The 71,871-nt window shown below is 49.4% G+C and overlaps 1 protein-coding gene and 1 pseudogene across 1 annotated transcript; one reads left to right on the top strand and one right to left on the bottom strand.

Moving 5' to 3' along the window:
- Positions 1-14,197: 14,197 nt before the first annotated feature.
- On the top strand, positions 14,198-28,801 carry LOC149357466 (uncharacterized). The gene is made up of 5 exons (XM_089576590.1): positions 14,198-14,432; positions 15,460-15,631; positions 15,964-16,315; positions 18,804-18,993; positions 28,722-28,801. Exons 1-5 carry the CDS (start codon positions 14,198-14,200, stop codon positions 28,799-28,801), a joined length of 1,029 nt encoding a protein of 342 aa, XP_089432716.1.
- A 67-nt stretch (positions 28,802-28,868) lies between these two features.
- Positions 28,869-67,025, bottom strand: LOC149357465 (uncharacterized; annotated as a pseudogene).
- Between the last annotated feature and the right edge of the window lie 4,846 nt (positions 67,026-71,871).

Genomic DNA, 71,871 nt, shown 5'->3' with positions numbered 1-71,871 from the left:
TGTTTTCTTAATTAATTAAAAACGCAAAAAATGCCGCACTTAAAGAAAATTTTTACATAAACGTCGCTAAAGCTTCAGCCACAATAATTTGTACGCTTCCCTGCAGCTTGCCCTAGAAATAAATTAAATTTACTTGAAAAAATTACTTCCAAATTTCGGAGAAAGTGACTCTTTGCTCAGATTCACACCTAAATTAAGGATCAAGGTCGTCCGCATAAAAATATATGAAATGGCGCATAATACACACCAACTTCGTTGCTTGTAAACTATAAATTTAATTCGAGTACATTTCGTGGCAGGCGAGAAAAAAAAAATCCGCAACCAGCCGCCTCGGTGGATTCTGCCGAACTGCGTGTCCACTGAAGAACACGCACTGTTGTGCTCGAAAGAACTGCAACGCAAAAGATGTGACAGAGACTCAGTTCCCGAAGCAGTGCGAAACTGTCACAGACCAGCGGGACCTGTCTCATCAGGAGAGAGCAGAGGGAGCGTTCAGATAGCGCAGTAACAGGCTCGTAGCACGGCTGTTGCTGGGGGTCCGCCAAGGTCTCTCTCCGAGCTCGGCCATCGGCAAACGAAGCCGACACTGGAGTTCCAGGAAGCCTGGAAAGTTCAAGGGTGGTGGTGCGGGTATGCTGTTTTTTGAAAGTGGAGAGTGCAGGCCTGGCCGACTCGGCGACGGCTGTCACGGAAGTCTTTTGCGTCCCCTCTTGCCCTCCCGTACCGCGCGGCGCTCCGGTGGAGCTTCGCGGGTTAATGCGACCCCTCTGCCCCGTCGTCGCCGCGTTGAGAAATGAGGCCCGTCCGGGTTGCAGAGAGCTGAGGACAGTCGGGAGGAGACAGGCAGCTAAACAGGTTGGGTGGTGTGCCTGCGGGCGTGGAGGGCCGAATTACTGCGCCGAGGCACGCGCGTTCCATCGTGCAAGGCCCGCCGCCTTCCAGACATCGCCGCATCGACAGCTACCCGAACCTGTGTCATCGCCTCGGCCCCGTATGTGAATTGTCCGCCGGACTTTTTCCTTTTCCTACCTCTGTAACGCTTTGTATATTCCTACTTTTAATGCTCTGTACGCCTCCTTGTTGTTCGCTACAGTTGGATGATTGTATTTTTGTATTGCCGTCTCCTGCTTGTCGCGTTTCGTGTTGTGTACAGTTTCTGCTACTCCTGCTGTTCGTTTTTACCTTTTTTGTGTTTTTCTCTGCCTTTAAGTAAATACTTGTTTTAACCCATCAACCCTTTGAGTCCCTTCTCGATGACCGACCCATCGACACACGCGCACCACGCACGGGCTCACCGACCTTAACAAATCAATGCTGTCCAACGCTCGCTTTTAGTCCACAGGGAAACGTAAAGCGGCTCCTGTACCTCAGCGGTTTGCGCCAGGAAGCCGGTTGACGAGCGATAATTGTGACAGAAACCAGTGGTGCTAGAAATTACTAATGCGTAGGCGCTTGCTCTCACATGAGTGGCGTGTACAGGGCCTGTCGGCAGTGCGTGTGAGCACGAAAATCACCATTCGAAAGAAGACATCAGCCGGCATTGCGGTTCGAACCCAGGCCCTCTGTGTGCCAGGCGGGCTCGCAACGCATACGCCACGAGGGGCCTTTTTTTCCGTTCTTTCCAATGTGCTATTTAATGCACGAGGATATGTGTGTGTACGGAAACGGCCTATATACAAATTCTACAAAGCACGCAGCTAGTGGCTGCGTTGCACTAGCGTGACAGAGAACCGTTGGTTCAAGCGCCTTATGGGGCACAGTTTTCCGGCACATGGCCGTTTAGTTCGGCAAACTGCCAGCGCGGGTTGCTTCACCCTGAACTCCTCCTTCCTCTTTTCCCCTTTCCTTCCCCGCATATCCGCACGCGGGTAGACGGAGGGAGCACCGCGACGGAGTTGGGCGGTCGGGTTAACCGTTGTCAGGATTAGCTTCAACACTGTGGGAGGAGAGGGGAGCAGGAAGGGCTTTGTGGGAGAGAGAAAAGTATCAATGCGGCGGGAAGCCTTCTCTGTGCCTGTCGAAATCATGTTCAGTAGTCGTGTACTGAGAAAGGCGCCTAGTGAGAACAGAAAGAGGGGACGGAAAAGGCTAGGTGGTTGAGGGGTTTGTTGAAGTCGCTTGAGGGGGCGAGTAGGCTGTGTCGATTGAAAACGCTAGCAAGACAGCGGCCCTTGGGAAGGATGCGAGTATGCTTTCGGTGATTCTTTTTGACAAGTTGTAAGCTTTGCAACGTCCAGGATGTAGAAGAAAGGTACATTCCGGGAGAAACATGTCGCAGTGATAAACAGTGTGCCGTGTCTCTTAGGCGCCGTATCTTGTCTCTGTGTCATGCCAACAAGCACCGAGTGCCACCTTAGTCAACTCAGGATTTATACCCGTGATTAGAAGCCAAATTAAAATTTATACAAAGAAGTTAATAGTCAAGGACGCCAAAAGCAGGGATATGGGATGCTTGGAGAAGAATTTTTGGGCGAACGAAATGGAAGTGTCCAAAAGGCCAATCTCAACAATCATTTGGGGCGTTGCAAGGTCTATGGTTTATGGGGGTTTAGCGTCCCAAAGCTACATAGGCTGTGAGGGACGCCGTAGTGAAGGTGCCGCCTTGGTGCTGTAATTGCTGTCGCCTATCTTTGCGGTAAATCAATGAACTGTTAGCCTATTCGGCTAACTAATATACAATGAAGGAATATTTATATATGTAGATAGAAAGACGGACTATAAATTACACTTAAGAATATGCAAGTTTAATATATACTCAATGTACAAAGCCTACTTATACACACACTAAGAACAACGTTCCGCTCAACGAACCGCACGCGCACACGCTCGTACACACACTACCGCACTGAAAAAAAAAAACCGTCTCGCTCGTTTTCCGCTCTTTTTCTGGGTCCCACAAAGGGCATCTGCTCTCTATCAAAGTTGACACTCTCACAGTTACAAACACACAAATACGCTCAGAAAACACGTAAACACACAGAGAAAAGACGAACACGTGCGAGAGCCTCTCTTCCAAGAAACGCCGGGGAGTGGGAGCGGTCCAGCGTCCGAGCCTCGACCGCCCCTCCGAAACGGGAACACTGCTTCGGGGCACAGCGCGCACCGCCGCAGCTGCCGCCCCTCGTAAAAAAAAAGGAAAGGGACGGACGGTCCTCGCAGAAACAAATAGAAAACAATGAAAATGGCGCCCGCTAACACTCGGGCATCCTGACTTGTTTGACGCCCTCGTTAAACAGAAGCACACGCAAAAGAAGAAAAAATAAATTCAAAAGCACTCAAACAAGCACAGGGGGTACAATTTTCATAAACTGCAATGCACGTATATGGACAGACATCAAACACTGTTTTGCTGACACGGTATAAAGCAGCACTCATTTAGATGCACAAGAAGACGAAACATTGGTTTGACTCGTTCAGGTAGTTTTTTCTCTCTTTTTTTTTGTTCCTTAGTTTGGCTGAAACGGAGCCGTATATTCCCTTCGGGAGAGTTCGGCGGTTTTTTGATCTCGCCGCCAGTCTGGCAACTGCTGCACTCGTGTCTGGCAACCCATCACCTCCGCCCCGCCAACGCCATTTTGTGCCGAGGCTGCTCGCGACGCTGTGCAGGCGGTGGTGCTGTCAGCAGTTGCGCTTCCCTTGTGACCGCCCTGCTGCATCTTTGCTGTTTATTCGTGCACTTATCGGCCGTGTAACCTTTCGCGGACCAGCACGGAGATCGCAATGGGAGCCTGCAGCGCAGTGGGCTGCTCGAACTCGCAGAAAAAAGGGTTCGCACTTTACCGTTTCCCGCAAGGCGACAAGAATCGAGCACGGCGCCGCGTCCGACATAAGCGTCCGACATAACGAAATGCCGCACGTACGACACCTAAGCGCCTAAAAAACAATGTTCATTTGGTTTATGCGGTTAAAATGAAATAAACTCTCGCAGCCCACAAAGCTGGCACACAACTGCAGATCTGCCGCGAACCAGAACCGCAACACAGAGCGTATTGGCGCACGCCCAGGCAATCCTGCTTTTGAAGCATGTTAAACTCGGCTTCTGTAAGGCTACCTTTCTGTGAACATTCAAATACGCACGTCATTTGTGGCTATTTTCTTCGATAAAAGTTCGCCAGAGGCGCAGCGCTAGCACGCCCGCCAAGGAGAGCTTCGGGCGCCTCGGCACAAAATGGCTGACCGCGCCGCCGCTAAATTTGGATGGCTGTTGGCCCCGCCCCTCCGCCAAACTCTCCCGAAGGGAATATACGGCTCTGGGCTGAAACCTTTCGGGAGGTCGTCGCGTTCTCTGCGGTCGAGCACTCAAGCAGGTCTCTCCCGCGTCATCGCACGCGTTATCTTCATCTTCCTCGTCCGAAGTACTGTCGTCGTCATCTCTGGTGCCGCTGTCTGTCATCGGCCATTCCTTCAGCTGCGACACGTGCGCAGTCGTCGCAAATTGTTTCTTGCCTCGTCTTTCCAAGTCAGCAATTCGATAGGTGTCCGACGGCAGGACTTCAGTTATAACAAGCGGTCCTCGGTATCTCACTTGTGTTTTCGTCGGTTTTCCTGTTTGCTGAGGCGCTCTTTTCATAAAAACCACCTCTCCCACTTCATAGAGCTTTGCGGGGAAGTGTCGGCGGTCGTAAGCTTGCTTGCTCTGCTGCTGCTCGTTCAAAATCCGAGCTCTAGCGTTAGCCCGAAGTTCGTTTGGGTCTTCACGCGGATCTGTGGTTGCGTTTAACTGTTGCAAGGCTGCAGCGTAGAAGTCTGGCCTGTAGCCATGCAGTAGCTCGAACGGCGTTTTGTTCGTGGATTTGTTTACAGCATTGTTCATGAAGCTCTCTGCTTGCGTTATCCGTTCATCCCAGTCACGATGGTCAGCATCTCTAATCAATGTTGTGATGACCGGCAACACAGTGCGGTTAACCCTTTCCACTTGTCCGTTTGCCTGGGGATGGCGAGTGGAGTTCAGAACGTGTTTTATTGTCCTCTCGTTGCAAAACTTCTCAAACTCCTTTCATGTGAAGCAACTCCCACGGTCTGTTATCACCGTCGCCGGTAGTCCCCTCTCATATATTAGTTCTTCGACAGCGCGAAGAACATGTTTCACAGACGTGTCTCGTGTGGCGAATATATTCACAAATTTGGTCAGGTTGTCAACGACAACCAACAAAAATTGATTTTTCCTCTTACTCCTCACGAAAGGCCCCAGATGGTCCATATGCAAGACCTCGAACGGTCGCCTTCCAGAAGGGATGGGGTGAAGAAGTCCTGGTCTCTTTCCTCCTGGCACTTTGTTGTAAATGCATTCAAAACATTGAGCGATATGCCTTCGCACATATCGGTGCATCCTAGGGAACCAAAATTTTTCCTTGATTTTTGCAACCGTTCTGTCAGTTGAAAAATGTCCCTGCAGGTCGTGGCACCTCACAACGACTGCCTTCCTCATCGACTTTGGCACGACGAACCTGCCAACTAGGCTTCCACGGTCGATTCTCACAAGTTTAGCGTTGTCGAGTGCGTAGCCGTCAACCCTTGCAGTCTCTTCCTTCGTGCGTTCCTGTTTCGGTTTCTCTAAAATCTTGATTATTTCTCTCAGTTCCTTGTCACCTCTCTGGATAGTCAGTATCTGGTCGTCGAATGTCCCAACCGCAAATACCTCCAGCTTGTCATCCATTATTGCACCCAAGGTGTCTTCGGCAGGTTCCAGAGGGTTTCGGCTGAGGGAATCCACATGCGTCATCTGCGTTCCCGGTCGATGTTTCACAGAGAAATCAAACTCCTGAATTAGGTCGTACCAGCGGGCGATTTGTGGCTTCTGCGTGCGTTGCGCGTTCAGGTACACGAGAGCCGGGCAGTCTGTCACGACGGTGAAATGTATTCCCAATAGGAGGGACCGCAGTCTGTCGACAGCCCACACAATGGCCATCAGCTCCAGTTTTGATGAGTGGTAATTGCTTTCAACTTCGGTCGTCTTCTTACTCACGCAATACACAAGCCGCCATTTATCCTCACCTTCCCTTCGCTGCAAAAGCATGGCTGCCAGTCCCTTTGAGCTGGCATCCGTGTGAAGCTCTGTTTCTGCATTCGGGTCGTACAGGGCAAGAACTGGGTCAGTTGTAAGTAAACGCTTCAGCATTGAGAAACACTCATCTTGCTGTTCTCCCCAGTCGAATTCCGCGTGCTTTTTTGTTAGCCGTGTCAAGGGCTCAGCGATGAGCGCGTACCTGTGAATAAATCTTCTAAAGAAGCCCGTCAGCCCTAAGAAGCTTCTCACTTCATGAACATTTGTCGGAACGGGAAGCTCTGAGATCGCTCGCACCTTGTTTTCTCCGGGGTGAACTTCTCCTCCCTTCAGGCGAAATCCCAAGAAATCGACGCTTTCCCTTCCAAATGCGCACTTCGATAGACGCAGGGTCAGGTTTGCGCCTCTAAGAGCCTCTAGCACCCTCCTCAATCTGATGATCAGGTCTTCCCAGTTCTCGGCGGGAATCAGAACGTCGTCGAGGTAGCACATTGCTACGTTTCCCTTGAGTGTGCCCAAAACTCTGTTCATGAGGCGCTGGAAAACCGCCGGAGCGTTGGTGAGCCCGAATATCATGCGCTCAAACTGCCCTGTTTCGTCAGGAGTTATGAAGGCAGTCTTCGCCTTTGCACTCTCGGAGAGTGGCACTTGCAAATAGCCATGTGCGAGGTCCAACACGGCGTACAGTTTGGCTCCCGACAGTCTCTCGAGCTGGTCGTCTATACTTGGCAAGGAATATTTCTCCTTAACCGTCTGTGCGTTTAGCCTGCGGTAGTCGACAACGAGCCGTTTTTCTCCGTTCTTTTTCTTGACCAGAATCGCCGGACTCGCGTACGGAGAATGGGTCTCACTCACTATGCCTTGCTGCTTCCATTCCTGGACGATTTTTCTCATTGTGTCTCTCTCTTCCAAGTTCGTCTTGTAGGGACGCACTGCCACTGGCGAACTTCCCGGGACCTCCTGGATGTCCATCTCGAGCACCTTTGTGCTTTCCAGCTCCTCGAGGCTCATCGCAAAACAGTCTCGATAGTCGTTGAGCAGCTTCACCAGCTCTGCCTTCTGTTCAGAGGTGACGCTGTCTCCGACGTCAACCTCATGCTCAAGAATTGGTCGTCTTTCTGAAACCAAACGCACTTCCTCGCTCTTTTCCTCCACTTCCTCTAATTCTATATCGCTCGGGGACCCTCGATCCGCTTCGGCTATGTCAACCGGCACCGCGCGCCCAAAAAGGTGTCCTTTCTTGATAACCGTTCTTCCGCTGTCGATCGGACAGAGTGGCAGCGTGACTTCACCGCCTACCATATCGACAAGCACGTCCTGCCCCAAACGACTTACAACAACTGGTCCCATTAGGTCGCTGTGTGTAGTGAGGGTAACCCAGTTGACGGATTCACCCTCAAGCTGGGCGTCTTCCGAAGTCACGAGCCGCAGCCGCTCTGCTGGAGCTGGCTCGAGGTGGGTGAATGGGCATTGATTCCTGTGCCAAAAACGAAAGCAGCCATCCGCGCTCCCATACGTGACATGCGGAAGTTCTGTGAAGGTCCTTCCTATAATCACATCAATGGATAGCGCCTCGTCCGCGACGACAAGAACTGGGGCAGCTCTCGCGACGACGCCATCTACTTCAAGGTCTGCGTTGCAGGTCCCAATGGTGCGCGCAGCCGGGGTGTTTGTGTTTCCAAACCCGTAAAGCGGTTTTTTCTCGGCCCTGAGTTCGACGCCACAGCGAGCAGCAGCGGAAGCACGCATTATGCAGCTTGAACTGCCGGTGTCCACCATCCCAATTAATTTCACCTTCCCATTGACTGTCACATGTTTTAGCAGGAGCCCTCGCCGTGCAGTACTGGGCTCCTCAACTACGGTAATCTGTTGCCCGCAGTGCCTCTGGGTGTGCCCGGTCTGCCCACAGCGTTAGCATGTTACCTCGCGCTTCGGCTCAGGACAATCCCTGGAAATGTGCCCAAAACGGCTGCAGTTGTAACACTTGGGCTCTCCCTTGTCATTCCGGAGGGGCGGTCTCGTGTCCCTCATCGTATACGCCCTTTTGGAACTTCGGGGTATCCTTGCCTTGCAACACGCTTGGGATGTGTGTAGCTCGTCTCAAACCCCATCTCATGTACGCGTCGCTCCTGTCTCTGTTTTTCCACTCTCTCATAATCTTGGATCTCATGAATGAGGTCGTCCTCATCGTCGTGTGTGCGCCCCATCAGCATTGAGCACAGCTGACTCGACCTCAGGCGAATCAACACCTGCTCACGCGTTTCACTGAAGTCCAGGTGGGCCTCGGCGCACAAGCGTACATAGCGTGAAAATACACGCTCGTGCTCTCATTTCTTTGTTGCACGCGTTCCTTCATTCGCTGGTATCGATTTGCCGCGCTCGACTGGCTTATGAAGGTCCGGCGGAATAGGTCTTCGAACTCCTTCCATGACTTGATGCGCGCTCGACGGCTTCGGTACCAGTCTAATGCCGGTCCAAACAGATGTGATTTAGCTGTTTCGAGCTTAAATTCTGGAGGCCAATTGTGTAGAGTCGCCGTCCCATTTAGAATTTCGAGCCAATCGCTGGCAGATTCTGAGTCTCTGTCTGCGGAGAAGTCTTTGATTGATTTGCTCATGTCGGGCATTATCTGGAATGTCGAGACGGTTGGCTGAGGTGGTATGCTTAATTTCTGCAGAAGCTCATTGATAATGTCATTCTTCTCATTCACCATCTTTAACAAATCTGCCATAGAAGGCGCACTCTCTCCTTCAGCCATGCCTCTCCTTTTAACTACAGTTCAACAATCAGCAATTCACATCCGTCACACTCTGATTCAAACAACAGAAAACTCTCAAAACACACTTTAAGCACACAACAAAATGAGGCGATTTGCACTAGCTCGAGTAGAATTAAACTTAAAACAACAACAAACATAGGCGAAACACAAAGTAACAAGAAAGATTACGCACAATTGTATCTCGTAAACCAACACGGCCAAATACAAGTACTTCCGAGTATACTATCGCTCTTTGCACCCTTCCCACGTCATATCTTCCACCACATTTCCGGCCTTCTCACCGTCTCCCTGTGACTCACCCCCCCCCCTTTTTTTTTTCCTTTTTTTTTCTTTCTCCTAATCCCCTACTATCAGTTCTCGGAAACCATGACATTCCTGTTACCCCCTCCGCCCCACCTTTTTTTGGCTTTCTCTGAACTCGAGCCATTCCCCCCCCCCCCCCTGCCTTGTCCTTCCTTGGAAATGCCCCGCCTTCCAGTGCCAGCCTATGTTGTTTGCCTTCTTCTCATTTCCCTGTACCACGCTGACTAATCCTCTTATCTGAGTTTTTCAGGTCCTACAGCGCCTCGCCCCGTCGCAGCCCCTTCAAAGCCTTTGTTCATTACACACCCCCCGGATATAAGTTTTTCCAAGGTTCACCTCCCTCCCCTTCCTGACACGCATCCCCTCTCACACCACTTTCCTTCCCCACCCCCGGGGCCTTCCTCCTCGGAGCGAAGGCCCTATTTAATCCCTGCCAATGATGAACGCTTTGCCCAGACGAAGACAAGTCCCCTTGTCGAAACGTTGGCTCAAGCAAACTGAGGTTTTCCCCTCCCTTGTTCATTTTTGTGATCGCAAAGGACCATCAACCACACCCTCTCTCTACCATAAACACTGGGTAGTTCGACAAAATTAGGTACACATTGAAATGTCTGCACAGTTATTCTTGAAACAGAAATTTCGTTCACTAGCCAAAATTGTTCAATTTCGGCGACGAATGTGATCAGTCCGCTCGGGCTAATTCGCTTAGTTCGCACACTCACGTCCCGCTGTTCCGTAGAGCATCGTCGCTCGTCGAGTTTGGGGGTAGTCGATCTCGTCGTTCTTCACACTTGCATAGGTTTGCTTGAAGGTTGAAGATCCCGTGAAGGTTGAAAATGTCGTGCAGGTGGATAATGCCGCGCAAGTTGAAGAATGCCGTGCAGGTGGATAATGCCGCGCAGGTTGAAGAATGCCGTGCAGGTGGATAATGCCGCGCAGGTTGAAGAATGCCGCTTCTGAAGTATGTTAGCTTATTCGGCTAACTAATATACAATGAAGGAATATTTATATATGTAGATAGAAAGACGGAATATAAATTACACTTAAGAATATGCAAGTTTAATATATACTCAATGTACAAAGCCTACTTATACACACACTAAGAACAACGTTCCGCTCAACGAACCGCACGCGCACACGCTCGGACACACACTACCGCACTGAAAAAAAAAAAAACCGTCTCGCTCGTTTTCCGCTCTTTTTCTGGGCCCCACAAAGGGCATCTGCTCTGTATCAAAGTTGACACTCTCACAGTTACAAACACACAAATACGCTCAGAAAACACGTAAACACACAGAGAAAAGACGAACACGTGCGAGAGCCTCTCTTCCAAGAAACGCCGGGGAGTGGGAGCGGACCAGCGTCCGAGCCTCGACCGCCCCTCCGAAACGGGAACACTGCTTCGGGGCACAGCGCGCACCGCCGCAGCTGCCGCCCCTCGTAAAAAAAAAGGAAAGGGACGGACGGTACTCGCAGAAACAAATAGAAAACAATGAAAATGGCGCCCGCTAACAGAACTAGCTCTTTTATCGGCGCTACGCTATGTACAGTTTTTACAAACGCGTCGAATTCACCCCCGCGATCATAGCTGAGCGTCATACGCCGTGAAAGCATTATTTTTTCCGAGGACAGTTACCGACAGGAATGCCTTGCCTGAGAAGTGTGATATCCGCAGGTGACTTTCTGAAGGCAATTCATGACGTATTTTAAGTACTGTATAGGTATATTCTCCAATTTTGTTTGTTGTGCACATTTTTTTACTCCTCACAGATTACTCTTGCATTGTATTTTATATCTTTGTGCCCTTCCTGTTCGGACCCAAGGAAATGGTCTGCATTATTGTGTAAATAAATAAATAAACTAAATGACGGACTTCGTATCCGGAACTTAATGTATCTTACATGAACTGGCGCGACCACGAATAGTGGCACTCTCCGCGCTTTTTTTTTATGACGGGAGTGACACTCCTGTGCAATCTGAGGAGGCTGAAGGTTCTGTTGGACGCAGTCTCTAGCATCGTGTTGCCTGAGCGTTCATGAACTGAGGGGCCAGCAGTGATAAAAGCTCTCTTGATGTTTTTCGAGAGCACTGGCTTTACGGGACAGTGGCAGAAATATATTGTCTAAATTAAGGGACTCAGGTGGAGCAATTGCCGACAGACCACAGTAAGGATAATCCCACCCGTACATAAGACACCGCCACCACAGCTCTCCCAATAAGTAGTGCAGTGGATAATTAGGATAGTTTCTTGGTTCTTTCACGTAGTTATCAAACAAGTGCATATACCATTGTTTGCGTTTCTTTGTTCAATTATAATTTAAAGTAAAAGAGTGACCTGAAATCGACTGTTGCTTACTTTAGAGTGCACGCATGCGCTGAACGGGAAGGGCCAGGTAGGACCCAGACTGCCGCTCAGTGTTTAAAGCAGCCAGCAGCAGTCGTCGCCGTCGCTTGTGGATAACAAATAACGCTGTTTCAATGAATGCGAACGGTCACCGAACATGCTTCTGGATAAACTGATTCAAAATGAAGTATTCAACTCACAGGAGAAAGGAGGGACGATTAGCGAGAAGCGCCGGTCCTACGCGATGTCCGCAACCCGGCTACCAAGGGTTTCGAAGGCGCGCGGTCGCATCGGCGCTTCCTGCAGAGTGTTCACGCTGTGTAAACAAGCAAGGGTACAACCGGTACAAAATTGAGATTATTTAAGGTAACTAATGTGCAGCTTGCGTTTCATGTCATGCAAACGACCACTAGCAGTTTGCACACAGTGATGCAAACAAGATTACCATGGAGTGCCTTGCCTGAGAGTGGGATATCCGCAGGTGACTTTCTGAAGGAGTGCACTCGTCCTCATCGGTGCATTCGCGGGGAAGCTTTGCGCTTACGCGGTAAATGTTCAGTGGTGTACTATGATCCTCAAGCACTCACTTAGGGTGTACAAAAAATATTTCCTAAAAAAGAAGCAAAAAAAAGTTACCAATACACATGAAAATGTTACATTTCCGAATGACAGCCCACTATAGAAGATAAGAATTTCGTTGATCAGGGTGTATTGTGTACTGCATCATATTGTGTTTTTTTGAAGTAGCAGTATCACTGTACCGCGCTGTCTAGTGCTTGGTGGCCTGCGGCTCTCTCAAGCTGACATTTATGACAGCTTCTACAACCGGCGTTGAGTGCTATATACTGTGTATGACACGTCTGCTCGTCCTGTCTGCTTCTTTTCTGTGTCCTGTTTCCTGCGTAGTTTTGTGTCTTCAGTATGTCTTACCAACTAGCCTCTCATCACACACTTCACGAATGAAGGCATTATATTATTATTAAAATCAACATTCTCAAAACCGGCGTTTCTCTGGAGGGGGCGAAGCGATGGCGACGGCTGTGTGTCAGAGCGAATAGTGCGGGCTGTGTTCGAGTTTGGGAGGCACCCACAAGAATTCGAATGTATTTGCGTAGCGCCACCAATTGGAATGTATCTCAGTCGAATGCTGTTAAAAAATTCGTCTAGCACCACAAGGCGGCAGTCGAGTCGAATGACATTCGGTTGGAAGGCATTCGAAACGCCCGTGTGGCAGGGGCATTACTTGTCCGGGATTGTGACGTTTTTTGTAGTTAACACTTAATCAGGTGTCGAAATAAGTCTTAAAATTAAGTTGGAGTAATTAGATTTGCGAAAAATTGTATTTTCTAGGTATTTACGCGCAGATTAATTTCTCAAAGGTACTACAGCATCTTCGCCACTGCCATCATTTCCAAATGACCCTTCTTTGTCGTGTGACAGCGCGAACCGAAAGCGTCATTCGTTCAAGAAAAGTGCACTTCGAGAAAGCGTCGCTAAACATGCGTGTGATAAGGGTACTTGGCTCGTTGTGGAAAACCCGTTCGGATCCCACCGGCGGCATGTGGTTGTTTTTTCTTCTGCTTTTCTATCAATTAGCTTTAAGCGATAACATATTCAGTAATATTCTAAATTGATCAACACCACAAAATAAATATATTAATTAAAAAAAATCCGCTGTGCCCCTTGGTTTCTGTGGCTGTTGGCTTCTGTCATATTTATAACGAGCCCCTCATCCCCTTCCCTTGTTTGCTTACCCGCCGTAGCCAGTAAGCCGTGGCAGGCATAACTTAAGGCCTGCTGGCTGTTCGTTCCCCCCCTGAGCTACGTCGCGCGAAAGAGGCCCACATAGAAGTTCCGTGCAGCACGTCTCGAAGCTACGAGCGGCGCACTCGCGTTGAAGATGAGGCCTGGAAGGTACACAATGGTTAACCCCACCTGTACCGAGAAGTCAGAGTGGGGGACGAAGGAGACGACAATGCGATCGGTTCTGGAAACACGTGACACTCCTTTCATTGCCTCGGGGAAAGTCACGGCATGTCGCGACATGCTTCCGAACGCACATTTTTTTCTAGACGTTGACTGTGCCTACACCCCCTGCTGCGCGTGCGGTTGTGTCCGAGATGGTGTTCTAATGCCATCGCTAGAGTGGAACATAGATTACGCTTCTGCCGTGATATGCCTAACAGGTGCTGCGTGCCCAGTTGCCGGATTAACTACAAATCGTGTCCCAAAAACCACGTTTTCAAGTTTCACCGGGATGAAGAAGAACAGAACACCTGGATTAGGGCAATACTACGAGAGAACTTCGTTGTATCACCGCACTCCAGGGTAAGGGCCGTTTCACGTGCATACGATTCTCGCCTGCGACGCTGCGAATTCGGTCGGTCTGCGACTGGAGAGGGCCGTCGGTCTAGCCGCAGACGGCCTGCGACCAAGTTCCATCCGGTTGGAATTCAGTCGCAGCGTCGCTCTGCGACTGACCAATGGGCAGCGCCGAGACGGCACGTGACGTGACGTCACGCGCCGTCTCGGCGTGGGGTCACGTGGGAGCTGTTCCCGCGGCGTAAGCAAAACTGTTTATTCTAATCAGAACGTACGAAATATTGCCTTGCATCTAAAAACACGCGGGTCATAACATCATCAACACATTCCGTGCAGCGGTTCCGTCCGGTTGGAATCCTTACGCAGCGTCATGTGATCGCGCTGCGACTGACCAATGGGAAGCATCGTGACGTCATGTCACGTGCGGTCACGTGTAGCAGAACAGATGCAGCGACAAACACACAGTGTGTTTTGGTTGTTGCGCGCGCACGTGGGCACAAGAACATTTCTGCTCCTCGAGGTGTTGAAGGCACGCGCGCGTTGTAATGAACTTCTCATCGATGAAGTGGAGAGGCAGCCACTTTTGTGGAACGTGAAATCGAATGAGTACAGAAAGAATGCAAACAAAACTGGGCTGTGGGAGGAGGTTAGAGACGCCTTGCGATCAATCGACCCCAACGGTGAGTACGACTTCTTTTGGTCCATTTTTATTTTAGTATGTTTTTTCTTAGCGCTGTTAATTGTAATGTCGAAGTTCTGATCATGAGTGATTGCACCGCCCTTTGTTTGACAATAAACGATAGCCGGCTCGGAAGGTCGACGCAGGCAACATGTTCAATGCACGCAGCTGCACGTGCGGATTCTCGGCGTTTTAAACAGTGGTACTCTGCACTGCTTTGTTGAACGAGAACATAAAAACGCCAATGAACCATAGTATACTGTGCTCTGCTCAAAAAAAAAATATCGAAAACGTCTTTTGCTCGCATATTTTTTCAGGCCTTATAATTGTTTACACACTGCGAAGGCCAACCACGTGCACAGAGTGGGCTCTCATTTCAGTAAAATTTCTAATCCTTAAACAAGAAAACTGACACTAAGCGTAATGACACCCAGTCTTGTTCACGAATTGGGACTACACGCCTGTGCCCGGTTAAGTACCGTAAATTTTGCCGCTCAGCGCGAGACGAATGCCTCCGAGTTTGTGTTACGGCTTCCGGTGGCGGCGAAATGGAAAAATAGTCGCGTGCTGTGGACTGTCGGTTCGCTATAAAGGCACTCAAGTGACCGGAATCATTCTGGACCTTTGAAGTTACTATGGCAGCTTTGCCAACATTTGTGTGCTCAAACGTCGAAATAGCCTTATCCCGGCACCAAACCCGTCCAAGTTTTGCCTTGTGCTGTCACTATTTATTGTGGTATGCATTTTCACTCGCTGAAGTGAAGGCACGTTCAGGGGAATATCACTGAATATTCATTCAAAATATGAAGGAACCAAGCACTCGCCGAAACCAAGAAACGGATATGGGAATGTTTCTTAGTCATACTTGGCTCATTTTGCTGCTTTTAATAGAGTGTAGTTCTGTCAGTTTTGTTTTACACAAACAACTTGGGAACGCACTAGACAATTTCTGGAGCATGTGGGAAAGCGTTCATACTTCAAATCAGATAATTAGTTTCATTTGTAGCTAACTTTCATACATTTTTCAGTTACAGTTGATTGTGTCCAGCAGAGATGGAGAAATTTGAAAGACACATATAGGAGGAAGCTCAGAGACCTCGAATGTGATTCAAGGAGTGGCGCTGGAGCGTTGCCGAAGAGCAGGTGCTGGGTGCGCCTTGAAAGGATGCGATTTTTAAAAGACCAGATGGAAGTACGTCAGTAAGTATTACTCCAGTGCAACTTTCCAACCCACATTTCATTTTACTTCTTTGCGATAGTTTCAAGCGGAAACATTTAGGCATCATTTTCACAGAAAAAAATGAATGTTGCATGTACTGCTTCTCAGGGTGTATTGTTCATCCACCACAATAACTGTTCAGTGTGATGCCTCAATTTAGTTTGTGCAGTTTCATTGCAGCTGCGATTTCGTGAATGCCAGGTTTGCGACATAGTGATCAGTAGAGTCACAGGTGTATTCGCAGTGCTGCTGTGAAAATCTGTCACTACATTCTCTTAGTGATCAATGTTTACGTAATGTGACCATCCTGCAGAGGACACAGCAGCATGGAGGTGGCGGCCGTGCAAGAAGCGCTCGAAGACCACCCACGACTAGGGTCTCCAGCTGCAGATTCAGCACCAGCAGGCTCTTTCCAGGACATTTTTTTGTGCCCTGAAGTGCCGCAGCCCAGCACCTCTCAGTCTGTCGCTGTGGATGAAGATGAAGGCACGACGAGCCAGTCTGCAGGGAATGGCCCGCCGCAGCCCAAAAAGCGGAGGAAAGCACGGGAAGAGCTCGATGTCGTGAATGCACAGCTTGCGACTGTTCGCAGTGCATTACTGGCGCACAGGCCAGCAGATGCCGATGAACACTTCTTGCTGTCGTTAAAGCCATATGTGGCAACTGTGCCAATGATTACAGCACAGCTTTAAGAGTACAGGTGCCAACGCTCCTCAAAGGAGGCCCTCAAGCCAAGGGCGTCAGCCAATTGACATACTTCGCGGCTAATGCTGTTAATCTGCGGTTAAACCTCTTGCACCTGAAAGCCTCCTGCAATGTCACTGCTGGAGGTGCGGGGGCATAACCGCGACGCCATGACAATCGGCCGCCGCCATCCGCTGGAGGGTCTGCTTTGTCGGGCATGGGCTGCTGAATTCTTGAGCTGTCGTACTGTACGCAGTCTCCCGACTGGCAGCGTAGCAAATTGCTACAGCTGCTATACTTACCATTTAAAATTACCATTATAAACTGCTTTCTTGTCGAGGCCCATACAAAAGCGCTTTTTACGACGTATGACAGAAGGGGACAAAATTAAATTCACCACTTTCCACCCAGAAAGGAAACGAAGTTCGAGGTATCTTGAGGTGTCTTTGAAACAGAAGTTTGTTACCTCAAATTCGCTCCTAATTTCTGCAGTCATATCCCACAGATAGGGTTCCGGTCGTATATCATGTATGCAGATTACAGAAGTCTGAATGAGAGAACACCGAAAAGAAGTCCCCTATAGCTGTTGTAATAAAAGTACTTGTAGTTACAATGCATGAAATTGTTCCGTGATACTAATATAATTTCTAGGTCTTGAAATGAGCATTTATTGAAATCGATTGAGAAAATAAACGGTTCTTTCATTGATACTGATATATTTTCTAGGTCTTGAAACGAGCACTTTTTATTAATATCTTGTGACGAAAAAAAAGTTCTGAACACAGGTTAGAACCCCAAGTCCTAGCGCCAGTGACCATATTCCGCCAACGCTACGAATCACTGATTTGAAAGCATCACAGACGGGCGTTACAGTTGATCTTCCTACCCAGACGCCGTCTGCTTCTAGACTCATAATTCTCTATTATGACCGACGACATGTGCTAAGCTGAACAGGTTCAGAATGTCTCTGAGTGAAGCTCTATCAGATCTTCTTACACCAGCATTTAGAGATCACTGCGGCGACCCGCACTGGGAGAATGCGAAAGCATTGGCGCCTCCTCGACACTCGTTGCCGCTCTTTGTCATTTTCTTTTTGCTTGTTAATTAATTTAACTGCTGAATCAGGGTAATATTCTGATGCTTCAGTTGAAAACCGATTTATTTACCCTTATTATACCTTCTTTTATCTTGAGCATTTTTGTTTTTCAAATTTGGCGTATCTCCGTCCAGCCCCTAGGAACCCTATTGAACCATCCAATTATTTTTGCTGCCAATAATTAACTATTTCTTCTATGTAAATAATACTTTTTGTTAGAATAATTATCGCTCATAAAATGCATTTAAATTCAAACTTTATTTTCACCTTTTTCCGATTTTCCCAATATTTTGCCTTCTACTGCTGTTTTGCCGTCCATACGCTTTATCGTCGTCTGCGCTATTTCGACGTGATTTCGACATTATTAGCTATAATTAATTAACTAATCATCCTATCCACATAATTTTTTGCGCAGCATGCTGACACCGTCCTCTATCGATGAGAACCAAGCAGTCGTTTGATGCTGTCCGTTCTGAGAACGTGACAACTTCTGCGGACACGTTTAGCGGAGACGTTTTGGTGACACGACACCGCCGACATAGCCTAGAAATGCTTTCGCATTAAAGACTCAAACACTGGCACCCGAGAATATTTTTTGATGCCCGCCGTGTGACTGAAGCTGCGCTCTTCCAAAGTAACAGGCATATCCAAATTTGAACGCGCTAGCTCTCATAGCCTATTCTATTACGATCACACACGCAAATAAACTTTTTGAATAATAGCACAGGGCTGACAATTCGCAAGGTTGCTCCACGACAAGCATTATGAACACATACGAATACTTTTTGTAGCGGCGTTAATTTTCACCATGATAACTGGGTTCACTTAAAACACCCTTTCATACACTAAGTTCGAACTCTCACAACGGTTCTTTTCTATAAGGCATTAGTCACCTCACGAAAAGGTAAGTATCAAAATGGACGGGAATTCATCGCATATAACCACATCTGCAGCGTAACTAGCTACCAGGCTCCATCTTTCATTTGTTAGACAATACACATCGCTCGTTTAGTTCTGTTCTGGCCTCGGCAGAACCCGCTGATCTTTCTCATTAGACAATTGTAGCATAGCGCAACCTGCGATCCGCTTCCTTGATCCGCCTCCGCGAGGTGCCACCGCGCGTGCGCAAAACGCCACGGGGGCGCCAGATGGCGCCACGTCCCCGTCAGCTGCGTGCGCGCCTGCCGCGTCGGGACTCGGGACCGATCAGCGCGTATACCTACGGTGCCCCACGGAAGCGGATCACGGTAGCGGATGGCGCTTCACGCTTTGCTACATGCTCTGCTGTAAGCCTATAACTCTCTGCTGCTGGAGGCGCTCAGCATCTGCATTTCCGTGCCAACCGCACCGCTCACCTTGACCGCCATGTGCAGGTGTGCCAGGAGGCCTCGTGGAGCGCGGTGTTCTTGGGTGGAGCCACCGTGCTTTTCTGCACCAAGGATTGGGGCGACGGAGACGCGCTGCCGGCGCCATGGGTTGCGGCACTGTACGCCTCCTACCACCACCTCGTCTGGGCACTGTGTATCGGCTGGCTGGTGTTCGCCTGCGTCTCGGACAGAGGAGGTGCGAGAACCCGTTTTACCACATCAGCGTTGGTGCAATAGTTACTGGTGCGCCTTCCCATTTAGGGTCAATGTGAAAAGCTGAAAACAGAGAAAGACTGGCAGGCGCAACTAAGTACGCTTGCTCGGAAAAGGCGCAAAATTGCTTTGAAACGGTGGTTCACGCATGGATACGGAATATAGGACGCATGGCACCTTACTTCTAAGACGGAAATGTGCCCGCTTTTTTTATGCGATATTGGCGATATTGGAAAGTAGGTGCCCCCCATAGCGAGCAAGATATGAGCTTTACTTTTTGATCAAGTAATTTTGTTTTTCTTTATTTAACCTTCTCTGCGAACAGGAGTTGTCGAAACAGAATTTTTGACTGATTTCCCGGCGTTATATGAAGGCATCGCCGGATGCTATTGTGACGTTGTAGTGACGGCAGTCCAGCGCTCAGGAAGACAGCAACAAAACTTGCAAACGAAGCTCTTTATTTGAGCTGACTTGCGCCCGCAAAAGAACTTAATGACTCAGCGGCGGCGTAAGCAACAGACGTGCTCGTCAGTCGTCGAACTACGAATGCCCGCCGCTCGCGGCATCGCTCAATTTAAAGCCGGCAAGGAAACTTCGAGATAGCAGGTCAAGATCATCTACAGTAATCTGGAAAAACGTAGATGCAGCTCTTGATGGCTGTGATCAATCGAGATTAGTCCGGTCGCTTCCCGCGTCACAAACAAAAATGATAACATTCCTTTCCTGCGTGTTTGAGCACGAACGAACGGACACTACAATGATACGCGGCATTACCCCCCTCCCAAAGAAGCGCCGCCTCGATGCTTCAAAAATGAAAATTAACACGGAGAATGGAAACTTCGAGCCCTTTAGCGTTCATAATATGGTTTAAGGCGTACGACATGTACGACTTCCGGTCGTGTGCGTCGTCGCTGAGATGCTGTCGTGCCGTCGGTAATGACTTCACAGTCGAGATCACTGATGCGACGGAGAACCCTGTACGGACCAAAGTAGCGCCGCAGCAACTTTTCACTCAATCTATGGCGGCGAATTGGCGTCCATATCTAAACACGATCACCCGGCTTGTAATATGCGTGTCTCGCCGGCGCAGGTTGTAGCGTCGGGCGTCGGTGTGCTGCTCGTCTTTAATGCGAAGCCGCGCAAGTCTTCGGGCTTCCTCGGCGCGATTAAGGTAGGCGGCGATGTCGAGGTTGTCTTCGTCTGAAACTTGCGGGAGCATTGCGTCGAGTGTTGTCGTGGGCTTCCTGCCTTATACAAGCTGGAATGGGGTAAACCTGGTTGTCTCCTGGACGGCAGTGTTATAGGCGAAGATCACGTAGGGCAGAATGGTGTCCCACGTCTTGTATTCGGCGTCGATGTACATGGAGAGCATGTCTGCGATGGTTTTGCTCAGACGCTCTGTGGGTCGGTTGGTTTGCGGATGATAGGCAGTTGTCGTCCGATGGTTTGTCTGACTGTAGATTAAAATGACTTGCGTCAGCTTCGCTGTAAACACCGTTCCTCTGTCTGTGATGAGCACTTCTGGGTCGCCGTGTCGCAGCAGAAATCGTTCGAGAAAAAATTTTGCGACTTCTGTTCCGATACCATTAGGCAATGCTTTTGCTTCGGCGTAGCGGGTCATGTGGTCGGTGGCCGCGATGATCCACTTGTTACCTGATGAACAGGTCGGAAAGGGGGCGAGGAGGTCCATCCCTATTTGCAGAAAGGGCTTAGTTGGAGGTGGTATGGGGTTCAGGAGTCCGGCTGGTCTAATCGGAGGCGTTTTGCGTCGCTGACACTCACGGCATGTTTTCATGTAATGGGAAACGTCAGCAGCTAGCCGCGGCCAATAGTACTTCTCCTCAATGCCGTGCAACGTGCGAGCATTACCGAGATGCGCTGCAGTCGGCTCATTATGACATGCCTACATAATATCTTGCCTGAGATTTTTGGGCACGACAAGAAGATGCACTGTCCTGTTGGGCGCGAAGTTCTTCAGGAGGACATTATTGTGAAAGACGAAGCACGCCAGCTGGCGCTTGAACCCTCGGGGAGCGATGCGGTCTTGCCTTTATGATAATAAACTAGGCTTTGCAACTCAGGATCCGAGCGCTGCTGCTGCGTGAAACTGCTGGCGCTTACCGGTCCTAAGAAAGCGCCGTCGTCTTCCTCTTCCTGAGCTGCGTCGACGGGGACTCGTGACAAGCAGTCTGCGTCGGAATGCTTGCGGCCAGATTTGTAGCCTACAGTTATGTCGTATTCTTGAAGACGCAGGCTCTAACGAGCAATTCGGCCGGAAGGATCTTTCAAATTGGCAAGCCAGCACAGAGCATGGTGATCACTCACAACCTTGAACGGTCGTCCGTACAGGTATAGGTCGAAATTTCGACATTACCCAAATAATGGCGAGACATTCTTTCTCGGTCGTCCAATAGTTGGCTTCGGCTTTCGACAGTGAACGGCTAGCGTACGCGATAACTTTCTCCTGTTTAGCATTTTTCTGAACGAGGATCGCTCCTAAGCCCACACTGCTTGCATCTGTATGAATTTCGTTTTCGGCGTTTTCATCAGAGTGTCTGAGCATAGGAGGGGACTGTAAGCTGCGCTTCAGCTCTTTGAAAGCTTCCACCCACTTCCAGCGTTTGCCATTTAAAAGGCACGTCAGCCTTGGGAAGTTGGGTCAAAGGTTCAGCGATGCGCGAAGAGTTCTTGACGAATCGCCGGTAATGAGCGCACAATCCAAGGAATCTGCATATAGCTTTCCTGTCATGAGGCTGTGGAAACTCGTCGATCGCAGCCGTCTTCTGGGGTGCGGGCGAACTCCACCCTTGCTTACCACGTGACTAAGGAACAGCAGCTCCTCGTAGGCGAAGTGACACTTCTCTGGTTTCAGCGTTAGGCCTGAAGACTTGATTGTTTCTAGCACTGTCCGAAACCTTCTGAGGTGGTCTTCAAAGCTTGAGGAGAAGACAACAACGTCAGCTAAGTTGACTAGACAATTTTGGCACTTCAAGCCTGCGAGCACCGTATCTGGAACGTCTCTGGGGCAGAGCAGAGGCCTTGAACTCGAAGTGTCCATTTGGTGTGATGAACGCAGTCTTCTCGCGATCTCTTTTGTCGACTTCAATTTGCCAGTAGCCGCTCTTCAGGTCCATTGATGAAAAGTACTTAGCGTTGTACAGCCGATCCAATGTGTCGTCGATGCGGGGGAGGACCCGGGGTAGACATCCTCCTTAGTAATGCTGTTCAGGCGGCGGTAAATTAATCGACGCAAAAGCGAAGGGTGCCGTCTTTCTTTTTCACTAGGACGACAGGTGCTGCCCAGGGGCTCCTTGATGACTGGATGACGTCGTCACGAAGCATTTCGTCAACTTGCTTGCGGATAGCTTGGCGTTCTAGGGGAGATACGCGGTAGGGGCTCTGCCGCAGTGGTCGGGAGTGTTCGTCTGTGACAATGCGGTGCTTGGCAAGCCGGGTTCGTCGCACGTACGATGCTGATGAGAAGCAATCGCTGTACGTTTGAAGAAGACTGCGTAATTGGTCTTGTCTGCTGCGTAATGATGGGTTGATATCAAACGTGGGTTGTTGGCCTCGGTCACATGGTTCTACGGGTTGGTCGGGGAGGGCAAATATATCTCTGATGTCTGCCAGCTCGTCGAAAAAAGCAATCGTCGTACCTTTGTTTAGATGCCGGTATTCTCCGGTGAAGTTGGTTAGCAGCATCTAGGCTTGGCCACTTCGGATTTGGGCGGCTTCCCTTGCGACGCCGAGTCCTCGATCCAGGAGTAACTGGGTGTTCCCCTCGACGACACCTTCGGCATTTTCAATGACTCCTATGCAGGCGACGACACTTAATTGATCGGGGAGGCACGCTCAATGCTTCGTCGAGTACGTTTAAGGGACAGTGAGGAGAGCTATCAATATTTTTTTACAGCAAAATCCGATAGTTTGGCATTTCATGGCTTTGTTGCCACTTGGCCGGCAGCGAAAGATGCATTTATTTCTAAGAAATTTGGATTCGAAGTTGAAAAAGTTTTTCACGCCGCTCTGATTCAAACTTGGGATTCTCCTATGACGACACAGGACTAAGTGACGTGAAACATGACGTGCACATGACGTAGCGCAGACTCCGTGATTTCTGACGGCCAGCAGTGCGGCCTGGCAGCAGCCGAAAAAGAATCTACCGCGGGCAGCACGTTCAAGGCATCTATCGGCTATTGCGGCCGTCGCTACCGTCGCTTCGTTTACTTTTGCACCGGCGTTTTGCCAGCGTTACGATGGATCCCGTTCTCGAAGTCGTCAAGGAAGTTCTAGCAAATAGACACCTTTAGCATACCGTGTACCTTGTTACCGCTAGCGGAATACCGGGAGCCCGCCTACTGCCGGTGAGCAGGCGCTTATTGGTCCCGATGCTGCAGGCGCGCGCGTAGCTACCGGATACGTGGCGCCATGTGGCGACGTCAAGGAGATTTGCGCATGCATTGGCTGCGCCTCAGTGATTCGTGGCTTCTCGTGTTCTAGTGTTTCTAGAACCATTGGTTCTAGCAACACTGTTTTGTCCTATGACGTCATCACGCTTGTACTTGCGAGTTTGGCCTGTGGCGGCGATACCTGTATTTTGGTTCTTGCTCTTTTCTACGTTACAAGAGCTTTGTTGTCAGTATGAGTGGCGTTTTTGTAATCAGGAGCTGTTATTCTGTGGATACAAGCCAGCTTCAATTTCTCCTCAGTGTCCCTTTAAAGGGACCCTGAAATGGTTTCTTCAATCATATTTTATTGCAACAACTCTGTAGAGGTGGTCTCTGCGAGTATTCTAGTCTGATTCAGAAAGCTGCGCGTGGAACCAATAATTTACAAACACTTTTTCAAACTTGCCGCTCACAGCCGATTAGGGCGACACCTCACCGCGCGTTTTTACCCGCCCCTACCACTTGACGTAAACTGGGCAGCCTTGGCCATGGACTGGGCGACCCTTCTCATTGGCTCTGCCAATTGACGTCACGCGCAATTTTTGCAACATTTCATTTGAAACTGAGCACTGATGCTCCTTGAAATATTATTTTATTGATTGCTTATTATTTTTTTAAAACATACGTATACAGAGGTAAGGATCCAGCGCATTTCTTGAAATTAATGTGGTACTTCCGGTAAAGAAGGAAATTCGTCTGCTCACAAAAGCATGTGTTTTCGTCAAATCTCGGCGCCCGCCTTTGCGAGTTTCCTAGCTGCGCCGACGAGTCGCTGCTATAGTGTACTAGAATTATATATATCGCTGCTGTCGCTACCCTGTGGGTCTCGGTATGGCGTGTACTGAAAGGCTCGAAGCCCATCTCAGCGGTGGCTGCACGCAGCCGCGCTTCGAGCTCCGGATCCATGCTGTTCGAGCAGCAATCAGGAGACAGATGTGCGAAAACTTGGACGGCGCGGCACCGATCGTCATCAGAAAGACTGCCAGCTATACTCGAGCAGCGCCAAAGCATGCCTGCTTATGTTGGGAGCTTTCGGCAACGGCACCGCTCGCGGGCTCTCCGAGCGACGAGCTCTGCTGCTACCTGGCTGTCGTGGTCGTCGCTAGGCCTATAGCTCGTTTCGCGTCGAAGAGGCAGCGGCCGGCGCTTCGGAAGTCGCCTGAGCTACAATAAAAGGCTTACTCTACACATCGCTTTACAGTCAACAGCGTCATCTCACAATAAAGTAAAAGTATGGTCACTTTCCGCGACGCCTTCAGCCGCGAAGCGAGCGGGCGCCAGGCGAGCCGGACCCCAACGTCAGGCCAGCGGCAGCTGCAAGGCGGTTGTGGCCAGAAATTTGTTCGTATCACAGTTGTTACCTTTACCAGCAGCTCAGTATTGGTCAGCGATCCTCAAAAATGACACATTTTTCACATTTCTTGGCCTAGGGTTTATTATTTACGTCAAGAACACTCTTTAGCTCATTTTTATGACGCCGGCAGACCTGATCCAGGCCGGTCGGCCGGCCGGCATGCTCGGCGTACTCGACATTCGCACAAGGAAATACAAAACAGCCATTCTACCAGAGATGATGCTTTCTAGATTCGAGCAACGACAACATGTCTGTTAAAAAGTGGATCTTTCGGCAACGACACCGACTGCGGCAACGCCGGGCGACGAACTGCGCGCTGGTCCCAGGCTGCCCTAGTCGTCGCTAGGCCTAACGGTTTCGCATCGCTGACGGCGCTTCGGAAGTCGCTTGCGCTATATCAAAAGGCCTACTCTTCACATCGCTTTATTGCGAACTCGTCCCATAATAGAATATATATTCGATTTCCACGACGCCTTCAGCAACGGAGCTACAGGAGGCAGGCGAAGCGCCGCAGCAGCGCCAAAGCGGCTATGGGATGAAATTTGCTAGTATCGCATTCATCACTTGTACGATCAGCTCGGTATTGGCCAACGACCGTCAGAAGTGATGCATTTTTGACATGCATCTATCCTAGGGCTTGCTATAAACGTGAACAAACAATACTAGCGCGTTTTTCACTCGCCGGCGGCCGGCGTCAAGGCTGGCAGGCCGGCCCGGTGTGGCTCGGCCTCGAGCGCCCTGAGGAGCGCGCTGTACGTCATCACGACGCTGCCGCTCTCCGTGCTCGCTTTGGCTCCCGCTTCCCGTCGTTGCGTCTGCCGCGCGCGGCTCGTCGTTGACATCTAGCAAGTTGCACGCAGGCGACGAGCTGCGATCGGACGTTGCGACGCCGTTCGCAACAGCGCACCGCAGTGAATCGCACTCACTTTCGCACATGTGTCTGCGACCACCGGAAGTAAACAAGCAGAGCGCCATTGCTTGACGTATGCATGGGCGGAGCATCGGCCCGTCTTTTCTTTTTTTTTTCGGAGCGAGCCCCGCGTGTATGAGTTGAGGGTGGTATGTGGGGGAGAGGAGGAACATCATTTTTAATCGGCGATATCTTCGGTGTTGATGGAGTTCGCTTAACAATTTTTGCGGTGCGCCGACAAGTGATGGAATACCGATCTCTCGTGGGCTTTTGCTAACCTTGGCAAAGAGCTTTTCAGGGTCCCTTTAAGGCCACGTGATGAGTCGCGCTCGTCACAGCAGGTGTGGCTTTGTCCGTGAAAAGCTTGATCGACTTAGATCGAAGGTCGGTGATCGCCGGATGTTCATTCAGGAAGCCCGTTCCCAAAATCACGCCTCGCGAGCATTGCTATAGGACCTGGAAGGTTGTAGCATAAGCTCGCCCATTTACTGTAACTCTCGCTGTGCAGCGTCCTGACGGCGTAATAAGGTCACACCCTGCGGTGCGGATCAGCGTACCATCCCAAATTGTTGTTACTTTCCTGAGTCGGACAGCGAGTGGCCCGCTCATGACGGAGTAGTCAGCTCCCGTGTCGACCAAGGCAGTAACCGCGTGACCGTCGACCGTAACTTCAATGTCACTTGTTCGCATTCTCCTATTGCACGTTGTCTTCTGTGTCCGATCTCGGCTTCGTCGAGTAGCGAGGCTGCGGTGGGCGTACTCCGACGTTAATTATCTCGGCAGCGGTAAAAGCTTCAAGTATGGTCGCGTCGTCGTCGTCGGTGTTGTCGTCGTAGTTGAGGCATGGTCTTGCGTTTTCGTCGATGGAGGATCTTTGTTCTTGAGCTTAGGAACAACCTTACCTCTAGAGGCTGCTTTATTCACTTTAACCTTCGGGGGCTGGGGGAGCATCCACACACGGCGTAACGTCGGCCAGGAGAAAAAAGCGCGGTGACGATGGCGACGGGGAACGTGATAGGCGGCTCAGCGATAAGCATTCTTCCGGACACTAAAACTCCTCGATTTCGGCTGGTCGCTGGCCGTGGTCGGGGTAGTGGGGTGGCGTAAGAGAACCCTCGGATGCCCATTCTTCTGTATGGGCAGTGCCGGAGGATGTGACCGGCTTCGCCACAGTGGAAGGATAGTGGGCGGCGCTTGTCGGGAGTTCTCCACTCGTCGCATTTCCTCGGCCGCGTGCGACGCTTGTAGGACGGGCGGGTTGGGGCGAGAGGGCGGCGGTCCAGCGCAGCTGGCTGAGAGCGATAGGGACTTGGGTCCTGTCATCGAGGTGCAGGACGGCGCACTGCTGCGGCGTAATTCATGGCTGGGGACTGCAGGGGCTGCGTGGTTGTCGGTGTCACATCCAAGGCCTGTTGAACCTTATCCCGGATGACGTCCATGAGCGATCTAATCTGCGGCTGTGTTCCCGTTGACAGCAATCGTCGGAGCTCTTCTCGCACCACTTGACGTAGAACCTCCCACTGGTTATCGCTGTTAGTGGTGTCCAGGCACCTTGCTGAGAAAACGCGCTGCTGGCAGTCATACCGGCGGGCTCTGGCATCAAGTTTTTTTTCCATGATGGATGCCTCTTCTACGAATTCCGCGACGGTTTGGGTGGATTCCGTAGCTTTTACTCTTCTTCCTTCATGCTCGCGTCGGCACACCGGAAGAGACGCTTCATCTCCTCAGTGCACACTGCAACGCTCTCCTTTGGGTGTTGTATGCGAGGCTGTAGCAGCTGCTGGGCTCTCTCCTTTCTCACGACGTTTGTCAAAGTATTGAGAAGCTGCTCCTTGGAGGTTTCCCAGTTCGTAAGGCCAGCTTCCTCTTTCTCAAACCAGATTCTCGCTGGTCCCTCCAAGGCGAAGAAGACGTACCTAATTTTCATGGCATCGTCCCAGTTGTTAAAGATAGCTACGCGGTCGAACAGTTCCAGCCATTCTTCGGGGTCGGCACCAGGCGAAGCGTCGAAGGTTGGTGGCACCCGGGGCTGCTTCAGCCTGATTGCAGTCGACGTCTGGGGCAAGCTCATGGCGGACGTTGCTCTTTGCTTTCGGTTCTGGGTAGGGTCCGGCAGAGACTCGAACTCAGGTGCGTCCCCTAGCAGACGTCGGCCTACGCGGTGGACTGGAGTCAGGTCCTGCGGTGAATGACTCAGAGGGCTGGCGGCACGACTTGCAGGGAGTGTCCGGTACATGGAAGGCTACCCGGCACCTCCACCAGATGTCAGATTGTAATGACGGCAGTCCAGCGGTCAGGAAGACAGCAGCAAGAGTTGCAAACGAAGCTCTTTATTTGGGCTGACCTGCGCCCCCAAACGAACTTAACAGCACGGCAGCGGCATAAGCAGGAAACGCGTTCGTCAGTCGTCGAACTACGAATGCTGCCGCTCGCCGCATCGCTCAATTTAAAGCGGGCAAGGAAACTTTGAGATAACAGGTCAAGATCATCTACAATAATCTGGAAAAACGTAGATGCAGCTCTTCATGGTTGTGATCAATGAACGTTAGCCTGGTCGCTTCTCGCGTCACGAACAAAAATGATAACGCCCGTTTTTTGCGGCCTTGAGCGCGAACGAACGGACACTACAATGGTACGATATATATATATATATATATATATATATATATATATATATATATATATATATATATATATATATATATATTCTTGTGTATACCCTGTGAAGGAGGGAAGACGAAGAAGTCAGGGAGCTGTCGGGCTGTGCCCGCTCGTCTCTGCTAATCTTTGTGGATGTTTTGTGATCGGTGTTGAACACTTCTGTTCAAGTAACCTGCACTGCAACATCGAGGTATGATTCCGACGGTGGGTGCGGCTCCGCCGGTGCCGCACCCGGTCTCAACACCTGAATGTTCTCCTGACATTCCGTCAGGCCCAGCTCAGCTGGTCATACCTGCTGTGCAAGCCCTACCTGCCACCTCACACCTGGTGCCCTGCAGCTACCCATCTGCTCCAGCTGCGTCAGGACCAGCATATCCAGACCTCCATGGACATCGCATCCCTGAAGCTTCCAACTTAAGCCGTGATCTGCCGCTACCTTCAGGTCAGGATGATTTTTCTGATTCGTCAGATTCGTCTACCATCATCTACATGGACACCACTGCGAAGTCCGGAGAAGGGTCTGAGAAATTTTTTCAAGTGCCTTCCAAGCGTCGTCGCAGCTCAAAGCGGTCACTTTTGAGTGTCGACACTCCCAATGTAACTCAAACGCCTAGGCACAACCTTACAGTTGTCATCAAGCCAGTGGATTCTGGACACCGCATTACCCGCTTTAATCCACTGACATTGAGACAAGGATTTGAATCTGTGGCTCCAGACGGTGTTCTTCAAGTTCGCCCTAACGAGCGTCTAAACCTTCTGGCAGTTGACACCCGTACAGCGCACGCTACAGAACGCCTTCTGCAATTAACAAGCATAGCTGGAGTTGCCGTTCAAGTCTATGAGCCTCGTCCCAGCAACTGCGGTGTTGGTGTCATCAAGGGTGTCCCCCTGGATCTTTCTCAATCAGAGATTTACTCTGCGCTACTACAGAGAGCTCCAATCAAATCTGTCCGCCGGCTTGGCAATTCAGAAAACATCCGGATTGTATTTGCGACAGAATCTGCGCCGCAATACGTCATTCTCGGCTACACAAGATATCGTGTGTACGAGTATATTCAAAAACCGCGCCAATGCACCAAATGTCAGCGCTTCGGCCATGTGGCTAGCGCTTGTCGACTTGCCTTGCGCTGCTCCCGTTGCGGTGGGAGCCATGGCCGAAATGAATGTGCAAGTGATGACCCCCTTTGTCCAAATTGCGGGAAGCAGCATGAAGCGACCTTTATTCAATGCACTGCCTATCAAAAGGAGAAGATCATCTACAAATACAAGAACTCCAAAAATACAGATTATAAGACAGCAAAATCTGCTTTAATTGAGCAAAATAAAATTCGGGGCAGTCGCAGCAGAAAAAAATCATCGCCGGGAAAGAAAGCTCAACAATCGGATAAAGATAAAGATAAAGCGAGTCACCTACGCATTGAGGACGTAGTTGAGTTCCCTCCTCTTCCAGAGCGCCAAAACGTTCAGCCACCTCCGATAGCGAGTACAAGTCTGAATACTCCACGGCAGCCGCAGTATACAGCCTGGAACCATTCGCGCGAAAGATCTATACGCCAAACCTCCGACGGTACCAGTACCAGTTCCCTACTGTGCTCGCTTGTTGACGCCATCCGCGCTTTTCTTACACCACTCTCCTCGCCGGTGGCACACGCCATCCTTACAATCCTTGATTTCATCTCACCTCTACTTGCACAATGGCAGTAGCAGTCAACAGACCAGCTACTCTCCCTAGCGTGCAAAGCATCCGTAACACGGCCACAATCTTTCAATGGAATGCCTGTAGCCTTCGTCCACGATTGTCTGATTTCCGACAATTTGTCTCAAAACACCGTTTCCCGATTGTTGCCATAGCAGAATCTCGTCTGCGTACTACCATTCGTCTTTCAGGCTATACCGTTCAGAACTCGATGACCGGCACTGACATCAGCAGAGTTCTTTTAGCTGTTCGGAAAGACGTCACCTCCATCTCACATCCGATACCTGCCGACTCACGGAATGAATATGTTGCAGCCACCGTCAAGATCATGAATATGTCATTCACGGTGATCGTTGGTTACATACCCCCGCGTGTCACATTTGACGTTGACCGCCTTCAGGATATAGTGCGCAGTACTCCTGCACCACACATCATAACGGGCGACTTCAATGCACACCATCCTGCTTGGGGAGGCACCAGATCAACAGCCAGAGGACAACAGTTATTTGATTTTGCACAGTCCAACAATTTAACTTTCCTCAACAACGGCCTGGCAACGTTTTATCAAGGTGCAAGGTCTAGTGCCCTTGACATTTCTATGATTTCTGCGCCTCTGTCGTCTTCAGCAACTTGGAATGTGGACATAGAAACTCATGGCAGCGATCATCTACCTACGTATATTAAGGTTAGTGGTGCTTCTTCAAGTTCCGAGCGGCTTAAGGTACGCTACACGAATTGGAATGTTTTCTCTGACACTTTAGAGAAATTGCAGCTCTCCCACCTTGATTATGAAAACTTTATTGATGCTGTAGCACGTGCTAAAACGTCCAGCACTAAAGTTGTAACCTTACCAACAGTGTACTCAAGTGTAGATGCTCAATATGAGCGACTTCGAGCAATTCGCCGCAGAGCAGAGAGACGAGCACGCAGGACCAATAACAGAGAAGACATCAGCGTTGCTAGGCGTGCACAGAAACACGTTCAGCGCCATTTGGACAAACTTGCAAGACGGGAATGGCGATCTTTCTGCGCAAAGCTCGATCCCAGAAAGCCCCTTTCGAAGATTTGGAGCATTGTGCGCAGCCTCAGTAGTCAGCCGGCACCATTAACTCCTTTTGAGTGCGTAGCTCTGAATGCGAATATTTCTCGTCTTGACGCAGCGGAGGCTTTCTGTTCTAAGATAATTGCTCGTTCATCAGCCGTATCGGTGCCACTATCTCCCCAAAGATTTATCTCTTCTCCTAACACCGCCCTCCTTGACGAACCGTTCACTATGCATGAACTTCATGTGGCTCTGGCAACTACCAATAAAAGATCCTGCCCTGGACCAGATGGCATAAGCTACACTACCCTCTCTCACCTGACAACTAGCGCCAAGGTTCAACTCCTCGCAGTTTATAACACCTCCTGGGAGTTCGGCCGCCTTGAAACGTGTTGGAAGCGTGCGCGTGTCATACCCATCCTCAAGCCTGGAAAACCATCAACTGACTTAAACGCCTATCGTCCTATAGCCCTTCTAAGTTGCGTCGGGAAGTTGATGGAAAAAATGGTTCACTCCCGTTTAACCTGGGACCTGACAAACAGGGGAATTTATCCTCCGACTATGTCTTGTTTTCGAAAAGGTCGCAGCAGCATTGACAATGTTATTGCCCTTGCCAATTGTGTCAAACGCAGCAAAGCAGTGCGGGCTATGACCATTGCAGTGTTTCTTGACGTGAAGGGAGCTTTTGACAACGTCACACATGAGGCAATTCACTCATCGTTACAATCAATTGGCATTACCGGACGAATGTATAACTGGCTGCGTGACTATCTTCATGAGAGATCGATTTTTATGTCAACATGTGAAGGTGACACAGCTCCGCATCAAATATCTCGCGGAGTACCTCAGAGGGGTATACTAAGTCCCACCCTTTTCAATCTCTCACTTGTTGGCTTGGAAAAATGCTTGCCACCGACAGTTGAAATCTCCCTTTATGCAGATGACATCTGTATATGGTGTTCCGGACGCAATAGGCGCATTGTGCATGCCCGTCTACAGAGGGCAATAGGCTCCATTGAATCATTCTTAAGCAAGCGCGGTCTCGCCATCTCGTCCGATAAAAGCTCAGCAATTGCATTTTCAAGGCGTGATCTTTCGCGCTACGGGCTGAAAGTTGCTGGTACTCCAATACCGTACGTCACAACCCATAAATTTCTGGGGGTAACGTTTGACAGGTCACTGTCATGGTCCCCACATGTGCAACAGATGAAAGTCAAGCTCTGCTCTTACGCCTCTATTTTTCGTATGCTCTCCACCAGCAGAACAGGCTGTTCTACACCATCATTACTTCGATTGTATGGAGCCCTCTGTGAAGGCCTTCTGCGCTACAGTCTCCCAGCTTTGGACGGTATTTCGCAAACTAATATTAAAATCCTTGAAGCCATGCAAGCTAAAGCCTTGCGAATCTGTCTTGGCCTTCCCAAAAACACCTCCACAATGGGTACTCTAGCTGAGAGCAGAAGTCTATCGGCATCAGTGCTTTTAACCCAGGAGCTCCTTCGTGCCCAGGTGCGGTTTGTGGCTCGTGTACCAAACCACCCACTCGCTGAGTACTGCATGGAGGAAATTTCTAACATTCTCCCATCACAGTACCAGCGTCCTGTCACAACCTCCACCGCACCTTGGAGGTATGCAGCATGGCAAATTAAGATCACAATCCCTGGCATTAAAAGAAAAACAAACACCCCCAATCCTGCACTTAAATACTTTGCGCTTGAGCACATTCATAGTTGCTACAATGCGTACCGTCACATCTACACTGATGGCTCTGTCACGTCCTTGTCATCTGCGATTGGCGTCTGGATTCCGTCAACATGCACCACAATTTCAGCGATACTCAGTCACCGCACCTCGACTACTGCTACTGAGCTGGCTGCTCTGCGTGTTGCATTTACTTACATCCTACAACAACCGCCAACAGCGTGGGTGGTCTTCAGTGACTCTCGCGCTGCACTACAGGCGATAAATTCACCAGGAAGCCTTCAAGAACAGATCGTCGACGACTTGAATAGGTTACACACCGAGGCCTGTAAGTTACGTCATCGTGTTGTGCTTCAGTGGTTACCCGCTCACTGTGGCCTCGCAGGCAATGATCGTGCTGACGGTGCAGCAAGATCGGCGCATGGCGACACCTCCTTGGTTCTACCGATACCCTTTTCTCGTAGTGATGGCGCGAGACTTCTCGCTACTAAAGCCTGGCAGACGCAACGCTCTTTGTGGTGTGATCCGCGGCGTCAATACAGACCCCTCTTTCGCATTGACCCCGTTTGTGAATTCCGCATGCCCCGGAATTTAAATAGACGTGACCGTAATTGCCTGCACCGAATTCGTCTGGACGTTGCCTTTTCTAAATTTTATCTTCATAAAATTGGTGTATCAAGTAGCCCTCTGTGCCCGACATGTGGTGTGCGCGAAGATATTGAACACTTGATTTGCCACTGCCAAATCTTTAATACTCATCGCAAGGCACTGTTAGGTGCTTTAGGACTTCGTCAGGACGACCTCGTGCGCCTGGAGCATGTCCTTGGACCCTGGACTGATGTAACTTCAGCTGAGCGAGGGACAAAAGCTTTCTTAGTTTTTCTAAGGGACACGGGTTTAGTGGACATACTTTGATAGTCTTCTAAGGGACATGGTTTTAGTGGACATACTTTGATAATCATTGTGTGTGTGAGAGTGCGTGAGTGTTGAGTATGTTTGATGTAAAATTTTTTTTTTTTTTCACCCTCTTCTCTTCTTTCATCCTCACCTGGAGTAGCATGCCAGGCCTATAACCAGGCAGACCTCTCCATTATCCATTAAAGTCTCTTTCCTTCCTTCCTGTGAAGGACGGTCCTCCGTCCGAAACTGTCGGTATTAAATTAAGATAATTGCAAGGTTGTGACCCCTTCTTCTACATATATATATATATATATATATATATATATATATATATATATATATATATATATGAGAGACGCCAACAGCCACAGAAACCAAGGGACCGAGGGGATTTTTTTAATTTATTTACTTTTTGTGGTGTTGATCAATTTAGAAAATTACTGAATCTGTTATCGCTTAAAGATAATTGATTAGAAAAGCAGAAGAAAAAACAACCACATGCCGCCGGTGGGATCCGAACCCACGACACACACTCTCTGATGACACCCTTTGCTGACAGGTCCTGTACACGCCACTCGTGAGACGACAAGAAATGCTTATGCATTAAAACTGATTCGTTTCCTGGTGCCTTAATCCACTTGATCATCGCCGCAGTCTATCGCGTTGCCTGTTTTGATCTTCGGCTAAGGAGGAACCGGAACCCAGTGAAGTTTTCATTCATTCGTTCATTCATTTCACTCATTCATTTCTGTTACTTGCGATAGCCTAACACGATGTGCGTTTGGATACCGTCGTCTTTGTTATATTTCATCAATTCTTTCTGCGTCGGGAATGTTTTGAGAGTATACCAACAAGGAAACCTCGTTCTAAGGTTAGGAAAGGCGTAGTAAGTGCGCAATTTCTCAGAGGACGCCTTAACTGCACCGTGGGAGAATGCATGAAGATGCGAGTGAAATACAAAAGATAGAAGGTTTGGTTTGGTTTATTGGTGTTTAACGTCCCAAAGCGACCCAGGCCATGAGGGACGCCGTAGTGAAGGGCTCCGGAAATTTCGACAGCCCGGGGTTCTTTAACGTGCGCTGACATCGCACAGTACACGGGCCTCTAGAATTTCACCTCCATCGAAATTCAGCTTCCCCGGCCGGATCGAACCCGCATCTTTCGGGTCAGCAGCAGAGCGCCGTAACCACTGAGCCACCGCGGCGGGGCAAAAGATAGAAGGAGGTGCCGGAGTACAGGAATCAGGATTAATTTGGGCCACCTGGTGTTCTTTACGTGCACTGACTTCACGCAGCCCAGAAGACTCTATTGCATTTCGCTTCCGTAAAAACATGGCTGCCGCGGTCGGGATTTCATTTTGAGTCCTAGGGCTCAACTTCCCAGCGGTTCAACCCCTGAGTAAGCGCGGCAAGCTCCGCTGTAGAACGGCCGAATGATATGGCGCTTCAAACAGTGAGAGGAATGTTGCGAAGGGAGCGAGAGAAATTTCCACCATCACACTGGCGTCGCTACAGGTGCCTCTGAGGGCAGCGAGAAGACAACGATCGCGATTTATTCGCAAACACAATTTTCCAGTTATTCAGCTCCTGCCCTCGATTACACACTGATAGTCTTAGCTGAATTTTTGGCACTCGGATTGGTTCTTCACAAAATACCCTGGAATGTGTAGCAGGTCATTGTTCTCGCAGACAACATCTGTTTTAATATCTTCCGAAACCCCAGAGAATGCTCTTTTGAGCTGCTTCCTTGGACTGACTTCACGCGAAGGCGCAATGGTTCACAAGTATAACACTAGAAGTGCTACTGCGGGAACGTTTCACACTCTTGCGTGCCCCTGATGCCACCAACTCGATATTAACTGGCTTTGTAATTATAGTGGCAGAAAACGGCTAAATGTATGCCATGCTTAATGTCCATAATTCTCTTGTAGCAATCGTCTATATTCTTTGAGTCAGTTTCTTTCATTCCGGTTTGCACCTGTTTTAAAAATCTGCTAAAGGTTTCTTTCAGTTCAACTGTTTCTGTTCATTCGCCGCAACAAGGGCCAATTTGACACGGCGGCTCGATGAGGCGCAGGAAACGCTAGGCACAGGTGCACGTACAAAAGTAATAGGAACGCAAGGAATGGTGGTATTACTGCTGGCGTTTCTACATTAACGCCGCCAATCATGGGAAAACAAGGAAGCAAATGCAAATGTTTCATTATAAAAGCAATGACGCGGTACCAGTCGCACTCACAGTGGACATCTGAATCGCGTAGCGAGGGAAGGGATGACGGAGGAGTGAGATGAGGGAAGAAGAACGAGGCATGCTAAGGAGGGGCTGCGGACAAATTCCGACCCCCTCCCCCCCTGAGGTCTTTAACTTGCACTTGCGTACCACAGCACACAGGATTCCTTTGCATTTCGCCTCCACTAATACGCGGCCTCCATGGACGGGACTTGAGTGCCGCCACCTAGTGATCAGAAACCGAACGTCACGGCCACTCAGTAAAGCTGGCGCCTTAAGAAAACAGTGCATTCTGACACCTGCGCCCTCCACGGGCTTCCACGCTTGTCGTTCGACTTCATTCTATTGACTGCGTAGGCAGCATCGTGCAGTTCTTATTGGATAACTAGGCCACTCTCTCTGCTCCGCGCCACCCATCGCTGTGGCCATTGTTAGTGGCGTACCATCCGCAGGAAATGAAACGCAAACAAGACAACTGAGCCACAAACAGCAAAATAATAAGCTCTTAGCCAGGGGAAGCTTAGTAGTAGTGGAGGGTAATTTCATCTAGAAAGCGAGAAGACACTTCTTGGGAAGTGTTAATCAACCTCGCTTGTATCTGCTCTCCAAGATCTAATATATCGGTGTTTTTATGTAGGCACCTTAGTGTTCTTGTTCGCGTTTCATTGATTACTAATAGTACACGACTCGACGATGCTAAACGAGGGGTCACTATACCCGGCGGTGAGAACTATCGGTGGGCGATCGGAACTTCCGCCGATTACCGCTTCCCGTGGGCAAGGGGTCGCCGTATCGCAAATCGTCGAGTTCGGGGCGACGTCCAGGGCGCTCCCCGCAACTCAAGGGCGACAGCACAAACGAACGTAGCGCATTGGAGCCGCTATATTGGGAAAGTGGCGCCATATTCAGTTTGGTACAACGCGGCGGCAACACTGGTCAGTACAGTCTGCTGCAGCACTCCTGGACGGCTAGGTGGCTATTTGCATGCTCCCTATGATGGCGTTCTTTAGAATACGAAATCATTACGTGGCGTACGGTCGCGCGCTTTCGTTGTTTATTTGCACCCTGTTTGTGCATCGTCGAGTACGCGACATCACGCCTGTCTGCGCCGTTCCGCCGGAAAATCAACTTCATATCTCTCGGCGCTCTGTGTTTATTTCATCGCAAACATTCCTTCGGTACGGCTGCGGAGATAGCGGCGAGACTTTTACCGCTTTTGTAAAGTCTTCTGCGGCCTTCGCGAGCTTTCAATTTAGTTTCTACCAAGCTGAACATGTGATCGCTGCGTTGTAACCGTTGTATTCTCTTGTAAGACAGTAAGCAGTTCTGCAGTGGCTCACGTCTGTGTTCAATCTGTAATTGATTTTTTTTACTCTACTAACACCTGGGTGCCACGAGACACACCTATGACGAAGGCTCCGGTTCAGTTTCGACCACCTGTGGTTCATTGCCGTGCGGTGAAATGCGAGTACAGACTCGTGTGTGCGTTTCCTCTCCGTCGAAAAGTAGACTCCGCGGCCTGCACCGAAGCCACGGGCTTGTACTCCGCAGCCTAATGTCGCTTTGCCTCTCCGCCAAGCCTAAACCGCTGAAGACATTCGCCCAAAGTGAACGTCTTTTATAAGCCTGAGCTCATGTGATCACGAACATTGGCGTGGTACTTATATCTGTTGTTCGGTGCCGTTAACCTGACATTTTCAAGCAGAGCCGCAATGCCGTCGCTGTCAGTACATGCGGATTGGGATTTGGGAGTGTCTTCGCTGCGTCATGAAAGTGTTCGCGCATCATTGTGACTGCTGGCAGAACAATTGGCATTTATTTCCTGATTAATGGCTTCACTGATAATTGTGCGAGCAAGAACAGTGTTCGGACATGGCCATCACGGCTTCAAGCCAGCCTTTACCTGGCAAATGATGCGACTGGCACTGCAGAGGTCCTGCATTGCACAGTTACCTCGTACAAGAGTGGTGTATTTTTTTTCAATGTGTAATTGCGACCTAACGAATGAACTTAATCTTAATCGGATTGGAAGAAACATGCAGCGGCGGACAACATTTTTGCATTCAAATACAATAAGGAAGGAACGTTGCATTAAGCTTTGTTACATTATTCTCGCTGACCGTCTTGTCCTGTATCAATGCCGGACGGGGCCAAACGCAATTTTTTTTTAAAACAGCCCTATTAAGTTAGAAAAACGCTTTTTCGGCCAATTAATGTCCGCGGTGGAGTACATCAGAATACAGCTGGGACATGCTAAGTATAGCGGGCTGGTTAAATAATAATGAATAGTTGACTTTTTACTATTACTCTTAGGCTCGTTAACTATTGAAAGGCGTGTAGCCCACCATAATTAATATTCATATCTGTTTTCAGAATTTCGAAAACGCGGGTACACTCGCCGGTGTGGCATAAGAAATTTTGGCTATTTCGATGAGTTACGTGCACTACAGAGGTTGCTTTGCCTGCAAGCTTCTCGAAAGTGCATGTATTTTGGCATGATGTGGGCAAAATTTGTTGGGCCACAACGCCGAGGGTACCCGCGTTTTCGAAATTCTAACAACTGATATGGATATTGCTCACGACAGGCTACACGCCCCTCTATGGTTTAGGATCATAGCAGTAAGGGTTAGAAACTAACTATTCAAAATTAGTTAACCAGCTTGCTAGTTAGCCCTTAGATACTCTGCGGAAAAAAGCGCTCTTCTAACTCAAAAAGCCTACTTTTAAAAATTGTGTGAACTCTTAGGTGAAACACCCGATATATATATATATATATATATATATATATATATATATGTATGTGTGTGTGTGTGTGTGTGTCTGTGTGTGTGTGTGTGTTTAATAAGGGAGTAATTACTCATTGACATCCACCCGAGCGCATCCATACGGCTACAAAGAAAGCTATACAGCTTTCTCAGAAACTTCGGAGTTAAAGAAAAATTCGTCCTGGTTCGGGGTTCGAACCCGGGACCACCGCTTCACCGGAGCACTCGCTCTACCAATTGAGCTCACCGGGACGGCAAGTTTATAGTAGGGCGAGAGCGAATTGATCAGTAACTCGAAGTAGGAACAGTGTTGACCGAATGTTTTAGGGGATTCCCCCAAGGTGGAGTAGATTTGTAATAAGGGAGTAATGACTCATTGACGTCCACCCGAGCGCACCCATATGGCAGCCGTATGGCTGCGCTCGGGTTGACGTCTTATGCTCGGGTGGTGCTTATGTTTGCAGCGCTGTCCCGAACAGTGTTCGGCGTTTTGAGGTGGTGGCGAGATACGCGCCAGGAACTGCTTATGCGTCATCGAAAGTAAGCGGGCGCTGGTTTTCAAGGAGGTGAAGCGCTGCTCGCATGGAGCGCTTTTTTACGCGAAACCTCGCCTCGAGTGATAGGCATGTGGCCGTGCCGGCGAACTTGCACCGTCACGCGCTGAAGCAGCGGTCGCCCTAGCGCCCATGCGAGAGCTGCTGGCGTATACCTCGGAACCATCGCAAAACGCCGAACCCCATTCGTTCAGGACAGCGTTGCAAAGATAAGCTAATGTCGTTGCTTGATCGGTCGTCTGGGAGCGCTGAAACTGCTTCCCTATCACGTGGTTCTTTTTGTATTTCGCAGGCTTTCTTTTGAGGCAAATAAAAGAAGCTGTATCAGTGGTACTTGGTTGCAAACAACGTTTTTAGATCCCTTTCAGTTTGCAAGCTCCCCCGCGCCGCGCCCGAGAAAGCGGCCCCCGTCCGCTTCCACTCACCACGCGGCGCTGCTGTCGCTGTCGGCCCGGAGGCGCCGGAGCGCTCGCGCTTGGCAGTTGCTGTGACAGCCTGTTCTCAGCCGCGATAACATTGGGAGCGAACACGTCGAACTCAAATTTGCTGTACTTTTGGAGCTGTCACGTTGAAACTTCAGCCTCAAGGTTAAAGAAATGTTTCACCTGGCTAGTAAGGGTGAGATAAAGAGCAGGCTGATGCCAGTTCGCAAAAAAACAATCGTTTGCATTGCGCTTTATCGCATCACGTTTGCGACGTTTAGCGCTGATGATATGCGTATGTTGGAGTAGAGCTATCAATATTTCTTCGGGAGAATGCACGAAACATTAATGAAAGGATAAAACTAGCGATGTTCTGCTTCTAGATCAGTCACGAAATTCCGCGCTATATTATCAACGAAGCACCGCACATGCGAGCAGCATTTTGCACGTTCTTTAGAATTCCAATTTCAGAGAACACAAGTATAAATGCAGACACACTTAGCTGGATGCAGGGAGGGAATAACTATAGAAGAGCTTTTTATTTGCAATGATAGCACAGACAGGAGCAGCGTACTGCACTTTCATTTTTAGAATGTTAATTTCATTGAACACAGACAGGCATTAAATGCAGACACACTAAGTCGGAAGCACAGAGGGAATGGATACTTGAAGGCGAGCTTTTTTATTTGAAATGACAATATTTCTCTGTTCTCTAGCCGACGGTTCACGTCTCTCGCCTAGAAGTGGGTGCGTGTCATTATGACAAAATGCAGCACTTGGCATGTAAAAGTGGCCATATGCTCTGCACATCCAAGCCGAACAAGGTTTTGCAATTCAAGCTCGTCTAGCAGCTCCCAAGAAACGTCCCTTTCAAAAACGGGACCTTCCTTCAAAGAAATCGGGATTGCTTTGTTTACAATGTTGGTAAACTCTAGCATCTTTTTGGTGGGATGCTTTAAGCACCCTTGCTTGAAACTTTTGTATACTGTAAGATGAGCGTCACTGCCAACAACTGGCACAGGACAGCTGATATCTTCCATGCTGATATCTGCTGGCTGCTCCAAATCAGGCGGCGGTGACCATGACGTAGACGCGAAGGGCCACGCTGGTCGGGCAGACAGCGTGGCGAGCGCCACCGCACGGAAGGAAACGGAAAGGCGACAATCCGCGCACCGCAGCTTTCAAACTGAAAGGGATCTAAAAACGTTGGTTGCAAATACGGCGACCGGTTATTTTTCTATGGGATCTACAATTCCTGCCTTCACACTTTCTTCCTAAAGACAATAATTAAAAAGTTAGCTAATCAGTCTCTGCTAATTAATTACGTTTGCATAATAAAAAAATACCGCAGACTAGGACAGGCGACTGGCAACAACCCTCAGTTGGTCTCACGAAGCTTGGACACTTCGTCTTTTTTAAAAGCTTGGTTACATTTAGCTGGGACACCCTGTATATATAGCACAAAAAAAAAAAACAAACGTGCTTGGCTCCTAGAGGCGAAATGCGAAATTGAAAACGCTAGATTTATGGAAGCATATATTGCGAGTCGACGTTTCGGACAGAGCCTGCAATTAAACGATGCGGGAGAGAAGATCAGCTCAAAAGAAAAAAAAAAACAAAATGCAAGAAAACGGAACTGGAAAGGAGTGAATAAGTGTCGTCGCCCGCCACCCACGTGTGGGATCGCGGGGAAAAAAGAAATCAAGCAGAACTTTTTTCTGGGCTGGTTCGTTCATTGTGACTTGAGTGAAACAGCGCGAAAGAAGCCCGAAGGCGAAACGAAGGAGGGACATAAAAGAGCGCTTCACGTAACGAGGAGACGTAGAATTCTACGTTCAGAGCTGGGAGAAAAGGACAGAAAAAAAGGGCGGGAGGGAAGAATGGACGGTGGCTTGGGTCGCAACGCAGCGGCAGCGAGTAAAGTGCATAGAAACAGAGCGTGGCCGAAGCACAGAATAGATTTGAGACTCACTCACGTGTTGTCGACGTAAGCGTGTAAACAAAATAAAACGATACAAATGTGGAAAACGCGGGGTACTTCCCCTTATGGAACTCCTTCGGCACGATGAATCAAGGCGGGCAGAGTGGAATTTAACTAGAGACACGTGAGCTGTAGATGCTCACAAATGCACACACCCACAAAAACAAAAAAGCCGTGTTGCAACCCGGGTAGCATGGCCGGACCGGTGATGGGACGAGGAGGATGGGAGACTGGGTTAGGAGGAAGGCAAAGAAAAGTATATAATTATTTACATTATTTACAAAAGAGCGACTGAGAGTGACTCTCAGTGGAAGGGAACTTCTTTGCCAACCGGAGCCGACGGGAGTTAACAGGCGTCTCCCTCGGCCACACTCACAGTCGAGTTAAATAGGGTTCGCATTCCCCAGATCCCTGACTGGGGAATAAAGTTCGAAGAGCACTGTCCAAATCGGATGGACAGAAGTGGACGCTGGTGTTACCACCCACGGCAGGGGCGATGCTGGCTGTTCCGCTCTCTCGCAGATCGGTCGATGGGAAGGGGTAAAGGCTGAGTAATCAAACACGGCTGGAAACGAATCTCCCGCAGTCTACCAGTAGGCGAATGAACGTGCTTCCCCGCCGGATGTCCAGAACACGAGACCTCTGTCGAGGACACAGCCGTCCTCAATTAACAGCAACAGCTTGACTGTGTGTAGCACCACTCCGTCGTCCGGCGACCCGAGGGTAGACTCGGCTTGAATGGCGCCGCCACGTCGCCGCTGCTTCCGCTGCTGTTTGCCGCTCTCAATGCCCTCGTGAGCCCCCTTCACATCTTCGGCCTTCGCCGCTGCTGCCGTGGTCACCTCCGCTCAAGGAAGTCCGCTGCCCTAATCCACTTAGGCTAGGAGGGGGCACATCAAGCATTACACTGCACCGCTGCCGTCGCGAGGTTGTCAGCCTTGTCGACTGTCTTCGGTTGCTCCTTGCTCGGGCCCACGTGGCCGGAAGTACGATCATGACAGCTCGTCCGCCGCCAGGTAGAGGCCTCGAAAGGGGTTACAGCTCCTCGCTGTCCTCTGAAGAGGCCGCATCAGCTAGGCAGGTCCTCTGTTTCCTGGGTGATCCATGGGTCGGTGTCTGCAGGCCAGCGGTCTCAGGTAGAGCATTAATGATCAAATCTGCATAATGCCCGCACCCCGGCAAGGCAAGAGCCCCACCCCCTGCCTAGTCGTGCCAGGTAAAACAAGAACAAGGCCTTAAGCTGTGCTGCTAGATTAACTCTCCTTTTGGCTCCCCCCCCCCTCCCCCTTAGGCGGTCTGGTTGGGTGAGCTGCGGACGTGACCTTTGTGGGTGATTCACTGGCACCGTATCTTTCAATTTGGAATCAGGTTTTATGATGGAAGAAATTACAGCTGCCGTTACGATCCATAGACGCACGGCCCCGATAGATCAGTTGAGAGGATAGTAGAGCTCAACTACTATTCATGTAATCTCAAGCACTAATCTATACATAACAAACAACATACAGAACCTACCAACTGCAGCTATAGACCATTTCATCTAAGGCGCCGCCATTTTGGGGAGGTGGCGCCGTCTATGTTCTTTTCTTGTCCCTAGCGCCATGCTGGTGTGCGCGCGCGCATTTGTGCTGCGCCCACGGTGCAGTACGGCGGCGTCGCAAATTGGCGCTTCGGAGTTTCTGATTTTGTGTGTGTGTGTGTGTGTGTGTGTGTGTGTGTGTGTGCGTGTGTGCGTGCGTGCGTGCGTGCGTGCGTGCGCGCGGGCGCGCGGGCGCGCGGGCGGGCGCGCGGGCGCGCGGGCGGGCGCGCGGGCGCGCGGGCGGGCGCGCGGGCGCGCGGGCGCGCGGGCGGGCGGGCGGGCGCGCTAGAAAAGCGCCTGGGTGACGGAAAAGCTTTTCGAGAAACACTGCCACGGTTTGTTTTAATGATGTCCGGAACTTCATCGGACTATGGGGCAGGAGGCACTTCCACCGTCGTTCCGATGATTGACCCAGGCAAACAAATTTTTTTTACGAGTCGTTTGTTTCCTCTAGTGCACAGCAACGGCCGCACCACTATCTACGACGGTGGTCGAAGAAGCGACACAGGCAGCCGCCAAGCTTCTTTTATGCGATCCGAATGAGTTCGATAGACTACGATTACCAGTCAGCATAACAAAGTCACTTCATCAATGTTTACGTTAGCCGCACTTCACTTTTGCTTAAGTGTGCGTGGTGCGCAGACGCGAACTGTATTAATTGGACCACTCGCGGTGATGAATTTCTTTCGTGGAAGCTGACCCGTACACACTTCACACATTTAGGCAGGTACTACAGTGCACTTCTCAGCGAGGTACGCGTCGTGCCAGATTCAGGCGTTTTATGCCTGGTGTCCTCTGTGCGTTTCAGCTGGTTACCACTTCGAGATAAATGCTCGCCTACGAGCAGGTCTAGGTGGTAGGTGCGAGAATGTTTACTAAGCTAGAGCGCGCAGGCACCGAACGAAAGCACTGTCTACGCTAGCTGACATCGCGTATGTCACCATTGCTTGCTTGGGGGCCACCGAGCGAGCGCGAGCAATGGTCGTTCTCGCTGCCCCACCACTCTTTTTCGCGTACGTGTCCACTCTTCACTCGTCGAAAGTAAAGTGTTGCGGCCCTAAATAAATGTCCGCACTAAACAGAGAAAGTTAGATGAGAGGTTGCATGGGTATTTGCCACGCGGCAAAAGAAATTCGCCACGCCACCCGCAGCTCGATTTTGCTTTGGTGAGCAAGCGCGTTTGCGGTCGCCGTTAAGCACGCTACGCGTCTTCAAACAAGTTTTGCAGACTTAGGTATCTTGACGACTGGTGCAGTGAGCACGCTCTTTTGCTTCTGCCAAGGCCCGGTTGTTCGCGGTAACAACACTGCTGCAACCACACTGCTTACTCGGCAGTGCTGTAATATCGCATATCATTTGCTGTCATATTTATCTTGCAACAAAAACTTCGGAGAGGTCTTTTTTCTGCTTATCTGAGCTATCTACTTCCACTGCTCAGATTTTGTGACCATCATATTTGTCTGCAGGTCACAAGCTGTACAGGCATCCAAGTGTTGTCACTGACTGAAGTGGCCACACGTCCGGATGCCACACATCATTTTTTATTTGCTGGAGAAGGAAGCATGTGACATTAAGGAGGCACAAAATCTTCTCTGTTAATGCTAGCCAGCCAAAGACATCGCTCGCCTTCATCTGACGGAAAGCGGTGCAGATGGAACAGGTCGCAGCCGCACTGACGCCGCGGCTGTTGATGCTGTGCACATGGCTCTGCGGCTAGTTTTTTCCGCTTGCGGTAGTTGTTGGTGCAGCCAACAACAGCGCAGAGGTATCCTGATGACCTCGGCTCACGATTCATGTTCATAGTCAGCGTGAAAACACGTAAAAGCTTTTTTGTCGTGCAAAAGACAGCAGGACACGAACGTCACTCAACGCGTAGCTCACCGCCCGCGCATACCAGGAGGAGAGGAGGAGAAGCGGCGGCGCGCGCGCCGGTTCGAGGCTATTTTTCTCCTGGCGCCGAAAAGGGTCTATACATTACGAAACCTCAAAGGCTGTAATAAAAAAAAATCTCTTTTACACAGAGATTTAACAAGCGTCATTAAGCTACATTACTCCAGCCAGAAATAAAAATTCAGGGGCACTTTGACTGTCTAAAGTGGGTTTTCCGCACCACCTTCGTTGTTTCTGTGGCACTGGTGGCGTCACATATAATTGAGTGCTAATTACTAAGTGATGACAAATCACTAATTAATGGTTAATTACTGATTCATGCCTGAATACTAATTAACTGCTAATTAATGACGCTTAAGCTTCGCCTTTAGGAGTGGAACGCGACAGCGCGTTGTAGCGCTGCCAGGGAGTCCACGGAACGCCACAACCCGTTCGGCGCGATGCCTTACCCTTTGAACGCAACGCTTTTTGAGGAAACGAAATGGCGCAGTAATTCTCTGTCATCTCGGTGGACACCTGAACCGCACCGTAGGGGAAGGGAGGAATTGGGAGTGAAAGAAGATAGATAAAGAGGAGCCGTAATGAAGAAAATGAATTGTATTTGAGGAAAGGAAATTACGCAGTAAGTGTCTCACAAAATTCAGGGGGGCACTTTTTTGACGTAAAGTGTGGTCACTGATGTGTGGTTAAGATGTTAAGCTTCGCCCCTAAGAGTGGAACGCGACAGCGTCTTGCAACGCTGCCAAGGAGTCCATAGAACGCCATCGCCCATTCGGTTCTACGCCTCGCTCGTCGGTATATTGGTTTTTGAGGAAAGGAAATGTATCTGTCTCTCATTTGTCGGTGGACACCTAAACCTCGCCGGAAGGGAATGGAGGAGGATGAGAGTGAGTGAAGACACCGTATTCACGCGCCTTTGTTCATTCCAAACCATGGAGCTGGCATGGCGCAGTGGATAGCATGCTCGTCTCTCACGCCGAAGACCGGGGTTCGATTCCTGAGCTCGACCAATTTCTTAATCGGTTTTATTTATTTATATGGCCTGACTAGTAAAGCTAATTAGGCTAATTGAGTAATTAATCAATTAACTAAGCTCAGTCCCACTTACTTGGAGCATCACTATACGATCCCTTCAATTGGTTGCATGGTTACTAGCCAAAGTACAATTGGCCCCGTTTGAAATTCGCGCACTGTGACGTCACGACCGTTTCCACCAATTGAAAAGCGTGACATTTTCTGTCGACAACTGCTGCTTACAACGATGAGACATTAAAGGCTTCCGCCTTAAAAGCTCAAAACATCGTTTGGGGTGTTCTACAAGAGTGAATGGATAATAAAAAAAACAAACCGCAAATACAAGACACATGTATTCCTGGAATACCCCTACTTCAGCCGCGCCCGGCGTGGTCGGGCGGCTGTTCTACCAGCTAACGTTTCCCAAAAGCTGCAGGGCTGATTAGTTCCGTCTCTTTGCGACTGGCGTGCAAAGCCTGGGCAGCGCTGGAAAAGTTTTACGCGAGAGGGGTGCTTCCTCCTGTCTAGGCTCCCTGCATGTCTCGTCTTTATCTGACCCTCGCGCGCTCTGCGGCGCCCTTGATGGTGGTGACGATGGCTTTTCAAGTCAGGCACAAAAGTTATTACTTTTCGCGCTTCAAAGCTTTAATGTTCAGTTAATGTACAGTAGATTCCAAACTGCAAGCAATTTTTTATGATTATCAAGGAGCTTTGTGCAATATTGGCGATTACAAAAAAGGCTTCGCAAGACGAGACAAGCCAGGAGCAGTACTTAACTTTTTGAAGCATCATGGTGACCCACGGCGATAACGTTTCTAGTTTCTGCGCATCTGACACAATCTGATTGGCAAAAAGTGGTGGCGACATACATGTGCAAATAAGTTTACATGAACAAGAGGGCAAAAAAAATTAGCTGCGTTCAACAAAACGCCATTTTTATTGCCGACGTTGTATTCTAATTTCGAAACACTGCTACCGAGGCTATACACTTCGCCCCTCGGGAAAAGTGAAGTGAGTTCCCCAAACTCACTTCTTGCCGAGTGCGTTCAGCAGCGAGTGTCACTAAAGTTCATCGTGTGACACGATGCGAATGACACTCAGGCGAGTGTCACTCGTTCACTCGTTGAAAATGACACTAAACTTGCTCGTCTGACAGGGGTTTAGTCGATCTGGTCTTCACGCGACTCCTGTGAGCTCTTGAGTGCCGCGGTGGCAACTCGGAGAAGTTACGCGCGGTCCTCAATTGTAAAAGCCCAACCTGCACTTTTTGCTTTGCGACACCACACAATTCGGTTTTCGTTGCACGGCGCCGCTTTTTGGAAGCTGCCCCAGCGGATCTGTTGCGCGCGCCTTCTGTTATCGCGGTGCCGTCACGTGTTAAGGCGGGGGTACCACGGCGGCCATCTTGGACAAGACGTTAGTTGAACCACCAGGGCGGCTCCACTTGTCCGTGGAAGCGAAAAAGCGCTCCTTCGAGACGGTCTGGTCCTCCTCTCTGCGTTACCTTGACCTCCTCTCCCTCGCGTTGTGGCAGAAGGAGGCGGTTAGTCACGGAGGGGGATAAACGCCATGACAATGACGACCGCGCTCGAACGTGTTTGGCACACGGGTACTGCTTCTTTCGTCCCTACCCACCCCTTGGCGGCCCTGCCGTGGTGCCTGGCGATTCTTTTTTAGGAGGCACTATTTCGAATGTGACCTTTTGCGGGGCTAGTTGATGTGACATTGTGTTCAGTTGGAGTCAGCGCCCGTCCTGTCCGTCTTTCTGTGTGTTTTGTGTAGAATTTAGCGCTGTTTTTACTTTCCTGAACACGAAGTCTCTATATCTGTGACATTTACAGAAATTATATTTTGTTTCCATTTTTTCCAGAGTTGTACACGTTGTTTTATAGTTATTCTTTTCTCACGACCCTGACAAATATTTTGATGACTAGCAGCGGCAGCCACGGCAACCAATATTACAAAATAAAGCTTCGTAGGTTCCACTGGCATCCATAACAAAGGGCCACAAGACATCTATGGGCTATGGCCTTCGTAAAACTATGGATGATGTCGAAATGGATGCAGCGGAATAGTAGATGACCTCTTGGTTTCAAAGGGTTGTTGCCATGCGTGTTGTCACAGCCTTTTCTGCGGTCAAAGGCGCGTGGCGCGTAGCTTGTGTGCTATTGATTCCCAGAGGATTCTGGTGTGGGCTAGTTGGTTCATGCTTAATAAACAGATTCACAAACAGCGCTATGGAACAAGGACAGAAGGAACACGAAAAACACAGGACGGGCGCTGACTACCAACTCTTTATTGCGTGAAAAACCAGCACAGATTTATACTATTTCCTGGACCACGTGATGCACTGTCAGCCACGGGACACAGCGAAGGAACGCTTCACACGTTTGGGGAGTCATCACACAGCTCGACAGAACTCATAAAACGTGCATGCACTATCAAAAAATATAGCAATACCAAGCTAATGATAAAGGGACTAACAGATACAAAGATGTGCATGGACCAGCTACAGCCAATGACAACTGCAGCTCAGATAGGCAAGAAAATGAGTACTTCAAAGCAAAGCGGAATCTTTGGGCTACGTAAAAAACATTCAAGAGAGCGAGAAGGCGTAAAAGCATGAGAAAAGCATGAGCAAAATGGCGATGAAAAAAGTAAAAGTTGCTAGGCAATAGGCATCGCTTCTTCCGATGGTAAACCGGAAGAAGCGGGCGACCTGCTCAGTAAAACATTCCCGTCAGTACACCGAATGTCGATCCGCAGTTGTCTACCAGATTCCCCTCACTTGTGGAAAAGTATACATCGGCCAGACCGGACGCTGCTTCAATGACAGAGCAAGCGAACACTTCCTGAACGTAAAAAACAAGTCTGGGAGCCACATGGCACTACATTGTAACCAACCCCGTCACGATTGTCGACCTATGTTTTCAGACACCAAGTTTCTGGCGACCGCAAGGAGTAGAATAGAAAGGGAGATTATTGAAGGTTTTTTGATTGAAAAGGCTGGGGACGAGTGCATCAGCAGCTCATCTGTCTGTTTACAGGAGAAAGAAAGGTCCTTTCTTGAACGGACGCGATTCTTGCGTTTTAACTGCTAGACATCCTGACAAACGGTTTTTCCTGCATCTCTCCTTATAGTGTTTTATTTTGCGTTGTTTTGTTTGTTGACCTTATGCGGAACTTGGCTCCTCTGTCTTTTAAAGACTTTTAGTTGTTTTACCGTCTTCATTGCTTGGCCGGTGGTGGTTCATGTTGTTGTTCTTTCTTTTAGTTTCCCTTTTTAACGATTGTTACTTTTACCGTGTTAATTGTTGGTGTCGGTTTCTTGTTTTCGCTTTTAGCCTGCTGACTGTGCCTATTGCCTAGCAACTTTTACTTTTTTCATCGCCATTTTGCTCATGCTTTTCTCATGCTTTTACGCCTTCTCGCTCTCTTGAATGTTTTTTACGTAGCCCAAAGATTCCGCTTTGCTTTGAAGTACTCATTTTCTTGCCTATCTGAGCTGCAGTTGTCATTGGCTGTAGCTGGTCCATGCACATCTTTGTATCTGTTAGTCCCTTTATCATTAGCTTGGTATTGCTATAGTTTTTGATAGTGCATGCACGTTTTATGAGTTCTGTCGAGCTGTGTGATGACTCCCCAAACGTGTGAAGCGTTCCTTCGCTGTGTCCCGTGGCTGACAGTGCATCACGTGGTCCAGGAAATAGTATAAATCTGTGCTGGTTTTTCACGCAATAAAGAGTTGGTAGTCAGCGCCCGTCCTGTGTTTTTCGTGTTCCTTCTGTCCTTGTTCCGTAGCGCTGTTTGTGAATCTGTTTATTATTGATTCCCGTTCACCATACAAACGTTTATTTCGCAATTCCAGGAAAAACACCAGCAGTGAAACATCAACCCGAGATTTCGAAGCATGGCGAGTGTTTTTATTTTTTACTCACACACTGCCAGTGCTATGTAGAATTCTAAGAGACAGCTGATATGGTAACAGTAAATAAGAGAAAATGGGCAGAATAAGGCATATCAGAATGGTACAAACATATTGCGTTCAAGTCGTTGGGTCAGTAGCTGCGGAGAGGTAGTCTGTGACGTTGAGATACGTTGCAAGTAATGCTGATTTTCTTTTTTTCCGCCCGCGCATCCGTGTATGATAACAAAAATCCCGAAAGCGCTTAGGGCCGCAGCCGGCAACATTCTTTTCGTTCACTTTTTATTGTCAAATAAACTACTACCACCACCAAGGTTCGAAAAACGAAAAGGAAACACTGGCTGCGAAACTTCCACTAGAGACTGCGGGACATAGCTGGCAAGAGCTAATAAGTACTCATTACAATCGCGTCAGGTTTCTCCCTACTGTGGCCTTAGCATAGCATTTCCATCCATTCATTGGAACTGCATTTTGTTGCCACACGAGGCAACGTTCCTGCTTTTGTGATATCGTTTTGTCATATCGGCGAGTGTGTAGTCTCAGCAGCCGTGCTCCGCTGTAAATAAAGTTTTATTTTTTATTCTGGTTCTTAGTGCGAACTTTTTTTTGGTAATGAGCAACTAAATATAATGTACATACCTGAATAGAGCTACTCTCGCTCTGCCAGTGACGACGACCCCTTTCCGCGATAGCTCTAACGATTCCGCAGGTTTCGTGTGTGCAATTTCCGCAACCGTCGAACGCGAATTCACGTTTTGGGGAATGCAAATGGCCAACAAATGAAGTTTTCACAACGGTGACCTAATATCGACTATTTTCACAGTGCAGGATGCACATGCAATGAAAGGAAAGCTCTGGTCGGACCCAGACTGCCGCGCTCTTGGGCAGCCAGCAGCAGTCACCGGCGTCGCTTGTGGATTAGGAATAAGGACGTTTTATTTCGCCATCGAACGTACTTCAGGATAAAGCGATTCAAAATTGAATATCACATCGGAGAAAGCAGGGACAATTAGAAGCGTCGGTCCTACGCGATGTCAGCAATCCGGCCACCGAATGTTTCCGAGGCGCGCGATCACATCGGTGGTTTCTACAAAGTTGTCGCGCTGCATAAACAAGCAAAGGAACAACAGGTACACAAATAGGATTAATAAAACAAAAGCGTAGCTCTCGTTTTACCTCACGCGAACAAACATAGCTGTTTGCATACAGCGCTGTAAAAAGGAGTACTGGTGTGCAGTCGCCCTGTGTTATTGGCGGAGCGAAGGGATGGCGACGTCAGTGCGGGCCGTGTTCGTGACTCGAAGGCATTCCAAAATCTCGAATGCCTTCGCGGAGCTCCATTGACTTGATAGTATGTCAGCCAAATGCCATTGAATAGTTCGTGCAGCTGCACAAGGCGACATCCGACTCGAATGACACTCGGTTGGAAGGTATTTGAAACGCCCGTGTAGCAGAGATATTGCTAATCTCAGGCTCGTGATGCTTTCTTAGATAACAGCATGCGATCAGACGCGAAAGCAATTACATCTGCTATGACATATTTTGCAAGTATTTGCGAAAACAAACTAATTTTCACAATGTGCTGCAGCACCGATCGTCACTACCTGCAAAACCCATCGTCACTATCATCATTTCCAAATAGCACCTCTTTTTGCCATGTGACAACGCAATGAAAGTGCCATTCGTTCATGGGGAGTGCGCTTCGTGAAAGTATCACTAAAGTTGCCGTGTGACAGGGGTATAAATCCCCCCACGCACGCGCACAAACACATTCAAACACGGAAAATGGTATGGTTTCAAAAATATCTTTGCCGTGTACGATCATACACAGTAAACCATTTTTGAAAAGTCACTAAATTGCGTTTGAAAACTATCAAAATGTAGCAGTTACAACTCAAACATGATGCCACTTCATTTTCAGAAATTATAACTTTTTATCGTCACGTGTATACAAGTAGGCTGGACGAAGTTCCTACGGTAAACTCAGATTTCTAGATTTCCTGCAGCGCATACAGACCCCCCACCCCGGCGGCGCAACATGTAGGCTCTCAGCCCTGATTTCTCTTCACTGCTGCCGAAAAAAAAAAAATCGACTACACGTCTTTCCGGGTGGACGGTCGCTTTTAGATAATGGGACTCTGTCAGCTAGGGGGATAGGGGAAATGAACAATAACGCCCCTGCACACTGCTTTGTTTTCTTTCTCCACATGGACTCAACAAACGCACTCGCGCAAGGCCTCGCGTATTTGTGTGTGTGTAGCTATTTTCGTCTTGTTATATGTCCGCAGCTGTATCCATGAGCAGGCAGAGAAAAAAAAAAGCTGCTGTGTTGGTACTATCATGTCAGCAGTTCGGATACTCGAGCCAGTACTAACGGCTTACTGTATTGCATTATGCCAAGTTTTCGATTAGCGTACCCTCCTAGCGGCCGCCAGGAACACGTTTTATGTTAGTGGTCCAACAGCGATACCAGACACTCACAGAGAAAAAGACGACGTACAAGGAGGCTCCTTCTGTGTGTCTCATCTTATTCTGTGTCAGTGTCTGGCAGGGCTGTTGTCCACTCAATCCCTATGTATCAACTCCAAGTAGCCCAATCTGCCGTTCTTCAGAAACGCGTTTGCAGGGTTGCCTGAACGCCCTTGAATGTTTTCTGCGAAAATGCATTTATAATTGTGGGTGCAGGTGGTCTCCAGAGCAGTAACGGGCAGTGCTGGCTTCAATAGGCAGAAATGAAAGGGGTGAGTCATCTGTGGACACGCCTTCCCCGGTGCACTTTACAAGGCTACGCTGGCGAACCTGACCGCGTCTTGTCGCTCGAGTCTGTTGACTGTCAGGACCACGCATGTAACTGCGAGCGCATAAAGGCTACTGGCAGTGTACGTTCCCCCCACCCCCCGCAGTTGTTGACGGAGCAAGCGTCGTTCCTGGAAAGAAACGCGGAACGCACCGCTTCACCACGACGGTGAGAGCAAGGGTTGGGTGCCGCGCTAAAGATTTTTATTACAAACCCCACTGCGCCCAGGGCGGGTGCGCCCTGACAAGTTGTACCCACTCCCCGCAGCAGAGGCACACAGGTCTGTCTCCTCTTTCTAGCCTGGCCTTGGCTGCAGAAGAACCTTGGATTGGAACGGCCGCATGTCAATCGCCTTCGCAAAACATCAGCTTCGCAGAACTGTGAAACCCCCTCCCTATTGTAAACAGCGTGACGTCAAAAAGTTGTGGCCCGGTTGGCAGAACTGACAACTTTTGGTTCTGAGCCGGTGTTGTTGGTCCCGAGGGCTCCTTCGCCGCCTTTTTACCCCGATTCGAGACGCCTCGCCGGCCCTCACAGGATAGAAGAGGGGAAACGCTTGCGCTGAATGACTTAGGCCGGGTGGCAGGAGCGCGCTCCGGGCGCCAGTGTATCCGGCCGGTGCCTCATAATAGACCTCTCCCTGATGTAAACAGTGTGACGTCAAAAAGGTGTGCCCCGATGGGCAAAATCGTCGAATTTCGGTTCTGAACCGGTTTTTCAGGTGCCGAGCACTCCCCCACCAGCTTTGTTCCCTGATTCGAAACGCCTGGCAGCCTTCTTCTCCCAGTGTGAGCCTTCTCGGTACGGCGCATGTTTTGCCCTTCGGACCAGAAGCACGTGCGTTGATGACGTGTGTCTTGAAGGAAGCCAGTTTTCTTTGCACGTGTTGGCCTGCCTGCAAATCTGTATGCGCAGTCGCGTTTTTTTTCTTTTTCAGGTGAGAAAAATGTAGAGCCTAAGATGTGTGTCCCAGAAAATAGTGAAAACATTTTTTTTTCTGTCAACTTGAAGGAGCGAAAATTGCTAATTGATCACGTGCACTCAGTGGAGCAGATTGTCAATGAAAACTACCTCCATGGGGAAGTGACAGAAAGTGTGTGTCCTGAGTGAATCAACTTGAAATTCGAGGCCAATACAATGGGGTTTTGTTACGTTTTGCGCTAATAATAATAAACACAATCTTTATGCGAACATAAAGTGCCTCTAAACAGATATGCGAAGCTGAAGAGATTACCGCGCATGCGGGAACACTTTATTTGCAGAGCCATCGCTATATGTGCTCATTCATGTGCAAGCAAACATTTTGACTTAGAAGTTACATTCAGCCAGAGCAATGCCTACTCCCGTAATATCTTAGAATGTCATGAAATATTGAGGAAAATAGATGTGTGTGTAAATGATGGCAGATTTTTTTCACGTTTCATGACCATGCACACAAAAGCAACCGCTGTGGCAAATGCTATTTCAAGGCCGGAATGCGAAGACAATGCAAGCATGCTGCTGCTGTATGCTTTTTTGTAAACAAGCATGAGGAACCGCCCTGAGCAAGAGGCTGAAGCGTTCGTCAGATCTGGTAAAATGTAGAGTTCCGGACCCTTCCAATTAGGGTTTTTTCATAACCACGCTAATGAAAATCTGGTCGTAAATGTTTATCAGGTAGACGAGCACCATTTTGAAAATATTTATGGTCTTTCTTCTAATTTGTGAATACGGATCGACACTAACGTCATATTATGTTCCCCGCTTTGTAAACCAGGTCAAAAAACAATTCGCGATGTAAAACCTGCTTCCCACATAACCTTGCTGAATTATCCTGAAGTCCTTGATGGTTTTGCTGAGAGAGCTTCGAAATCTGCTGAAAAATAGCTCTTAGACAAAATGTTTTCACCAATGTCATCCACAGACCACCCAGCCAAAGGACTTCATAGCGGTTTCCAATAAATTTCACCAGAAGCTCTCGGCCCCTCGTGTTCACGGAACTATCCTGAGTAGTAGTAGTAAGTGGCTTTTATTGTAAATGAAAAAGAAGGTAAAAGGATTCTTGCCAGCGCCGGCATCTGCTATCATGTCTACAAGCACCTGAGCTGGGGCTGGGGGATGGAAATGGAAAGCGAGATGACAGTGAAGGGGAAAACAAAGGGTAGAGAGAGAGCGAAAACCTTCCCTCCTGCTTGTATTTCCATTACGCGAGGCGATACAGCCAGTGGGAAGGACCGCGAAAGTTGCCGGCGACCTGACACGTGAGGCGCGCACTTCGGGAGAGGGCGACCGCGCTCTCTCTCTCTCACACACACATACACTACGCTCGCCCGCTCCGCAAGCTCCCCTCTCACTCGCATACACCAAGCTGCCCCGCACGCCCGCAGCACAATTTTCTCCATTCTTGACCGGAGCGGAATTCCAGCCATGACTAACAATGAGGGACACCACCGCTTTTGAGCACCCGCGAGCAGATTGGCACTTGCGCTGGCACGTGGCAAGTGCCAGCGGTGCGAGCAGCAAGCCCACCATAGCAGACTTCCATATTTATGCAACTCACCTACTCCTATCTAGACACTACACGCGCAATCGTGCAGCGCCATGCGCAGCAAATGTCGCTGTACTATTGTGGAGCAGCTCTTCCGGAAACCGCCATTTACAAGAGCTAGTTTTGAATCATAATACCCTGTAGCCGAGACTGACAACTGATTGCATTTCTAACGATTTCGGTATCCGTGGTTTGCACACCGCTGAGGGAAAGTACTGGTATTTCATGCAGTGCAAACAATGGCAAGAGATGCTGGCATTGTTTTTGCTGCATTGCGCGCATGCATATCACCAGCTACGCTCCCATATACCTTTCAAGAATGTTATCCGTGCATTCTTTTTTTCTTGCAGTGTGTGAGTGACATATAATTTTGGGGGCATGCTTTGCCACTACAATGCTAGTGAAATCGCACTGTCCACACATGCACTTCGCCACTGGTAGAGGCAGAAGCAGAAGGCTTCATTCACTTCCATTGATGTGCATTTTCAAAAGACAAACGCATGTTCCTTATAAAAACAGGACCATTTTATTGCAACATCTGCTAAGCACGTTCAGATGCCTTGCACAACTCCCCCACACATCATGGTGGCAGCCTGCAAGCAAACAAGACCATACCAATGTCATATGTGAGTCTATTTTCAGGAAGTGACAGGAAATGTCAGTGCTCAAAAGTGGGTATTAGCTTGTTCTTTACTGCTCAACCATTGCAGTTACTTTCCATTGACTTAGTGTTTCAGTAACACACAAACACATATGCTTACACCTCCCGTCATACAAAAATGTGAGGGCAGTAACGGAAAAGGAAAGAAAATATGTGCATAAACATAGCAAGTGGACTGAAAAGTCCTTACATACATCTAAGTAATTTGCTGCCACTGTAACAATGAGAGCAGATATGTTAGGATAAAAGCCTGCTGAGCACGATAGAAACATATTCTGCTTATGCCATACAGGGTGATACAAAGCTGCTGGAACAATGATACACTGCTTGTTTTGATGTCACCAGCAGTTCACGAAGAAAAAGCTTACCAGCAGAAGGCTGTATCCATTACACACAAGCAGAAAAATGTGAGCTGTGAGGTTGAATATCCCTTGAAAGTGTATATTGATACTGTGCTTCCAAGAAAAGTGAACGCCACAAGCGGGCTAGTAGCAAAAGAAAAGACGCAGCTATAGAACAGAAGAAAGGAGCAGGCATAAGAAGTACAGCATGTCCAACTAAGCTATACTTGGGAAAAAGAAACAACTCAACAGTGACGTTGCAACGGACATATAAAAGCCCCACATTTTTGAAAATATAAAGCGGAAAGAAATGAAAACACACTGTTTCATGTTACATATAGCAGGGATCTCAACGGTTACATTTGAAAATCAATTACAAGCATATTTAGAGTGCATTCATCCACAAATGTGCTTCAGCGCCTTTTCAGCTAAGGAAAACACCCAACTCAACGAGGGCTGTGTAGCTTTCAAGCATTTGTATGAAACAAGTGATAAGTTTATAGCAAAAATACCCTCTATAATGATTTTATCTCACATATACTCACCTACGAGGCCATAACAGGAGGGCGGAAAGAAAAACTATATTGTTGCAAAAGAGCAAACGACTAGGCGCCTTACGAAATGTCACAGTGCCGTGACACTGGTAATCTTGCACACGCGTTCATGAAAAACCGCACTCGATAACACACACTACGAGGTAGCTCACGCACGCGACACAGGTACAGTTGGGACTTCAATGCACATACTAATAACAAAATTGCGGTCCGAATGGCTCACCTGCGTTTGTCCCTGACATCAGCCATGCGCGTACGAAGCTTTGTGATCGTCGACCTTTTGCGTTGAAGGTATCGCCGCCGATTCCCCATTTGACACTTTTACACGCAAAAAAACTGGCAAGATAACGTGATAAAAAACGGCGCTGCACATAAATACAAAAGCACAGTAAAAAAAAACACCAACAAGCAAAACAGCACGATACACCGATGACAGCCTGCGGAGCAGCCGAAGAAGCGACCGAAAGGCAGGAGGACAGGCTTCAGCGTAGTCAGTCGACCGTACCGGTACAGAGTACCGGGGCGAGAGTTGCGGGCGTCACACACACAGGGGAGGCGCTGCGCACACGTTTCAGTAAACCCCAATAGTTACTGTCTCGTACGTCTTGCTTCAAAATGTTTGACAGCGCCACTGTCGTTGACCGGCGGAACTCCATTGTTGAGTCAAAACGCCCGCGAGATTCAAATGCAGCAGCCCCGTCGACCAACAAACGGGGCGAGTGCGAGCTAACATGAGTCGTTTATCATACCCAAATTTACATCACTGGTAGTTTAAGACCAGGGACTTCAGTTCCTGTCAAAAAAGCCTGGAAAATAACAGTGATCTTTCGCGCTGGATGTATTTTGCGGAGGTTACGGCGCACCAAAAAATAGCGCAATTGAATGGCGCAGTAATACCGTTCTGTTTGTCATAGCGAAATTCGGACTTAAGCAGGTCCTTGAATATTTCCTAAATATTTCGCGTGCAAAATTTGTTCCCTATACGACGTTTACTTCCTTCTAAAGCTCAGATCAAAAAAGCGCAGTTTCTAGGTTACGACCAAATTTGAACAATGAAAACTAAAAAATTATGACATGTAGCTCAATGAAATTTTCAAGAATTAACAACATGGGTACTATCTACAATCCTGCTAAATATGTTTGTGATTTATGAACTGGACTAGGAGTTATTAATGCGCCATTCTTTTAAATTTCACACTTTTTTATGGCACCAGTTCTAAATAACCACCCAATATAACTCAATAAATTGCCTGTAAGGTCCTCGAGTCACACTTAATCTAAAAGCTGCAGAAGCAGTTTTCTTTTCGGAGCAGTAGTTTTCGTCAACAGCAAATCCAACGCAGGCAAGTCGAGCAAAAATATCGTTTTATGCCCCTCGCTCTTTTGCTCACTGCTATCATACTAACGTGAATAGCTTTTAGCGACACATACCATCGCAAAGAAGATACAATTATCTTTACAATGCGCTCAATATCATTTTTCTAGCGCAAACGGATGAGCCACACCGCTCACACAAACATGACGAAAAACGGCTGCTGACCGCCGCTAGCGTGGTACCGCCGCCTTAAGCTGCCGGCCCACGGCGCAGCGTCAAAAGCTGACTCAGTAATTCCCGGAGGCTCGTAGTAGCAGTAGTGGATTTTATTTTGCATTGAATATGGAAGGTAAAAGAATTTTTTCTACCCCGGCATCTGCTATCGCTGCTGGAAGCACCTGAGCTGGGGCAGCGGAAATAAAGGATAGCAGGCAGTGTGTAGAAGTGAAAAGAAACAGGGGAGGGGATAGTAGAAAGGACAGAGGGAGAAGTACACTGATAGTAATTGTTTACATATATACATGATAAATATAAATATATACAGGTCGCACGCGCGGGAAGGTCTGGTAGAACACACGGAGACTCGTCGCGTGCGGAATTTTCCTCGCATAGCAAAACCACCTGAGTCCTGCTGTCAGTGCTAGGTGACAACCTCTCTAAAAAATCGGACGCCTCAGCGATTCTGTCTGTGCTTAGTTCGTTACACCCCTGTCACACGGGCGTTTCGAAGGCCCTCGAACCGATAGTCTATCGCCTCAAAGGCGATCGAGCGCTGCTACACGGGCGGTCTGGATAGCCATCGAGTCAATAGTATATCGAGCCAACGGAGCAACGCGGAACTCTATCGAGGTTTAGAGGGCCTTTGAGCATTGCCCAGTGTTGCTAGCATTGCTTCGAACGACAAACATGGCGGCGCCCTTCAAAGCCGGACCCCTCGCTTCGGACTGAATTCTCGTTGTTGCTTCCTTTTTCAGTCTGTTCACTGGTCATAAGTGGGGCACCGGTCTTTCGCTTTGTCTCGCCTTGCCTAAAAGAAAAGGTATAAGTGATAAATTTGCTTTATTTTGTATTTAGAGTGACCATTCTGCCGCTGCTAGGCTTACGAGGACAGCCCGTTTGTTGGCAGCAATAGTTCCCGTCCTGACAACCAGATGGCACCACTATAGGCTGTGTTTATTTTTGCTAAATGAACAAAATGAGCAAAAAAAAAGCTAAATGAGCACCTTGCCACACTCACCACTCCCTCCTCCACCACCCAGGTCGCCCCTTTGGCTGATCTTCTCGAAACCACCACACAGGCACACCACACTCGCTTGGTTCAGCTAGAGACATCGGTTCTGCAGATTCTTACCACCCTCCAAACACAATCCAAACAATTAGAATCCTTCACTTCTACGCTCCAATCCCTGCATGAGTCACTGCCCCCGGCCAAAAAGAAGGAACGCGTACCCTCACGAAGTTCTACCTCTACGCTATCATAATGGCTTTTGGCGAGGAGCTCGAGATTGTGCAGTGGAACTGCCGAAATCTGTGCCATAATAAGACCCCCCTCCACCGGTATCTACTCGCCCGCCCCTCCCTGCCCCATTTTCTCCTTCTCCAGGAAACCCGGACGGCCCGCACTGTCCCAGGGTACCGCGCCTACCATGCCGCTACGGCCACACCACTTGCGTCTATTTATGTACGTAGCGACGTGCTCGTGGAGCCACTTGGTATCCCCTCCGTCCTTCTTAAATGGCTGTGGCTAGAGTTCCGTCCAGACGGAACTACAATTTGCGCTAGAGTTCCGTCTAGACGGAACTGCATGTAGCGATGGTGTTCCGTCCAGACGGAACTGTATCTTACACCATACAGTTCCGTCCAGCATTATCTGCCACAAGAGTTATGTCAAGACAGAATTAAAGCTGGCGTTAGGGATTGGGAAATCAGTTTGCTTGGATACTTTTGCATGTTTATTTAAAAAAGTGTCAATCCTGTTCCGCCTAATGTGTGACAGGATATTCTGCTGCATCATTTTATTTTCCAAGCAGTCAGTGTGAAATGGCAATAGAAAAAGTTTTGGCTTGGGTTTGTTGGTGCGTTTGCATAACGCTTGTTGACCGTTTGTGTACGTCTTTGTCTTTCTTGCGATACATTATCTTGCAGCACAAACAGCGACAGGGCTTCACATCACTTCGAGAAGAGTTTCTGCACTCTGCTTCTAACAGTGTCGTTTTACCGATCCTGCATGCTTGCACGGAAGTTATACCTTCGAGGATGTAACTAAACGCCGTACGCGGACATATATTTTGGTGCCGTATACATGCGTAGAGAGAACATCTGGATACAGCTTTGTCAACTGGTTATTACAGAGGCAAAGAAATGCTTTATGTGGGTAGAAATCACCCGTTTTGTATAGTATGGACAGTACGGACATTAGACAGCTTTAGTTTTACGTACGTAGAACCTTCACGCACGTAAACGTGAGCAATCTGCGTAGCGAACGCTCGTGTCGCTTTGTACAGTTTTAGCTACACGTAAGGGACGCAAATTGTGTAAATCTGCCATAGAACCTAAAAAAGCACAGATAAAGAAAATTAATTTTGTTTAGTCGAGCTGCTTGGAGCGGAGCCAGGCCATGCCACAGTGCCGGCGCTAAATACTTTCCCCCTTTTTTCTGACAAAAGTTGAGCGATTTCATTCCACCGAACTGTATGTTGAGTAAGAAAGAGAGTTGGGGTTTGCTGCCTCAGCGGCTAGCGCTGCCGAAGGAGAGGAAGAAGACAGAAGACGAAGCTGACGAAGCTCGGGTACGCGCTTGCGAACGCCGGCCTGCTGAGCAGCGCTGCTGGGACAAGGACTGTGGCCGTCCACACTAACTGTGCGAGTTTCCACATTACAGTTGCATGTTATCTTCAAAGGGATTACATTCCTTTACGTCCCGCAGCATATTTAAATCATTGCTTTTCGAGAAGCGAAGGCGCGCTGGTATCCCACACAGGCTGGCGACGTGTGCGCACGGAGTCAAAACGTGCACCGTTTTGCTTTTCCCGCTGACTGTGCGGAGGGTCTCGCGATATCCCGCGAGGTTTTGAGCTTCGCGTGGTCTCGCGAGACCGTCGGCACACTAGTTGCTATGACGACCACAAACGCTTCTCCGTCAGGCTTAGGAGCTGCTGAAACGGCTTTCTATGTGGAAAACAAAAGCTAGTTCTCACCTAAAACTTCATGCGAGAGCAAGAATGGACCAACTGAAGGCAAATACAGCAGTTTACAGCACGATACCACGTCGAGGGATTAGCGACGAAACTGTTATCGTTGTGAAGCGGGCGGGCAGGGCGCCGCCATCTTGCCAACGCCACGTACGCAAGCAACGTGAAGACCGCAACGCAAAGATCCGAATCTCACGTACGTCCGTGCGACCCACGCAGACACTTCACATTCTGCGCTTGCGCACTGGTGACCCGTAAGCGCTCTACTTACGTGAAGCTTCTACGTAAGTGAAACTAAAACTGTCTATTGTATGGACGGAACCCTAGCTGCAATAAATATTCCGTCTGGACGGAACTGCAGCAGCGGCAAATGTTCCGTCTGGACGGAACGCTAGACACTCCGTTCTTAAATATTTAGTTGGTGTGGTCTATTACCACCCTTCTTCCCGCGTCTCACTCGCCCTTTTGTCTTTCTACAACCCCCCTGTTACCTCCTTTTTATTTTCCGCCCTGGGCAAGTTCCTTCACTCTCTTCCTTCTAACTCCCATATCCTCTTTGGTGGCGACTTTAATGCCCCTCACACACTCTGGGGCTACCCTCAAACCCTTAAACCCGGCCGCCTCCTCCACTGTCTGGCCCAGGAACGCCACCTCACCCTTCTCAATACTCCTGGCTCCCCTACTCGAGCGGGCACTGCCTCACAGCGCCCCACGACACCCGATATCACTTTCTCTAGGGGTTCACTTTCATTTCACTGGCAAGTGACAGCCGAAACTCTTCTCAGTGACCACTATCTTGTCCACATTTCCACCTCTCTTTCCCACATCCCTCGATGTCATCCGGTCACTCATACTGACTGGCACGCCTTCCGCGCTAATCTCGCCTCTGACTCCTTTCAATCCTACGACGACTGGACGTCGCGCATCACTGCAGCGCTCACGTCCAGTAGCCGTCGTGTTCGCTCTTGTCACCCAGTCCCAGACCCAGATCCTCACCTACTCCGTTTATGGCGTCGCCGTAAACGTCTTCAACTCTCCTTCCGCTGCCAACCCCACAATGCCCAACTTTCTTCCCGGATCACTGCTCTGCGGGCCGAGATCGTCGCCCACTGCGCCTCACTCGAGCGCTCTCGTTGGAGTGCTTTTTGTGACCGTCTTGACTCTGCATTGCACTCGCGATCCACATGGTCTCTCTTCAAATCCCTCCTTGGCACTAAGCCTGCACTTGCTCCAACTCTAGCTAAAGCCCTCACTCAAGGAACTCCCTCCGATGTTTTTGATCAGCTCGCCTCTCTCTATCTCCCGCCCACTCTGGCACCCTCCTACCCGGTGTACTGCGGTGGACCTAACCCCGATCTGGACCAATCCTTCACTCTCCGGGAGCTCGAATCGGCTCTGGCTCCTAATGCTACACGCTCGGCTCCCGGTGAGGATGCCATTACATACACCACACTTCGCAACCTTCCTGACTGCGCCAAAGAATTCCTCCTTAAAACCTACAATGATGCATCGGACAGCGGCTGCCTGCCCAGCTCCTGGACCTCCTCCCTCATTTCTATGATTCCAAAGCCGCGCAAGCCTCCCTCTCTCTCTAACCTCCGCCCAATCTCCCTGACATCATGTGGTGGTAAGACTCTTGAGCGAATGGCCCTGACTCGCCTCTCTAATTTTCTCGAGACGAGGGAGTTCTTCCCTCATTCTCTCATCGGCTTCCGACGCCACGTCTGTGCACAGGACATGTTTCTGGTTCTCTAGCACACGTTTCTGTCACCTACCCCCACTCAAATTCACGCACTTGTGACCGTCGATGTTCGCAAGGCCTTCGACGGTGTTTGCCACGACCACATCCTTTCCCAACTCGCCTCCCTAGACTGTGGCTCCCGCATGTACTGTTATATCCGCTCATTCCTCTCTAAACGTGTCGCTCGCTTTCGAGTCGACACCTATCTGTCCGACCCCCACAACCTCACCCGAGGCACTCCTCACGGTGCTGTTCTCTCTCCTACCCTTTTCAATCTTGCTATGGCCCCTCTCGCCTCCCAGCTAGCTGAAATTCCCGACCTGCATCATATATTTTACGCCGATGACATCACTATCTGGTGTTCGTCTGGCTCTCCCGGTCACGTACAGGACACCCTGCAACGTGGCCTAGATCTCATCGACTCGTTTCTAACCACTGCTGGCCTCTCTCCTGCTCCTGAAAAATCCGAGCTCCTTCTCCTCAACCATTCCTCATACCAGCGCTCACACAACCAATTCGTCTCTCTCCACCTTTCTGGCTCTCCCATTCCTGTCGTCACGCGGTGCAAAGTTCTTGGCTTTCCTTTGCATGCAGCCAAGAACGTGCAAGCTCTCCACCGTGCTGTCACCACCTGCCACTCTGTAACTCACCTCCTGCGGCGCGTGGTCACTCGGCGCTCAGGTCTCCACGAGGCTCATGCGTGCCGAGTTGCCCACGCGCTGGCCCTCAACAAGGTCTTGTACTTTGCACCCTACGTTTCCTTCAATCAGACTCAACTTAACGCTCTTGAGACTGCCCTTTTGGGCCTCTACAAGGCAGCTCTCAACCTCCCTATCACTACCTCTACTGCAAAGATCTTTGCAACAGGCCTCTTTCATCCTCTCCGTTCTCTGCTCTCTCTCCATCATGACTCGCAGATTGCCCGGCTTTCCCTTACCCGTCAGGGTCAGTGGTTACTGACTCAAGCGGGTATCTCGCCCATTCCCTGCGCCCCGTTTACCTCTCCTATTCCCACCCCGGCTTGTGAGTCTATTCAGACTCACAAGCCGCTATACACCACATACAGAAACGCACCCTAACCCCTTTCTCTTCAACAGGAGGTCGAACGAGCGGTCTCCGCATTGCAGCCTTCCATCGTTTTCCTCCGCTGGGTCCCTGGGCATTCAGGGATTGACGGCAATGAGCTGGCTCATCAGCTCGCCCGTGACACACTTTTCCGGGCACCGTTGATCCCCTGGCCCAAGCCCTCGGAGGACGGTGGGAGACTCACCCTTCGCCGCACCATAAAAGAGGTCTACCTCGAGCTCCGCCTCGACAAACGCCTTTACCCTCCCCGTCATCCATCACTCACAGTGCCGGAGGCTCGCCTTCTTCGGCACGTTCAAATGAATGCAATCATCACCCCGTCTCGCCTCTTTCTCTATCGCTATCGATCGGACCCTTCCTGTCCCAACTGCCCCTGTATCTATGCGGACCTTGCCCATTGCCTCTTCTATTGCCCAGCTGCTCAGCAGTCGGGTTCCTACCCCCCACCTTCTTTATCCATCACCACCTGGCTCGACTGGCTTGGCGCTGAAGGGGAGGAAGAACAGCGACTTCTGGTCGCCCAGGCGGTCGACATGCTCGGCCTGTAAATTTTGGCCGAATAAACGTCTTCTACTACTACTATTTTTGCGTCTGTGCTAGCCTACGCTGAACTGAAAGCGGGAATGCGCTTGTGTTTAGCGTACGTAAACACGCATACGCTTGTGGTTCGTAGACAGCGTAAATTTATGCTCTTTTTCACTGTATCTGCGTACGCCGCGAGCGGCGACGTGGTGTGCAAAAGCGAGAAACAGCAGTGATGCGGCGGTTCCACCTCGCCCCGGCGTCAACAAATGAGAACAGGTCCTAGTTTTTGCGGCGAGCGAACCCGCTTCGCGCGCCGGATTTTTGGACAAGTGTGAACGCGCCTTATGACTGCAAAAAAAATTATATTTCAACATTTAGTTTGGTTTAGTAAAACTATTTTTGTTATTTGCGCGAAACCGAACGTAGCGATTGTGGCGCCACACGAGCTCGGTGTAAGACGCGAAACCGATATCAATGGCCATTGAGATTTGCCGTGTAGCAGCACCACAACTCCCTCGAGTTCGATAACAATTGAAAATCTCGATGGCCCTCGACTCGATGGCCATTGAAACTGGCCGTGTGACAGGGGTATTACTCCCTGGGCTCAGCTGGGCCGCGATCTCGGGGTCCTTGGAACGCGTCAGCTCGTGCACGGAGTGGCCGCCATAACTCAGGCCCCTCTTCTTTAGCTCGTCCTCCCAGCGGTTTGAAAAAAGGTAGGGGCACTGCTCCGACAAGGTCACTGACACCGCCGTTTCGGTATGCAGCACCCCAAACCGGCCCTCAATGGTGACGCACGCGACCGACAGACAGACACTGCCCTCCTGGGCCACCTGCCGGATCCACGCGTTTTCCCCAGTGAAATCTTTCGGTGAAACGAGCGAAGGGTGCATTACATTCATTGTGGCGGCGGAGTCGCGCAGGACGCGACACCGTCGCTCATTCAGTCATTTCGCGCATGTACGGCTCTAGTAGGCGCATATTTTACTCGTCGAGAGTAGTGAGCGAAAAAACCAGCCTAGTCCTTCGACAGCCACTCGCGATATGCCCTGGCTCGTTACAGCGGAAACAGACTGCCGATATTCTCGCCTCGAAGGCTTTAGCACGATCCTTCTCTTTTTTTTCTTTGTCCGCGTCATTTCTACCGACGGAGTCTTTTTCGCGGTTCTCCTCATCTGCCCCTTTCTCTATCCTCGGCGGGGCCGCTCTACTCTCGTTCCGCACTGGGCGCCTCCCGAACTCCCTTTAGGGCTTTGTTGCTGCCCATAAGCTTTCCTTTCCTGTTTCGCGCCTGACCTGGAACTCTTCTGCGAGTTCGGCGGCGCGCTCTAAGCTTTTCTTTTCGGGCCTGTCTCCCACCTAGAGCCGCGTTTCCTCATTTAGACAATTGTAAAATTGTTCTAGACAGATTTCTGCCACAACTTTGTCACGGTCCTCATAAACCTCGGCGCCATTGAGCCATTCGATCAGATTTGCCTTAAGATAGTAGGCAAAATCTGGGAATGACTCAGAGGGCCGCTTCCCCGTGGTTCTGAACGGTCGAAGGAAGGCGTCGTCTACCAGGCGGTACTTTTTCAGCAAGGTGGCTTTCACTTTACCGTAATCATCCGCCTCCGCCTTTTAGCCGAGCAAGCACGTCGGCAGCCTCACATGGCAGAACCGTCGAAAGGTGCTGAGGCCAAGTTGTGCGAAGAAATTTATGGTTTTCGCACGTGCGCTCAAAGTTTACAATGAACAGCCCGACATCTTCGCCCATTTGGAAAGGTGACAGAAGGTCTTTCATTTTGGGCGGCTTCGATGACTGACTGCTCACAGCAGAGGCCGTGCCGGCATTTGCTGCTTCTGCCTGAGCTGCAGCTAGCTTCACCTCAAGTCGCTTCCTTTCTAGCTCCACCTCATCTTTCCTCTTTTGTTCCTCTAACTCCTCTTTTCTTATTCGCTCCTGCAATTCCAATTCTTCTTGTCTTTTTCGTTCCTCCAATTCCTCTTTTCTTTTTCGTTCCTCCAATTCCTCTTTTCTTTTTTGTTCCTGTAACTCCTCTTTTCTTTTTATTTCCTCCCAGTGCTCCACTATCTCCTCGTCCTCAAAACCGAGGTCCTCTATCGCACTGGCAACCTGCAGTTTCTTCATTGTTTCCCCGCAATGAGTCCCTAATTCTCCAGATAAGGAGATCAGGTCCATCTTACGCAGCTTTCGCCAGTCCATGACTGCCCTTAAAGGTGCACTGAAGAGGATTCTGAACATGTCTTTTTGCCGCGGGAAGTCGATCCACACGTTCCTAGCATTCTTAGAAACAGTGACTTATTGCCCTGTGTGGCCGATTTCCCCAATTAAAACGAATTAACGTCCGGCTCCCGCCTTTTTTTTTTAATTCTGCCTCGTACAGTGGGCGGAGTCGACCAACGCGTGGAGCGCCTTTCACTCAGTCCCGTGGAGGCTTTGCTTTCGCTTTATTTTGTTTTTTAGGTTTCCATGAATAAATAGTTTCATTCGCAGATAATATAGCCACAAAATAAGCCCGAAGAAATAAAAATACGCGCGGACTATTTGCTACTACGGACTACTACGTATTACTCCGCCGATGGCAGAGCGGCAAGCCGCCACGGGACTGGGTGAAAGGATCTCCGCGCTTTGGTCGACTCCGCCCATCGTACGAGGCATAATTAAAAAAAAAAAAGGCGGGAGCCGGATGTTAATTCGATTTAATTGGGGAAATCGGCCACACAAGGCAGTAAATCGCAGTTTCTAAGAAAACTCGGAACGTGTAGATCGAGTTCACGCGGCAAAAAGACAAGTTCAGATTCTTCTTCAGTGCACCTTTAAGTGCTCGCTAATAATGTGATCGCTAGTCTCTTAAGGATGTTGGTGTGAAGCAAGGTTCAAATCCGAACAGGCTACTTCAACCAATGTGCACTACCAGGAAGAGCAGCACAAATTAAGACCTGACAATACTCAAGGAGAGAAGGCAATGCACTCACCAAAACCGGAGCCAGGACACCACGCAGACGATCTCACCGCTGCCAACCAGTTGTTGCGACCCGGGTAGCATGGCCGAACCTATGATGGGACGAGGAGGATGGGAGACTGGGTTAGGAAGAAGGCAAGGAAATCTTTATACAATTATTTATATTATTTACAAAAGAGCCACTGAGAGTGACTCTCAGTGGAAGGGAACTTCTTCACCAACTGGAGTCGACGGGAGTTAACAGGCGTCTCCCTCGGTCGCACTCAATGCCGAGTTAAATAGGGTTCGGATTCCCCAGATCCCTGACTGGGGAATAAGCTACGAAGAGCACTGTCCAAATCGGATGGACAGAAGTGGACGCTGGTGTTACCACCCACGGCAGGGGCGATGCTGGCTGTTCCGCTCTCGCAGCTCGGTCGATGGGAGGGGGTAAAGGATGCGTAATCAAACACGGCTGGAAATGAATCTCCCGCAGTCTACCAGCACGTGAACGAACGTGCTTCCCCGCCGGATGTCCAGATCGAACCAGCCAGAACACGAGACCTCTGTCGAGGACGCAGCCGTCCTCAATTAACAGCAACAGCTTGACTGTGCGTAGCACCACTCCGTCGTCCGGCGACCCGAGGGTAGACTCGGCTTGACTGGCGCCGCCACGTCGCCGCTGCTTCCGCTGCTGTTTGCCGCTCTCAATGCCCTCGTGAGCCCCCTTAGCATCTTCGGCCTTCGCCGCTGCTGCCGTGGTCACCTCCGCTCAAGGAAGTCCGCTGCCCTAATCCACTTAGGCTAAGAGGAGGGCATCACAAGCACTACACTGCACCGCCGCCGTCGCGAGGTTGTCGGCCTTGTCGACTGTCTTCGGTTGCTGCTTGCTCGGGCCCACGTGGCCGAAAGTACGATCATGACTGCCGGAAATGTACGCGACTTTATGGAAGAAAGTAGCGCGGGCCAGTATGAATGGCGGAAGTTGTTAATTAAGCGACGGTTCTTTTGCGCCGCGCTCATCACGATGGTCGAACTGGGGAGGGAAAGAGTGCGGTGTGGGATGAAGACATCTGTGTAAGCGTATGGGGAGAAGCTTAAAAAGGATTAGAAAAGGGAGGAACTGCCGAAGTATGTCAAGCCGGGACTCGGCAGGTCAGCACTGGCTTTGCAAGAGGCGGATATAAGACAAAACCCCCAGGCTTTCGTTAATGTCGCGGGCAATTGTTCCAAACTTATAAATGAAGTACGACTCGCGTTGCTCCGTTCCCGGGTGTTTTTGAACCCACTCTGTAAGACTGTTAAATCAAATGCGTCAAATGGGTGTTTTTTCTCATTAATGTGTTTTGACAAGAGGAGGTTAGGTAGAGGTATGGCTTGAGAGCGGTGGTTATTAAAGGGAATTCGTAGAGGGTTAACCGTCTTCTCAATGTACTGTATACTGCACAAACTGCATTCTAGGAGGTAGAATAAAGCCTGATTTAAAGCCTGAGGCTGTGCTTATTGCACAGCTTATTGTTTGTATATGTTTACAGACCTGGCATTTACTTTTTGCTCATGGTCGACACCCCAATCCCAGATGGTTATACGTTTCTTAGTGTACTAGAATGTTCTGAATCTTTTTCGGTCGGCTGTATACGCTACGTGACGGGGAGTAGTGAAAATTTTAGCTAGGCGCTCGCTTTGTTCGAGCATGCCGAAATGTTTTTTTTTAAATATTTTGTTTACTTTGGGGAGGGTTACTTGTGAAGGTAAGTACCAAGTTTGCCCAGCGATCTGTTTCTTCGCTGCGTTGGCGTCCCTCTAGTATTTCCTTTCGGTTGAGTTTAGATGCCCTTTGAATGGCATCGTCGACAATGACGGGTGATATCGTTGCTTGGTGAGGACTTCTCGCATGCGGTTGGAATTCCTTATGAAGTCTTAATCTTGGGAACAGATTCTTGTAAATAGATGTGCCTGAGAGTATGAGATACTTGTTTTAGAGTGACGAGGATGACAACTTTTAAAGTGTAAGTATTGTGTACGGGCCGTCGGTTTTCTATATACGTTGGTGGTAAGTGGGCCTTCCTTTACCTAAATCTATACATCTAGGAAGTTAATTGTACTGTGGGAGCACGCGTGAGTGAACTATATGTTGGGGTGGACAAGGCTGAATTGTTCAATAAAATGTAGGAGTTCCTGCTCTGTGTCCGACCAAATTAAAGACAAATGTCATCCAAATAGCGTTTCTATAGGATGGGCTTAATGAGAGAATCTTGCAAAAATCTAGATTCAGTACTATGCATGGTCATGTTGGCGTAGGTGGGCGCCATACCTGTACCCATGGCTGTGCCATTAATGTGTAAATAGTGTTGATTGTTGAATTAAAGTTGTTGTATTCGAGTAAGATTTTTGCAAGTATTTCTAGAACACGTGGAGCAGGGGACTCCTCCTTTCTATCCTGCTTGTACGCTTCGGTCAGAGATGTGATACAATCGGAATCAGGAAAGTTAGCGTAGAGAGGCAGAGAGGATTTATTGACAGGAAGGGCAGAGAGGTTGGCCTGATGTTACCAGAAAGGCTTCTTCTGGGAGTTTAAGACCTGCTATTTCGCGAAAGAAATGGTTGGTGTCGCATTTCTAGGTTGGGTATGTGTGTTGTTGGAATATGTCTGATTAATGTGTCAATGCAATTGGAATTTGGTTCCGTAATCGTACGAATGCAGGGCCAAGATTTTGTGGATTTTCGGTGGCAAGTAAAATCGACCTGGCGACGGGTGTGGTGCGGTGAGGGCTTTAGTTAACCGCAGGGTTATGTCCCCATTTTTCGCAAGCTGATCCAGAGCCTCTGCTGTATACTGTTGGTATTGTGGAGTTGGGTCTCCTTCAAGACGCTGATAGAAACGAGTGTTAGAGAGTTGTAATATGCCTTCCTCAATGTATGTTTCGTTATTCATGACTGCTGTACTGCCTCCTTTATCCGCTGGAGTGAAGTTCGCGGTGCTGTACTTTGTGTTTCCGCATCCGGTTCGCGTTAGTGGAATGCCCATTGCGTTCTTTCTCAACCCGCCGCGGTGGCTCAGTGGTTACGGCGCTCGACTGCTGGCCCTAAAGACGCGGGTTCAATCCCGGCCGCGGCGGCCGAATTTCGATGGAGGCGAAATTCTAGAGTCCCGTGTATTATGCGATGTCAGTGCGCTTTAAAGAACCCCAGGTGGTCGAAATTTCCGGAGCCCTTCACTACGGCGTCCCTCATACCATGAGTCGCTTTGGGGCGTTAAACCCCAATAAAAATCGCTCTTTCTCTAGGGTCCTCCGCACAACCGCAGGGAGAAGGGGGCGAGTCACTCGACACAGCGGGATAAGGGGGGCGCCGGATAGCGGAGGATTACGGGAAAGGTCAAACCCCCTTCAGGGATGGTTTCATTAGGTCGCATCCTGTATGCACATGCTTACGGCGAGGCGGACCCGCGTCACAGTGCGTGGCTTTTGTCCCATGTCTGCAGCGGCGTGCGTTGACAGCTTGAAGCGCGGTCAACAGGATATTGCCACGCTAGCTACAAGCATGAGGAGCGACGATGCTTAACAGATTGACTTTCCTTGAACTTGGGTCAACCGGACGTTGGGAAAGTGAGAGTGTTCGCGAAGCTCGCAGCAGGAAAGCATAACTCTCCAAAATCGTGATGGTGGAAAGTGTACATATTTGTACAGTGTTTGTCGGGATGAGTTACCTTCTTTCCCCAGTCATTGATTGGTTGTGTTGTCCTTTCCAAATAGCTGATTGGTGATGTTTTCCTTTCCCCAGTAAGTTATTGGGTGGATGTTTGTGCAGTACCTGATTGGTTATTCTCCCCACCGAGGGCGGGGACATAGGGTTTAAAACCAGCTGTTTCGGCAGGACCGAGGGCTGGTTTCGTCACGTAGAACTGCGAGCCAGTCAAGTGTACGTATTTTTTCTCCTTGCTTATATCTTCCTTTGTGTAATAACCTCTCCAGTCGAGGTATCTGAGAGAGCGGACTGTCAACTGGCGCAGTCGAGACAGGATTTGCTACGTCTTTCTGCTCGAGGTATCTGACGGAGGGGCGGATGATCAAGTCGGTGGACAAGCTGCAGAGCGGTACGTCCTAA

Source organism: Amblyomma mixtum, chromosome 3 (genome assembly GCF_055824585.1).
Source record: "Amblyomma mixtum isolate Tamu chromosome 3, ASM5582458v1, whole genome shotgun sequence".
Classification (NCBI taxonomy): Eukaryota; Metazoa; Arthropoda; class Arachnida; order Ixodida; family Ixodidae; genus Amblyomma; species Amblyomma mixtum.
The sequence above is the reverse complement of the archived record's forward strand: the minus strand, read 5'-3'. Positions and strand labels throughout refer to the sequence as shown.

Bases quoted from the DNA above. Each gene is read 5' to 3' on its own strand.
- LOC149357466 (XM_089576590.1), top strand. From the start codon at position 14,198: ATGCAGCGACAAACACACAGTGTGTTTTGGTTGTTGCGCGCGCACGTG. The intron at 14,433-15,459 runs GTGAGTACGACT...TACATTTTTCAG, and splicing joins GCGATCAATCGACCCCAACG to TTACAGTTGATTGTGTCCAG. The intron at 18,994-28,721 runs GTGCGAGAACCC...GGTGCCCTGCAG, and splicing joins CTGCGTCTCGGACAGAGGAG to CTACCCATCTGCTCCAGCTG.